Source organism: Chrysemys picta, chromosome 6, assembly GCF_011386835.1.
Source record: "Chrysemys picta bellii isolate R12L10 chromosome 6, ASM1138683v2, whole genome shotgun sequence".
Taxonomy (NCBI): domain Eukaryota; kingdom Metazoa; phylum Chordata; order Testudines; family Emydidae; genus Chrysemys; species Chrysemys picta.
Genome location: NC_088796.1, coordinates 113,695,421 through 113,756,368, shown reverse-complemented (window position 1 = coordinate 113,756,368; position 60,948 = coordinate 113,695,421). Strand labels below are relative to the sequence as shown.

Below are 60,948 nucleotides of genomic sequence, written 5' to 3'. Positions count from 1 at the left end.
TTGAAAATGTGTACCAGTGCAATGTTATCTGGACCTAGGGTGACCAGATGTCCCGATTTTATAGGCACAGTCCCGATTTTTGGGTTTTTCTTATATAGGCTCCTATTACCCCCCACCCCCGTCCCGATTTTTCACACTTGCTGTCTGGTCACCCTATCTGGACCCAGACATTGAAATAATAGCACAGTGTGTGAACTGCTGTATTCATTTTGAGTGTTAACTCTAAAGCCTAATTGTTGGACTTACTAATATTAGAAATTAATATAGACCACCAGACACTATTTTAACCATAGATTCCTTTATTAAACCCAAGGCCAAATGGTATTTTATACAATCGCTCAATTATACAATTGCCTAACAGCCTAAAAATAACAGTCACTACACCTAACAAAATATTTGTAAGCATGTGATCAAGATACTTACAAATAGGCCAGACCTAGGGAAAACAGTCTCATTCTGGGTGCTCATGGTAAGGTAGGGTCTGACAAAGACCCCTCTGCTTCTGAATTTTGTATACCCTTTAACAAACAAATGATATCACTGCCAATTCCTGACTTCAGCTAAAAACCAATTTGAGACAGGTCATCTTTAGTTCCACTTTCAAAGTAGATATGATTTAAAACCTCCTTTCTTCCCAGGCCTTTCCTCCCCTCCTTCTTGCTGATCAACAATTTTTCCATTGTACCTTGGTTCACATAGACTTTACTTTTAAGACAACACTGGCATTTCGGGTGGGAAGGTTTATACTGGCTCCTTTTAAGACATACTCCTTTTGTCTTATTTAAAACCATATGCAGCCACCCCTATCGGTCAGAGGGCTTCTTTTTAGAAACTTCCCCTTATCTCATTAGTTATTCTTTGAACCAGACATCCTGTCTACTTCATTCCTTCTGGCTTTACTCATTTTCAAGGTCGTCCTTCTTCTTGCTAGTCAGGGCCTTTCTTCACAACACACACATTTCCTTTACCAAACTTAAGCTAGATTTAATCTGTTAATTTCATATTTATCCTACATTAATCACAACCATTTACTTGCCAATATTAACTATTTTCTTATAAAAACATCCAGGCAATGTGCTTATTCCACCTGAGATTTCTTTTTTTTTTTGAAGGCTGCTCCACAGAAAGAAATTTTAAATATGCAAATACTACATTCAATTATCAGATATCCGATTGTTGTTGTTCATCTGTGAAGTTTCCCTCCCTCTCCTAACATTACCCATGCAGGCTCCCTCAACATGCTGCTTTGTCAGGCAAGTCAGAACCTTATCAGGCACCCTAGATGATTATTCTGAAATTGTTCCCGTTTCCATATAATTGATTAAGGAACATTCTCCCATCCATTCATCCATCTCTGCCCTTTGCAGTGGTTCCCTCGACCTTATGGCAACTCAGATCTCTGGAGCACAATAAAGAAGCACCAAACAGTTCCGTTGCAGAATTTGACTTAATCTGCTATTTGTCAGACTACACAATCAACTGCATCTTCCCTAAAAGAAGGTGGAAAGATGCTCACTGAGGCAGCCGGTCCTAACTTCCTGCTGGGAAACAAGCCGGTCTAGCAGTTGGACAGCCAGGCGGAGATGTGAGCATACACCCTACTGCTCTGCCGGATACCCGACTCCCAGAATGCTTCCCACGCCATCCCTCCTGCTGCTAACCACTCCCCTAGCTTCCCTCCACGCTCCCCCAGCCGCCTGCAGCCTCCGATCACACACTGCCCGTCTGCCCTGGGCCAGGCAGTGGGCGGCTCGCGGGAAGCCTGCAGCAGGCCTGGGGGAAATGCTGGGCAGCCTTGACCAGGGCTCCTCGCTGCAGGCGGGTCACAGGAGGAACACACAGCAGGCGGATCCGCCACGCCTCCCAGCACCGGAAGTACTTGCAGCGGAAATCCCCAACACCACTAAGCGCCGGAAGTCCACCTGCCCCGGCTCTGACGTCACCACGGCGCCGCCGGGAGCCCGTTGTCGTGGTGATGGAACCAACCCGCGACGGTTGCGGGTGGATGTTCTGTCGGTGACTCGGGGATGTGACCGTTGGTGGGGGACGGAACGCGGCTCCAACCGCCGCGAGGCCGGGCCGATGCCGGGCCGCAAATCCTCCAAGGAAAAGAAGCGGCGCCGCTCTCGTTCCAGCGGCCTAGACGGGGGCTCGGGCGCGGGGGGCACCGAGGGGAAGCGGCGAAGTACCGAGTCCAGCTACAGCCTCTTGGAGGTAACGTCCCCCAGCGTGGCCGGGGGCTGGGGCCTGGCCGGGCGCGCGGAAGCGGCGGTGCTCCCGCGGGGGAGGCAGGGCCTGTGGCGCTGAGCGCTAGGGTGGCTTTGAGCCGGGAGGGCCGCGGTACCGGCTAGGCGGCTGCTCGTTCTGGTTCCTGGAGCCCGAGGCCAGAAGGACCCGGTGAGATCGACTAGTCTGACCCCCTGCGTGGCCCGGGTGGTGGGGCTGCCCCGCCTAACTCCTGCGTGGGCTAGAGCAGAGCGCCCACCCGGCTGGACATGGCCAAGGGAGGCGCCCCCGTCCTCCAACCCACCAGCGTGAAAGCGTCTCCCCGACGGGCCTCTGCTAAAGCCCGACCCACTGGCATTGCTCCCACTCCCCGTGGGGTGGCCCTACCTTGCCAGCTCCTCTGAAGCAGCTACATCAGTCCGTTCCCTTTAGTGCACCGACAGTCAGTGTCCTGTTAAAGCCACTGTGAAGTGCTGGATTCAGAAAGAACATGACTCCTTCGAGTCAGGAAAAGTAACTCCTGCCTCAAGCTCAGAAGCGTTTTACACACAACACCAAAATAGAAAGCAACAGAGACAAATGTAGAGTAGAGAAAAGGCAAACAGATAGAAACCTGTTGAAGGAATAAAGTGCAGAAACTGTGTGGGGCTAGTCTGAGTATTGGTGAGCTGCATAACTTTTCCCATGGGAAATTAGATGGGGGACAAGTTTTAGAGGTGACCAAAATTTGTATATTAGTATCTACAGAATTGCATTATAGGAAAACAGTTTCACACTTACTAGCTAATTTTTAATGTTTGATGGTAAGGAGGGCTACATGAAAAGACATTTCTGGGGAATCTCTATAGTCTTTCCTGTACCGCATCGCCCTGCCCAATACATGTTCTTGTCATAACATTTACCCCATTTGGTTCTCAAGATCCTGGGCACAAACTGTTGTTTCAGCAAGACATTTGTCATTAGCAGTAGCTTTACAAAGGCTAATTGTGATTAACTGCGTCAGACATACCAGAGGAACATGTTTTTTGTGCTGCCAAACATCTCTCCCCTTGTTTTCCATTAATTTCAGGGAATACAGCAGCCCAGTTATAGCCAAGTGGGCAAAGTTTTATTTTGTTTTTCCAAATATATTATTCAGATTATGTGGCGAAGTAGCTCTTTGCTTTATGGTCTTTCAGACTGCTAGGATGAGCCAAAATAGCCAGCTTTTTGAGAGGGATATTAATGTTTGGCCTACACATTTGAAGAGCATTCATGTAACTTTCTCCATCTTACAATGTAAAGCACTTAAAGATTCATAACATTCCAGAAATACAAGATGTTCATTTGTAATATCCTTTTAAACATTTTATAGTAAGAACCATATTGTTGAGACAGACACCCCGTTGTAAAAGCTTTCCTCCTTTCTTGACTTATTAAAGAGACAATTTCCATTAATTGTATTTTTCCAAGCGTTTTAATATCTTTTAATTTTAGGAAATAAAATGTACTGTGCCATCTGCAGAAAAAGAGGAATTAGCTGAAGAGCACAGCGACATAGAAGATGGTGGACTAGACCTCAGTGTGTCTCTAAAACCAGTTAGTTTCTACATTGCAGACAAAAAAGAAATGCTTCATCAGTGCTTCTGTGTCATAGGGGAGAAGAAACTGCAGAAAATGCTGCCTGATGTTTTGAAGGTATTGAAATATACGTAACTCTTCAGTATATGCAGGGCTGAACAGCTCTGTTTGCCTCAGGTCAGTCCAGTGGATTTCCAACATGTGTATTACAGCAGCCTACATACCTTTTGTGCAACAGTTATATGAAATTTTAAATTTAATAATTTTCCACTAGGGTACAGTCCTCTGTTTTTATTTTTTTCACTCTTATTCAGAGTCTTCACAAAGATGAGACATGAAACCGTGGTGAAACTTGTCATTTAAAGATCCTTTGGCAATATTTTTAAGAAGGCATTGTTAACCCCAATTAGTCAAATGCACTAATTTTATTCTGTTCTGCTAAATTCCTCCTAGAATTCCAATTCGATGTGTTATTCACTTCATGTCTTAAACTGTTGCATAGTATTTCTATGCATTGTTAAGACATTGCTGTACTTTTAATTTTTTAAGTATTGATACCATGCTCATCACTGTGGTATATAGAAATGACAGCATTTCATAGTTGGGTTGAAGAGCTGCTTTGAGTATAGACTTCTTAATATTGAGCTGACTCAATGAGATTTGATTTTTATATTTCTAAAACTATTTAAATGTTTTCCTCTTTCTCTGTAATATGATAAACTCTTCTATGGTATGGAAGGAAAACAAACAGTAATAGAGCATAATTTTGTCATACCACAGCTGCTACAGTAAGACCTGACTCTAATTTATTATTGGAACATTCTGTAGAATGAGTGCCCGGTTTATGTCATCTGCTTGAGCTCCAGTCCTCCAGGTCACAAGTGAAAATGAATTTGGAATGTTCACCCTGGAGGAATGTTATTCCTGTTTAAAGAAAATAAAAACATACAATTTGATAAGACTAGCAGCCTCTGCTAAAGAAAACCCTAGAATTGAAATGTCTGTTGTTATCTAGGGTTAGATTAGCCAAGTGATTGATAGTAGGTTTCCTTTAAAAAACAACAATATTATTCTGGGAGTGTGCATCTTGTAATGTGACCTAAAAAGGTTAAAGGAACAGCTTTCCAGTCTGAGGCATTGAGCAAGTTTAAGGTAATGAGTTTAAAACAAAAGGATAGATAAACACAAAAAAACATACCTCATGTCATCCTTGCAGGGCTGTTTGTTGCCACAGGGATTGAAGTACAGTAACAAAACTGTGTCTAAGCCTGTTCTGCGCCTGAAGTTCTAATAATCTGTGACTGAAAATAACAAAGATTATTCTAAAGGGACTTTTATCCTTACCAGGAAATATGGTAGCTAGCATTCAGAAACACAAAAGAGCTAGAAATTCCATGCACTTCAGTAATATGGGCTAAATGCTTCATTTAACTACCCATGAAGAGTGTTAAGTACATTTTACCTATATCCTCTTCTTTTAAAATCACTTTTCAGATCCTTGTCATCCTATCTTGCTTACATAACTTGATGCCCCTGGGTAGGTCACTGGCAACAGGAATTGAACCCAGGACCGCTGAACATAAGACTTTACTGCCTGAGCTAGAAGGTGCAGCTCTGTTGGCTCTAATTTAAACTTCTTTGTGGTTCAGCTACTAGTTAGGGACAGAGCTTGTGGAGTAAGCATGGTTTATGCTCATGGCTCATATTACCAGCTTCTCCTACATAATGACTCACTAGCTTGCACTTTGTTCAGATGTCACAACCACCATAGAATCTAAACAGACACTTAATATTGTGTAGTTTTTCAGAAATTGTATCTTTGTATTTGTCAGTTTTAATTTTTTTATTGTTGTTAAATACTTAACTTTACACACACACACACACACACGTCTTATTGCTCCTTTGTAGTTATCTGATGGCTGTGATATCTCAGGAAGGTGCATCACAGCAAAAAAGGAGCTGCTGTCTGAGCTGGATGTTGTATGAACTGTACGAGAGGAACTGAAACTTTGAGTGATGTACATAATATCCCTGCTAGTTTGGTTAATGAGAACATGCAGCAGGTAGAGCTGAAATGGCTGGAACGTTCATGTTGTATTTGCAGTTCATCTTCCAAAGGTGGTTGTCCGGATCAAAGAGGATAGAGAAGATCATCAGGTCTCAGCAAGAATTCAAAAGCCCTTTGAGGTGTGATGAAGAGAGGTTTTTTTTTTTTTTCAGATTTGATTCATCTGCATCTCTTAATGATTTCAGATTCTTTCACTCTAAAGACAACAGTTGTTTAATTTTTGATAGAAGTGGAGGGTTGATTGTGATTTGCATATATGCTTCTCCTCAGATATGTGGATTATGAATGTGGATTTTTTTGTTTTAATTTATTGCCTCAATCTTCTTAGAATTGTTCCATGGAGGAAATCAAAAGACTTTGCCTGGATCAGTTAGAACTTCTATCTGAGAAAAAACTCCTGAAGATTCTTGAAGGTAAGAACTAGCTCTTTATTTTCTCTTATGATAAATTCTGCAGATTTTGATCTTTAATTGTACAACAGTGCCCAGTTAAAGGAATCTACCTTAAAGATGGGCCTTTTCTGCATCAAACCACTGCATCCTCAGAAATTTCTTAAAATAAATAACTTGAAAGGAATAAACTTCTAGTACTGTAAAAAGTTAAAATTATCTGGCTAACTATATTTTTCTACATAAACCAAAATATATGTAATAAGACAATAGCTCTTAACCACATTTTTCTATCAACAGGTATTAACTTATCTAATGTCATCTGCTGTGATATACCTAGGGTTGCTCAAAAACTTTGTCTAAACTATTTTTGATGGAAAATAAGGTTTTCGACAAAACAAACTTTTTCATGCAAAGTGTCTTTCTATGGAAAACTGCTTTTTGTCAAAAAACTCCCAAACTTTTTTTTTGTGTTGATTTGACATTAAACTGCCATCTCCTGAGCCCCTGCGATTTTCCTGTATGGACAGTTTAAAGTTGAAATGATCCAACACAAAATATTTAATTTTGATTTTTCTCAATAGAAATTTTTCACCCTAAAGTTTTCAGTTATCAGACTTTCAACAAAAAGTATAATTTTTCCATGGAAATTTTTTTAAAGAAAAACAGATTTTTATTTTCATCTAAATTTTCTGCAGGAAAACATCCCTTTTTCTGACCAGCTCTAGATTGTTGTTCTATTAAAGCAAAATTCATGGTTGTTGTATAGAGTCATAGGGTTAGAATGAGAATCTTCTCTCAGCCCATAGAAAAGGGCAGTATGGTGCTGCCCCAGGAACAGACCAGGAAGGGAGTTGGCTATTAATAGCCACACTTCTTTCCTTGGATCCCCACGTGCTACGGAGGGAAATAATTTGCTGCTGTTATGTATGAGTAGCAGATTACATCCCCTGCTGTACCAGCTCAGCTGTGCTGGCTGATGCATTGGGGTAGAGTCATAGTTCTACCTAATCTCCCACCCAATGCATCAAGGTGTGTAGCAATCCCATGTAGGCTGTTCTGTCCCCTGCTGTGACACGCTTATGTAGCCTGTGCTGGGAAGTAATGCGGTGTCATATTTTCTTGTACAAGCACTGGGGGCAAGCCACAGTTTAGTGTGTTGTAATTGAGTTTCATATGGGTGTGCTGCATGACAGGCCCCGGGGTTGACGTGTAGCTGCTCTGTGGCTGCATTCGAACCCATGAGCTGGAATAGTGTCTGCAGCCTCTTTTGCAGTCCCTACTTGGGGACTTTCAGCTACTAGATCCATGTATTCACATGGTATCCAGTGGTACCTTCTCTGGTCTGTCTGCCAAATTCCCTTCAATATTGGCTTGTTTATTGCTAACTTTTCTGTGCCAATGTTGAGCTCCCCTTTGGTTGCAGGAGATGCAGAGGTCCTCTGAGTGGGTGGTCCACCTATAACCCCTCTTGTGTAGCTCACTGTGGGGCTTACGTGATGCAGATTCTCTGCCTTTCATTGCCCTTTTCCCTTAATACAGTAACAAAGCTGGAATTGCCCCTAACCAACTGGATTTTCTTATACGTTAATGGATAATCAAAGGATAGTTCAAACTAGTCTCAGCTTGTGGGCAGCAGCAATTTCAGAAATTGCTTTTTCTTTTGGGTAAATGTAATTTTAGAACATCTTCAACTGGAAAAACTACACTGTTGACTTTGGGTAAAATTAAGTTTTGAAAATAACTCCAAGCAGGTAGGAAGCAACACTTGGCTATATTCTCATATGCCGAAATTTTATACATCAAGGTGAGACTGGAGCTGACTCTGATACTGATGAAGATGCAGACCGTGGTGGAAATAAGACCGGAGTTGAATCAATCAGTCAGTGAGTATATTAAAAAACAAAAAACAAAAAACTTGAAAGAGGTTTTGCTTTCCTCTACCTCGGTTCACAGTAGCACCAAAGGCCCCAATACCCCCTCAGACCCTTACTCAAATGGTTAATCCAGTTGAAGCCAATATGAGTGGTATTGTTAGGGTCCAACTCTACAAACCTGTACTAACACTTTATCTGCATTGAAGACAAAGTTGTATCGTAAATCTCTCTTAGACAGACCCTCACAATTGTTAGCCCCATCACTTTCCATTAAATAATTTCCATAAATGAGTCCTACCAAAACCAAACCATTGCATTGCTCATTTAATAAAAAGAAAGTTTAGCCTTAGTGTGACACTAAAACAGTATATACCTTACTGGATGATGATGATCATGTGCAAAAATTCTACGTAATTGCAAATTAACTAAGACATTAACTACAGAGATCTTGCAAGGGAATTGCACAAGCACTTAGGCCCTGATTCTGCAATCTTATCCACACAGATGGACCCTTGAACCCATGCACAGCCCTACTTTGGCACTGTCCAGTCATCAAAGTCCACCTGCACTGATCTAATTGTAGAATCAGAGCTAAAGAGAATAGATTAGAATAGAAATACCTTTCATCCTTTTTGCAGAAGTTGTATGAAGCTCCTTATCAGACTACTAGATATTCGTTGTAAGAGCTTAGTGGGTTTTTTTGTGTGCATTGTGCTGCTTTGCATATTTAAGATGCCATTATAAAGAATTCTGATTTAGGGGAATATTTTCATCTATGCATGTGTTGTAGTTAACATTAATACCCATTAATACTTATGTGTGCAAAAGTAAAACCAGGAAAATATATCACTTTCATCCTATATGAATCTTGAAGCCCTTTACAAACTGTGAGCCTGATCCTGAGGTGCTGATCACCCTTTGTGATGTGCTGAATGCCTCCTACTTTTATGGGAGTCAGTGAGCTAAGTACTTTGTAGCATCAGGTCCTAGATATGTCAAGCTGTCTCTTCGTCCCTTCATCCACCACTGGAAATCTAGCTAACAGCCAGTGAAATGTTCATTGGGGTGAGGAGGGGATCCTGTTGGCCAAGGATACTGAGGGGTTATCCTATGCTTCTAAAAAGTGCATAAGATTTTAATGGCTGTGGGGAGATGAGGGGGTACCCCTGTTTTTAAGGTTTGAGCTAATAGTGAAGTGTATACAACTCAGTCTATCTCAGAAAGATAAGGGCTGAATCAGTTCTGTCAAGATTGAGGATCGTAATTCTATAGCTTATAGTTGTTTCAAAACTAGTGTTTGAAGCAGGTAGTCATGACTTCCAGGCAAAATAAATTGAATAAAAATGGTATTTATGTGCAAATAAAATAGTTAGTGACTTTAGGGGGGAAAAAACTAAGAGGAAAATTGTGGTGTCACTTAGTGAATAAAACAGTAAAAATAAAAATATGAAGGGGAAAAAAGGGTTTATCATTTTTAACTAGTATATATCTGAACAGATTGCAAAATCCATTTGCTCGTAGAGCAGAGGCTTTCTCAGGGGAATACTATTAATCTCCGCAGAATCTAAACTTCAAATTTAAAAGAAAGGAATTCTTCAGCCCTTATGGTTGTGAAGATAACCTTCCAGACTGGAGCCAAATATAAATCAGATCATCACAGTGCAGTCTTCCAAAGGCTGAAGACATTGGCCAATTTTTATTCTGTTGTAGTTTGACAAAACAATGAGAGAGAACACAAGAATATTCGAGCAGAGTCTTGACAGTTTTCACTGTGGCTATGCAGAACCCTGTGGGAAGCAGTGAAACTGACAAGAATCTTGCTAGTTTCAACTCTGCAGCTGATAGACAACGCTATGAGTAGCAGCATCAACACTGTAATAAGTTCCTGAGGAAGAAGGTCAAAAACAGAAGCTGGGCATGCAGTGTCGAGTAGCAGATACCTCTGGCTTTTAGGGATGTAAATACCATTTAAAATGTTTAAATGGTTAACCGATTAAGCTGCGGGGGCCGATCCTGCTGGCCAGCGGGGCCCAGGGCTGGGTGGTGGGGCCTGCTGCAATGGGGCAACTGGGCTGGCAGGCCCGGGCGGGGTTAACGGTTCAGGCAGGTTAACTGGTCAGACTAATGCTTACCGGTTAACCTTTTACATCCCTACTGGCTTATGTGAAGGTAGAAGGCCAAGGGGGTGTAGAATACTGGAGACACTCACACCTCTTGCAGCAGCCAGTATACCTGAGAATGGGTGGGGGAGAAAGAGGAACAGACAAAGTTTCCTTTTCTCCCTCCTAGTAGTCAAAGAGAATTCTGGGGGAGTTGGAAAACATCAGAACTGCATACGAGCCACAGGTTCCTGCAAAGGATGAAGTCCCTGAACAAGGTGCAGGCAGGAGATGTGGTCACAATATCTTGCACCTAGGTAGGCTTAATCTTTGGGCCATTTTGTGTTAAGTAATTTTTTCAAGCCATTTATAAATGAATATAAATTGAAGTTAAAAGACAGTAAGAGCTTTTAGAAAACCGTCTTTCAGTCAGAACTGCACCATATCAGGGAGTAGACCGCTTGAATATGGCACTCTTCAGGAAATAACAGAAAAGCTGATGTTAAAGTAAATTTAAAATTTTTCCAAGGATTATAAACAATGTTAAGTTGTGTAAGATCAAAACCAGTTCAAATAGGGGAATATATCTTTGTTTTTCGAAGACAGTCTTTTCAGAAAAAGAGTCACCAAATGATTTGATGGGTAGTTCAGTACAGCTTTTGGGTTGAAGTGACTTGCTTCATGTAAACTGTTACCTTTTCTATATTCCTCAAGTATATTAATGAGACTACATTAAAGTTTTTTTTTTTTAAATCCCATTTGTCTTCTCTGTTTTCATAGACATGTAGATGTGAAGAACATGTCCCAGTGTGTAATCAAAGATTTATCATACTTTGAATTACCATTGATCAATTAGATTGCATCTTCAGTCCTGCTGACTTTTTTTTAAATAATCACATCTGTTCAAAGTCAACATTTTTGTAAACTTTTAAAATTTCTGTGGATAGATGGGTTTTACTGAAGGTATAATTTTTGTCAGTTGTCAAAGGATATCAGAATACACACAGTGATTAGATCTGATAAAATAAAAAGAAAGCTGTGTGCTCTGGCCTGGCAGTTAAGAGCAGAGGAACTGGAGCCAAGAGAATCTAGGTTCTAATTTCTATGTAACCATTAATTGAACTCACTGTGTTCTTTCAGCAAGCCTCATGGAGCTTCAAGCCCAGCACCTGACAAATTAGATGTAAATCAGAAATGGGCTAAAAACATGGTTTCTTGGCCCTTGGAGGAATAGCTTGAGACACCTACTCTGGGTACACTCAGAGAAGGCAATTCAGGAAGAACATTGTTTGGAAGGCCTCCAGGCTTCTACAAGATGTTGTGAGAACACCACCTGGCTCCTCTGCAGCCCACAGATGCCAAGGAAAAAAGTATTCTTGCAATCCCCCAGAACCTATTACAAGACTAAACTGGGGAATCGGTACCTGCTGAAGGAAAATAGGAAAGCAAAGTGGGGGACTGACAAGTAGCTGAAGAACTCACTTCCCAACCTCAGTACAGGGAAGAAACAGCTAGCCAGCTTCGTAGACAAATACTAGTTGACTGGCTCCCTCAACTAACTAGACCTCATTTAGCAAAAACCTTGGAATGTCCCAAATCCTTTGGCTTAATTGTGTTGTATTGTGAAACAGCAACAAAGAAGCAAACAGTGTTGTAAATAGTATATTAAAGATCTGACATTTGCATGTTAAGAAACTGCACACAGCTCTGAAGCTACGGAACAGATCTATTAGGGCAGTGTTTCTCAAAAGTGGCCACCAGCAGATTTTTTTGCTGCCACGACAGCCTCCAAAGCATGGGCAGAGATTGGGGGCACAAAGCAGCAAGACCCTCCCTGCAGCACCCAGTTGTTGCTGCTGAATACTTTTTTCCTTGGCATCTGTGGGCTGCAGAGGAGCCAGGTGGTTTTCTCACAACATCTTGTAGAAGCCTGGAGGCCTTCCAAACAATGTTCTTCCTGAATTGCCTTCTCTGAGTGTACCCAGAGTAGGTGTCTCAAACTATTCCTTGATGGATCACTATGTGTGTTGGTAGATGGGGGGCCAATATACTGGATACCGCTAACTAATAATCATGTATATTCTCTATGTGTAATGCAGTCAAGTTATCTTTGCTGTGAGAACTGTAATTGTGTGATTTTTTTCATTCAGTGTAACATGTTTGCTTTTAATCAGTAACTGCTTATAGGCTTTTGGTCACCTTACTCTCATGGATGCAGTTTTCCTTTGGTTTTGTTTAGGAAGCTTAACAGTTTGAAGATTTATTTTTGTTCTAACATATTTTGCTTCCAGATACAGGACTGCACCCAGACATATTATCCTCAGTTGGTCTTTATCCCCATAGGATAGGATGTTGAACTATACCATTTGGGACACAGGTTCTGCTAGTCACATCAGATATGAGCAGCACTATTAGCACCTGTTATCTGTTCACTGATATTCTATTCAGGTTCTTATACTGCACCCATCATCATGACATCAGAGCTCCTTGCTGTAGTGTGTTAAGCATTGTGTCCAAGATTTTCACATGTGGTTCTTCCTTTCATGTGGATTTATATTCTTTTTTTTTGTTTTTTATGGATGTGCTGTCTTATGTTGATGTTTTAGGGATCACCCAGACCAGTAAGAGGTTGTCACCTGCTCTGTAATCTTCAGATGCCTTAACACTGTGCTGCTATGGCTCAGATCTCTGACACGAGGAACCTACCCACAAGCACAAGGTCTCAACTTCCCCTAGCCTACTTACTCCTTGCAGGGTGACATCAACAGGCCTTCCTGTCCTGAGTCTCCCCAAATCCATCCTCCCTGAGTTCTTAACTACCGGACACTTGGACTGTTCCCCCTGGTTTGTCACCCCCAAAGGTGTGAAACCAGCCCCCAGATACCAGCTTACTTTGGCCCTCCACACAGTTTGCAAACAGAGACTTACTTGGAATGTGACAGCATAGAGTTGTGGAGAAGTCCAAGAGCACTTGTAAACTCAGGACTTACTTGACCAATTATGGGTATGTGTCTTCAACCAGAGGAGACTGCACTGTGACATAATCTTGAATTGTTTTCTTCTGTCAGTCAGCATAACCTCCATCTTGCTTTGGTTTAGGATCAACCAGCTGTTCATCCTTGAGCTGATCTCTGCCAATACTGACCTAACTTGATAGCAATGGTGGTGATGTGTTGCTAAATTGTATAGTTAGATGACTGCCCACACTTTGGTTCCTTATGAACTTTATTCAAGAGGCCAGACTGACATTGGTTTGTCTGGTTTATTGCTGTAAGCCAATAATATAGTACAGGAAAAGGGTTCTATATGATACCAGTGTTTGGGAAGCCGTCTCGTGCAGCGATGTGATCCCAAAATTACACCTTTATTTACATGTCACTGAAATCCAATCCATCACTTTTTCCCAGTTCCTTAACTTGTTATTCTGTTTTTAAACTTATCTTGGTTTTGGATACTAGCATTCCAGGTACTGGTCTGTGAAGTTACTTCTCCGTTTTGTACTAAGACATAGAGTGAATGTATCTTGATTTTGACAAGTTTCCTATCTGCTTATGTCAAATGCTTACTTCAGCAAATGCAAGGAGTTTTGGGAACTTAGAATATTGAACAGAGTTATGGTATCAGTCAGTTTAGGCTATATCATTGTTACAGTATTTGGTTTAATGTTGTTGGTGCTTAATGCATACTTATCTGTATGTGTATGATACGGATAATACATAAATTGATATGCTGGCTAGCCTGCATATGTATACATATTAGTCAACAGTTTTCTTATATTGTGAAAGATGGATAGATCTGTATGTCATCTGCATGTTGTTGGCATTTGAGCCCATGATGTCTTGCCAACAGGATGGATTTGATTTAAATCCAATTGATTTAAATCATGATTTAAATCACTAGTCAGTAAGACTCGATTTAATCAGGGATTTCTACATAAAAGTGTATTCTTGTTGTGTTATAACCTTAATACATATTCTTCACAACTCAGATGTAAGTTTCATTTTTATAAGGTACACACTATACATTTTTAAGTGATTTATTTGGTTTTACAGCTGTATCAGAAAATGAATGACTACTTGGTTATTTCATTTACCAAAGGTAATTGAAGCAGATATTAAGTCATTGGGAGGGAAACTATCTCCAATTCAACAGGTTAATCATTAATATTTGGAGGATTTTCTTGCCATGCTGTATTAGGCGGAGAACATCACCAGACAGACATATAAATTGTTTTATTTAACTAAAACAACAATGTTATGTATTCTGGATTTTTTTTTCTTTAACAGCAAACATATAATATTTTAACAAAATAAGCATATGAATTTTTTAATTTGGTTAAACATTCAAGTTTTTTAAAATCAGGTTTGTTTTTGTTAAAAACAATGTTAAGTGAAATATTTAAAAAAACAAAAAACAAAAATTAAATAGACTATGTCAGCCATGAGAAATATGGGAAACATGAGCAACTTAAAATATTGGCTTCTGCAGCTAACTCAGTCGTCTTCACCTTCATTTTCCTGTTTGTTCATAATCTGGAAAAGAAAAACAAGCTTTCCTGCTTTTTCAGGTCCCAAACAATTTCTCAGTTTGGAACTAATTAGTCCAAAGGAAGAAAATATTCTTTCTACACTGGCAGAAGAAGCTACTGCTGTTAAAAGTGAGATTATCACTTCAACAGTCTCTGAATCCAAGTGCTTAAGTGACTTCCACCAGTTCACTAGTGTGACTTTCTTTAAAACATCATCAGCAAACATATTTCTTGAATGGTTCACCCGTAGCTCTGAAGTTTATTATAGTTGGCATTATGGAAGGATAATTGCTGGATGTCCATGTCATAGCCAACTCCTCTTTTTTAGCAGTTAAGGTTTAATCCCCGGTTCTGAATATTGAGAATATTTGCAAGAAAATGAGCTAGGGATAGTGCTTGTCCTATTTTTTTTTTTTAATGCTTGTAATTTAACTCATTGCATATTTCTCCTTTTAAGATCTCACTCAGTTCCTTCCAGATTTCAACAGCATGAGCAATAAAACAGCTATTTCCCTGCATTTTGTTCAAGGCTACTGAAATAGGCTTCAGGGTACTCAGCATGTTTTCAACATTTCTCTTAAGCCCAATGTTGAGAACTTTGGCTGTGACAGTGCCATCTATTTTTTCACGATTTTGTCCACAAACTATCATCAGATTAGGCCTGTTCTGTAGTGCTCAAAACCGTCCACTACTGAGTTCCATCGCACCTCTTGTGGGAGAGTTAACTTGGTTCCTCCCACTTTTTTCAGAGCAGCTGCTGCAAAGTGGTGGTTACAGAAGTATTTTGCAATTTCAACAACATTAGCCTTTATTTCTGGAACACTGAAGTCTTTGGCTAGAAGGTGCATCAAATGAGCTCTGCAATCATATGTTATTAGCTTGGGACTCTCTTCTAAATTTCTTCTCATCTTGGATACATTTGCAGCATTGTCTGTGACCAAGCTGCGTACTAGACGTTTAAACTTTTTTTCACAGTTTGTTATAGCCTTTACTGCTGCTACTTGTACGTACTCTGCTGTGTGCGCATTTCCTGATGTATCAGTTGTTTCTGTAAGGAAGACATTCCCTTCTTCTGTAGTCACACAGGATTATTGTGGATATTGCTCCGCCCATCAACACTCAGGTTAACAGTTTCGCCCTCTAGACCTTTTTGCACACTGCTCAATTTCTCTTTCATACACCTTATCTAGCAATTTGCTTGCGACATCTGTTCTGCTGGGTGGACTGTATCCTGGTCTTAATGACTGAATCATGTTAATGAAGTGTGGGTTCTCAATCATACGGAAAGAGTTTGTTGAATAAACAAACCGGGAAATTTTTTCATCAATTACCTCTTTTTGTAATCTGCTGGTTCTTATCACAAACTTATCTATTTTTTTTTCTGGATTCTGGAGATTTTTTTTTTCTTTTTGCTGCAGGTGATAGACTGTGGCTATGTGACATACCTGATGTAACTGAAACACTATCATTGGCAGATAACTCTGAAACTATAGAAAATGATGGTGATCTTGAAGGTTGTCCTTAGACTGTCCCCCACCCATTTTCCAATCACACACAAGGTGGATAGTCTTCAGAATCCTGATGGATTCTCCTAAACAAAATAAGTCAATGCAGTTATTTAATTATTATTACCATACTGCTCATTTAGTATTGCTCATTGCATTCACTGACACTCAGTACTACTTTAAAGGTGAAATTGTAATTTATTTAAAAACATTTTTGCTGTTAACAAGCATGTTATCTCTGGAGACACAAATGTAAAGTTTGAGAACTGCAAAACTAAGCATCTCTGATGGTATCTTCTAGACTGAGCACTGAATCCCATTGGATAGATGGAAAGATTAACCTAAATAATCTATTCAGAAGCCCCTGGGACCCCATAATATTGGGTCCCTAAGCCATGAACTATTGGAACTCTTTTACAAAACTTTTCTTAAACATTACATGAATATATTGTCTCATACTATAGAGTTAGAATTTATAATCCCTATTCCATGATGAGATATCTTTGAGCTCTAATATATCTTTATCTTTAGATATTTTTCCTCAAAAAGCATTTTTATCAAAAAAATCCAATTTAAATAAAAATCCGATTTTATTTATTTATTTATTTTATTTTTTTAAATCATTGATTTTTATCCACCCTGCTTGCCAGTGCTTCTAGTGGTTATATGTAAATATTGAATAAAACAGGAGGAAAAAAAGATCCTTGTGATACTTGGCAAGTGAGGGTGTCTGGTGGTACAGGTGCAGTTTTCCATCACTATCCTTTGGGTGTGTCCTTGAAGGAAGGACTCAAACTATTTTTGTACATTTCCCCAGGGTTTCTGCCACCTCTGTCATGTGGGACAACTACATTTCATGATCTGCTGTGTCAAATGGTACACAAAGCTCCAGAAGAAAGGATGCATGTCTGCCCTCCGTCAGTTGACAGGAGGATATCTCCATCTACATCACTAATGACGTTCCTGTTCTCTGTCTTGGTCTGAGTCCAGTTGTACGCAGTCTAGTGTATTGGCTTCACATCTGTATCATGCCTGGCTTTAGATGCTAGAAACAATTATTGCATTTGACACAAATAATTACTAACATCTAATATTTTGAAGTGATTGGGGAAGAGGGAAAAGCATATGCAGGTGGCAAGAGGACAAATGGGAGTGGGGAAAAATGTGCAGGTGAGGAGGAAGTTGTATACAACAGAGGAAGGGAAAAGGAGATACAAAATAAAAGGATTTAGACCAAGAAAATACTCACCAGATACAGCAGCTCTTGTCAATCAGGTAAGTACTACCTCCAGATAAAAACCATATCAGATGTTGAGGAGGCTTGAGCTTCTGATCTAAGGAAGGAAAACTGGGGAATAATCCTTTTGTTTTGTTTTTTTGTTTAAATTGACTCCTATTTCTAGTTACTGGTAGGACATTGCTGTAACTTCTTAATGAAAACGTCACACAATCTCCGATCTTTAGATGGACCCTTTTATTAGTTCATTTCCTTTCTGTTCTCCCAGCGTGGGTGGTGGAAGTGCCTTATCTGGTCGTCCAGCACAATTCTTTAGTGAATTGTGGATAGTAGGCACTATCTCTGATATGCTATACTTTTATAATTTTCTTTGAGACTCAGCATAGTGGTGTCAGACACTCATCCCTGGTCCTATGTAGGATATTTAACCAGCTTTCATGCCAATCAGATTCTGTAGAATCTAAAGTGGTCACTTAAAAAAAATTATAGTACTTATGGTTGCAAAGAAAGAAAACTTGCCAAATGGAAATCAAGTGTAAGTGATGCAGTGTTGTCTTCCACAGTTCACAGACTTTCTGAAATAACATGGGTTGTTGAGTTTAATGATGGCATTTTAGAGCCAATTATTCAAATAAGGTTGTTGTGCAATAGTTCACCTAGCTTGCATAGTTTCTGCATTTGTGTGCACAAATCAGGGAGAGTATCGTGCTTACTTTTTCCCCCACTGTGATGCAGCGTACAACGGTAACTTTACTAACACAAATTTAGTTGCTACCTAAGGGCCTTGTTCAACCCTGGAAGTTGATGTATATCTCCCATTGTTATCTGAGGAGGATCTATTGTAGGCTAGTATAGGACCCCCTATCTTTGTGATCATACTAAGAAAAAAATTGCTCCTCTACACAGAATTTGACCCCTCAAACTTTATGAAATACGTTATTTTTTTTAAAAAAAGTTTCTTTCTAGTATAGTGCATTAAATTAGCTTATAATTCCAAGACAAGTTGTAAACTAGAAAATACTGTAAGCAGTTCAAGAATTTTCAGAAACACAGTACTTGAAGCAGATTTGTTTGTGAACATAGGCAACATATAAAAGCTGTAAGCAATGTAATATCCTTTGTTTCTTTTTACTTTGTAGTATATAGAACACAAGAAAACAAGGCTTTTGCTATGTTAGTCTGACACTCATAGCTTGTTTTGCATTTGTCCAAATTTACTGAGGCACATCCTGTCATTCCGTTTAATGTTATGCCCTTTCTAATGCAAAATGTAATAAAAAGTACCTTGGACTTTCCGTTCAAAGAAAACGTCAACCACAGGGATTTTGGTACATTTATAAAAATTTGCTCCTTAATCTGCTTCAGAAACAGTTGCGTGTTGCTATTTTTCAAAATGAGCATTGCGGCTTTTATACAGATAGCTCTCTTGCTTAAACAAATTTGTAAATTTTGGTTGCAGTGTTTAATACGGTATATAATTTTTGAAACCTAAAGACATATCGGTTTTGATTACAACTTTGTAATACTAGTTGGCCCCCATGAATATTTGATTATCTAAATATAGGACCGGATCATGCAAATAATCTTGAGCATAGTGCATAATGCTGGTAGGGACTATACCTAGTTTTGCCAGCACTGATGTTTAACATGTTGATTTTTATTAGTAATTCACAGACCACTGTGATAATACAGAAGACTTGTTCACTGCAATTAAGTTTTGCATGCAAGAAAATATAGTTCCTCAAAACTTAGGCCCTGTCTTTTTTTTTTTTTTAAGGGCCTCACCCTGTTCTTTGATTTTATATTCACAAACCACATGCACAACTGCACCAAAAATCCATAGATGTCTAATAGCCTGTTTCCATCTGTTAATCACAGAGACTAGTGATTGAAGGGCATTGAATTACAGGCATAGTTAATTGCAAGTACAAAATCATGCCTGCAAAATGAGTCTGCTTCTCAAAATCAGGCTCTGACTGTTCTCAATGTGTAGCAAGGAGAATCTATTACAGTGTTTCTCATTCTTTTTGGACACTGAGAGCCCATGAATCAGGTTGCAGTGCATACAGCTGAGCTCAGCCAGAGCTGTTGGAGCTGCTTCTGTAGGGGTGAGTGCAGGGTAATCTCTGCGCGCGTGCACACGGTCACACACACCCTGGGCTTCCCTGAACCCTTCCCCTGTCACACACACCTTGGGCCTCCCATGTGACCCTTTGACATATTTTGGAGGCTGAATTTTGGGTCTTGAAACCTTGGCCTAGTAAGTCTGATCAGTCTGGAGTCCAATTCTGTAACATAACTAGTGCTTATTATTTATTTCATCTGTCGTCATCCTCTTGGGGGGGGGGGGGGAAACAAACCCACCTTCCCTGATACTTCTTCCAAGAGGAATATCTAAGATGATGTGTATGTATTAATTCTTGTCCTGTAAAACTTGATTCTCTTATGTGAAACAGAGAAGAAAATCTGAAATAACTGTTTGAGCCTTGCCAAGGAAAGATCGGTGTGGGAAGTCCTTTGCTAGCTTAGAAGGAAGCCTGTAAAGTGAAACTCAGGGCTTGTCTACACTGGCAATTTATAGCGCTGTTACTTTCTCACTCAGGGATGTGAAAAAAATCCCTCTGAGCGCTGCAAGTTTCAGCTCTGTAAAGCACCAGCGTAGACAGTGCACCAGCACTGGGTGCTACGCCCCTCTTGGAGGTGGATTTTTTTTTTTTTTTTTTAGAGCGCTGGGAGAGCTCTCCCCCAGTGCTCTGCCACATCCATACAAGCCACGTTAAAGCGCTGCCGTGTAGACTAGCCCTAACTCTTGTAAATTTACCTTCCTTGTCCTTGCAAAGGAAGGAGATGAGCAGCCTAAAAGAATTAGGCGAGGGTTTTCAACCTCTTTTCATTGCAGCCCCCTAAAAAAAATTCAAATAAAGGTGTGGATGAATTTGGAAATTTTAGACAGTCTGCAGACCCCCAGGGATCCATGGACCACAAGTTGAAAACCACTGAATTAGGTAGGCTTCACTTTGCAGCTGCTGTCAACAGCAAGCAGCAAAAGAGGGAAGGTGTTATTGTTTTGGTAGAGAGGGTCCTTCCAACCTCTATTTTTTAAAAAAATGTATAAAATGCAATAGAACACCACCAAAACAAGGGAGAATGGCAAGGAGACCCAAGGGAAAAATGGAAGTGGAGGAGCTAATTTACCAAAATTGGAAGGATGAGAGGAGGGAATCAGCTGAAAAAGGAGGGCAGGAGAGAGCTGTGGCTGACTTCAAAGATTAGCACTGACTCCCTCATAGAGCATGACTCCCTGATTCTGACTGTTTTCGTTCCCAACAGCCAGGAGGCACAGGGAACTGCAAACTTTAGCAGCCACTTGTTAGCCAAGGTTGATATGGAAAATGAGGATATGAGGCCTGCAGCCTCCAAGGCATTGCCTTAGTGTTAAATCCAGCATATCTCCTGCTCCCCACACCTGGGGGATATACTGAAGTTTGCCCCGCTTTTGTATCTGCTTTTGGCTGCTGGGTGTCTGCTGTTTTACACCGGTGTAAATTAAGAGTGACTGACTTTGGCCCACTGTTTTTATGCATTTGAATTCTTTTTATTAAGAAAATAAAGCAAATATAGACTGCTCTGCCACTGCTTGGCCACAAGATGGTGCATGACACCTACTTATTAAAATCCAGCTAGTGAAGTTTCATCAGCAATCCAGTCAAACCCAACCTATTATGATAAAATAAAATGTGCTGTAAAAGATTGCCTTTGGGACCCTTTTTTTTTGACAGCAGGTGGTCTTTACAGCAGGGATGCTTTTTTTTTACTTTTTTTTTTTTTTTTTTTTTTTTTTTTCTTACTAAAACAGTTGATATGGTCTAAATATCAGGGACACATTCTGCAGCAGGTTTTGCTACATAATTTCCAATTGACAGAAAAGTCTTTATTTTTTGTTAGGTAAAAAGAAATGTAGCTATTTCTATTACTTGTACTTAAAGCAAACTGCATAGTTAGAAATAAGGGGTTGCTGTGAGGTTGCAGCCAAAGGGGTAATTTTGATTCTTGAATGATATTTTGGCTTTAAGACTCAGGGCAGCAGAAGCTTTATTACTGCAGAGGTGACACTGCTTGGCATCTTTCCCCCTGGAAACTATTTGATTGTGTCAGAGCTGACCCTGCTGCTTGCCAAGGAGCAACGTCGCCATCAGCAATGGAAACAGCCAGTCAGTTACTCTCCTTGGCAATAGGGAAGAGTGCAAGTTTTTGGGTTGTGTTAATCCTCGCCCCCCGAGGCTGGGGCAGGAAGGAAGGAAAGTCTAAGAACCTGCTTAACATGTTTAAAAGATCACATTAAAGCAAAATTAATTTTCTCTTAGAATTTCTGGTTTTGGATATAGCATCTAAGAGCTAATACAGCCTGAAATGTCTGACCTTCCAGAGACAAAGCAAAAATCATTTCTGTGGGGAAACATTTGGGTGGTTCCTAGGACGAGGGAAGCTCACATAAACAAGCTCTCTGTTCAGCATAGCTCTTTCCCCACTTGGGTTCTCTTCCTTCTTATCTCTACCCCCTCTGCCATCCTTCTGCTGGAAATGGAGAGCTAAACAGAATTGAAACCTTGGGATTTGGAATAACATCTCACCCAGCTTCAGCAGGAAGGAAACATACTAGAGAGAGGAAGGAAGCGCATGATCCTCACCCAGTGTCTTGCAAAAGATACAGGTTAAGTCAAAGTGACTGTGTGCTATCAAGACAAACATTCAGTTTTTTGCACAACTATTGCATCTGTGTTTGCAAATGCCCAGTCACCTTCCTAAGCATTTGTTTGCATTGTTGTGATCACTATATGCATGTCTTTGTGTGCAAACTTGTGGGAGAAATGGAGGGCCAATCAGAATTGATTACAATGTCTACTACTAGTGGGGGAAGTAGCCATCAAAATAGATGTACCCTTTTTTGCATCTGTGTAGCAAATTGGGGCTGGTTAGAAATGCTGTACAAAATGAAGAGATTCCCTCCCAGTTTTATTAGCCTGACATTCTAAACAGAAACACATCTGTGATTATTTAATAGAAAAACAGATCTGCAGCCACCTTGTTAAGAAAAAACTTGTATAAGGCCATAGTTGAAAAGTAACTAAGTCTTGAGTATTGAAACTGTGAAATTAGAATATGGTAAGATCTATGGTAATACTATCTCTTTTTTTATGGTCCGATTTAATACCTACAAGCAGGTTGGTTGCTTTGATTACATGTTAATATAATACATACTATACAAACTTTAGACAAGAAAACAGCTGAGGTATGAAATTGGGTAGATGAATATAAAATAATTTTACTGCCAAAATGCTCATTAAACTCAACAATTGGATTCTCTTATGATTTCAGGATCTTGCTGTAAGCAGTGTCTGCCCTTTTCAGGCGCATCTAACAATCTCTCATTTACACTTCCCCGCTTTGTATAAATAATGTCATTTGAAAATTGTAGGTAGATAGCAGGCCACAAATGTGTTTCCACGGCTCTTGGGCTATTTTTTGTTTGCTGCTGTGCAACATGAAGTAATTCCAGGCTTGACACCTTAGAGTGGGAGGGTGTAGGAATCTTAGAATTAAAAAAAGGTGAATCTTTTAAGGTAGGGAAAATGGATATTGAACCCAGGTCAATAGTCTGGCTGAATTTGCTTTTTAAAAGCAATTCTTCAGTGGTAACATTAGTTTCTGGTGAGGGTGAAAATAGCTACTTAATTCTAAAAGTAAACAGCAAATATCCCTTGAATGCAACTGAAACTAGATTTTCGAAATTCCTGCCTGTGACAATTTATGCTGCATTTTGCAAATAAGCACCTCCATATTGGGAAGATGCTGCCAATTATGATTATTCATTTGTAGGACCAGTGCAATGAGGATAATTAACTTTGATCTTGTATGTCACTGAGGAAAGCAGAAAAATACCATGATGTTGTAAAGTGCTTAAAATAGTTATAATGTATATGTAAACTCTTGTTGGCCCCTTTCATACAGAACCTGCCTTATTCAGGCTATCAACAAATACTACACGCTAATGTAAAGGAAATGTTTCTTTGAAACAGTCTTCTTCACTTTATATAATAAAATGTGCAAATTAAAATGTGTTCTTGTTTGTTTCCAGACAAGACAACAATGTAGATTCTACTTCTTCTCTGAGGGAAGACAGCAAACTGGAAGGTCTGGAGTCAAAACAAGGTATGTATTAGAGAAAGCTAAAGTCTTGTGTTCTTGGTAGTGATCATTTCAATAGCCAGTGACTGTCAGCCTGGATACTTGAACTGGAGTAATAATAACAGTGACGCATCCTCCGTGGAATCAAATGCTCCCAGACATCTGTGCCACCTAGACAGTATAGAAATGGAAAAAATGATTAATCACTTTAAGACCAAATCAAAAAAACAAAACCCAAAACATAGGCCTAATTTTCAGAAGTGCTGAGCAATCAGAATTCCCATTGATGCTCCAATAGGAGCAGAGTGTTCTTTTGAATGACATGGGGGCATTTGTTGCCTTCATGCTGAAATATTGACATTCAAAAGTCCTCCCCACTCTTCATTTTTGCACTGTACCCATAGTGATCTGTAGTGGCAGAAGAGAGTTTGGTGGGTTTTATGTATATTTAGACCCTACTAGTGCTGGATCACTAGACCAGGATCTTATTAAGATCCTCCTGTTTCTTCCCTGGACTCTGTAGGAAAAATTAAATTGAAAGGTTTTGGGGAAGTGTATTTTTATCATGAAGCTGATGCTATCTTTTCACTTTGTTCAGTATGATAACCATTTGCAGCAGCAAGAGATTAGGTAAATCTGTTGTATAAGCAACTAGCCATTCATTGCTCTTCCTAATTCCTCCAGAACTTCAAGTCCTAATAACATAATAGTAACTGTCCTGAAGTAGACTGTAAATCCATTTTTAACTAGTGGGGTGAACTGACAAAGCAGTTTTCAGCAGAAGCATATCTTCAGATCCATAAATTAAAACAAGTAGCTATAAGCAAAAAACAAACCCTTTAAAAACCGACCCAAATCCTGCCTCAGCTTGGGGTCCATGCAGTTCTCAGTATCACAGTCTGTGTGGAGTCCTGCCTTCCTATAGGCATTCTTCTTGCTCCCAGCAGATATTGTTAAAGCCTCTTCCCTGAGCCCAGGTCCAACGGAAGGAGAAAGGATGGCAGTAGAGTTTTACTTTCAAAATAAGCAGCCACCTGATTTCTCCAAGACTGTGTGGCTGGTTCAGAGGATCTGCAATCCTGGTTCCCATCCCTCTCCTGCCCCTCTGAGTTCTGCAGGACTGGAGCTCTTTGTTGCTAGGGGAGCATTACTGAAGCTCTGCAGGAGCACAGTTAATAACTCAGCTGTGGGAGAAGGGAGTATAGATGAGGGGAAGCAAGACTGCAGGCCCTCCCACTCTCCTGCTTCTCATTTCTGGCCACCCAGCTGAAGATGAACTTTGATCATCTCTCTCTCTTTGGATGTAAATCATTCTAAATACTGATCACCTTCCTTTGGATTCTTTCAAATTCCTTTTTCTTGATGCTGGTGTGACCATAGTTGGCATTCCATCACTCGACATAATCCCTTTACAACTTGCTGCCAAAGATCGATCTCTGCTGAATTCGGTTCATTTCACTTAGTCAGTGTTTCTGAAAGTGTTACTCACTTTGCAGGTTCAAACTGTACGTAGGGAAGGTCTGTATTGTACATATCTCTTTAAAGGCAGTGATTATTTGGGGCCTTATCTAAAAGAGAGCTGCTTCTGTACTCCAAGTGCAAACTGAGCAATACTCTTGAGTTCCAAATTTTGAGAGTAGAAATACAAACAAGCCAGCATTTGGTGTGATCGCACCGATATGGCAGCTTTTGGTGATCAGGTGGGGACAGATGAGCCTTCTTTTTTTGTAGCCTCCAGGAAAGAGGTACAAAATCAGCTTTTCATTATCACCATGGAATCATTATAGAATCATTCTGGTGATTCTAGTGTCTTTGTTTTTTTAGGACAGACAGAAATGCACTGGGTTAAGCATTCATGTACTGCTGTGATGGGCACTGGATAAAATACTAAGACAGATAGTGATGTACTTTTGATTCCCTACTGTACGTTGGAAGCTGCTTTTAACCTGCATCAGCTCCTCTTTTAGCTCGGCTATTTCATGAACACTGTGTAACAACTGCCAGTATTATTTTATATATGACACTAGAATTATAGCTGCTTCTATCTCAGCCTGTTTATTTTCATTTGGACTTACTATACATAGTAATGTCAGAAATGACTTTCAAATCAGTAAATGCTGCAGATTCTCATGAACTGTATTCCTCTTATGAGGAGCCAATATTATTTGCTTCCTGCAACTTTTATTTCACAATTCTGAGTCCTATCTCAACAGCTTTGCAAATGGTTTATTTTTTTGAAGTAGCTAGTGAGGGGATTCAAATGGAGGGAGGAAGTAAGAATGTCATAAAAGCTGCAAAATTGTTAGGAGCAGCATGCCATGACTTTGTGAGAAACACTTTAAATATTGCTTGTTGCACTATATGGAGTGACCTCGGAATTGACAGATTTCCTGCAGACCTCTTCCACTCTTTCTGTGCTATCTCAGGGAATTGATGACTGCTGCAGGTGATTGCTTCATTGTCCTTTTTTATGACTTTATCAACCACGGTATCATGATGGCTTTGGGCAATGACAGCAGCGCTTCTCAAGATGTTAGCTTTAAAGAGCTTTTGAGAATATGGGCATAAATTGTAAAATATAACTTAGTAATCATTCTTCTTCCATGCTGGAGCCTGTGATGCTACAGGAAAAAAAAGGTAGAAAACAAAGTGGGCTAAGCAGAAGTGAGTAAAATATGGTTAAAAAAGGAATTAAGTGTGCTGAAATGAATTTCACAACTGTAGCTGAAGGAATAAGTACAAGCTATCTAAATGAAAAAGATAATGAGAAAAATGCCATCTGAGACTTTTATTACTGTGTAAAATTACAACCGCAAAAGAGGGAAATGAAGCTCATCGGCTAATTAAACAACATTTGTAGGCCAGTGGTTGTGTGATTACTGTGCACTGTGCTGCCATGGAGACTCCTAATTCTCGAAAAAACCCAGGACAGCCTGTACCTTTGCAGGCTGGGCAGCTCCCTATTCTATACAGATAGTGGGACAGGAATTAATGACCCAGTTTGTTAGTAGCGTTCAGGTTTTTCCACCCCCTCCATCTGATCAGTTCGAAAGCAAAGATTGGCAGTAAGGCTAAGCATGCTCAGAGTTTAACTTCTGAACTTTGAACTAGGCTCCTCAAATACCGTTTGTTTTCTTGCCCCGTGGAAATGTAGTTGTGCTAAGTAAATATGGACTGGTGCTTCGTAGCAAGACAGAAAAATTTCCATTCCTTAATCTTAATGATTCCCATTCCTCTTTCTGTGAAGTTAAAGTTAGTAAGATTTTGTTCAGAGTCCACTCATCCCTTTCTGTAGACAGGGAGAGGATGAGTGAAACTTGTATCTGAGGTGAAAATGCAGTTTTTGAGGTTGCCGTGAAGGCATTTTAGAGACGGCAAACTACCTCAAACACATCACTTCTGTGGTGTTGAAGACTTTAGTAGGGGACTGATGGGCCTTATATATCAGTGCTTACTGCAAACTCCTCCATGTGATGTTGAGGATTAGAAGAGGACACATTTTTCATCGAGTTAAATTGTTTTAACCAATATAACCAGTTTTTGCTCCCAAAAAAGTCATAATTCACCTAATAAGTGCCACAAACCAAAAATCCTATACATCAATGTGATCAACAATGCTAATCTCCGGAAGCAAGAGTTTATAGGAATTTGACCATTTTCCCATACCTGACTAAATTTATGATGATCTTGCTCTTGGAAACATGTGGCTGTGTATGCTTTACACATCGTATGCCGTTTGCATCCATGTTCAGTAGCTGAAGTTACAAATCTGGGACTGCACATGTTGAGTAGCTAAGGCCTCGATTCAGAAAAGCATCCCTATTTTGGACAGCACTTAAGTCCTGAATAGGGACTTGTGTGCTTTCTTAAATCTGTACCAAAACTCCAGAATTGAGGATGTGTATGTTTCTTTTGAACTCTTTATACCAGCACGCAGGTTTAAGTTTTTATTTAGGGTAAATAAAACCCAGCTGGCTATCTTAAATATGCCTCTAGTGTTTATAAAACAACTTAAGGAAACTTATTGTTGACTAGGTAGTTGGATGAAATGCCATTCCTCCTCTTTTTTTAAGCAAGGAAAGTGCATTTATTATATATTTTTCTTGGTGTTCAATATTGATTTTTCACCCCCTCAGGACAACAGTTATGTCATAAAAGCCAAGAAAAATATGTTTTTCTAAAGATTTTCCTTCCCTGCTCATATGCAAACATGCGCACACTCCAAAAAGCATTTCTTCTAAGAGTTTCATAGAAGGGGTAGAGTTTTCTAATGCGTTCTTTTTCACTTAAAAGGAAAAATTGATCTCTGGCAAAATTTGTTGCTTAAACTTATTTTGGAACCAGACATTTTAATTTCAGTTGTCCATATCCTACCTGCTAATCTTCACACCGAATTTTCATCGAATGAAAGGAATTCTGTGCAAAGTTCAAGGGGAATATGGCCCATTATGGGTATGGAGAGTTTTTCAGTTCTCCTTCCTGTTTTCCAGAAATGCCTCTCACCCATGTAGCTGCATTCTGGTTATATGCTATACAACCAAAGGCACCAAAATATGAACAAGCATCTCTAAAGGCAGACTTCTAAAATTTCTTTTCAAAGATGCATACTGTGCTGTTATTTGAAGAGGGAGGGAGAATGGTTCATGTTGGGACTAAAACATATGCTCTCAGGGGAATTGTCATTAGTATTTAGAATGATTAGCAAAATCCTTTCTGTAAGTTTTGCAACAATAAAATATTAAATGTGAGCATCTTGAGGAAAATCCCAGAGATACAAAGACAATTAGTTAAAGGCATCAAACCCCGGCTCCCTGCTGTATTAGACTACATTATCAATGTATTCTTTATAACCTGAGCTTTAGTAAAACTCAAATTGCCTGGTGTCCAAGAACAGCAATTCACAGAGGAAGTACTGCATTGGTTTCTAGTATATCAGTGGCTTTGTTGTTGATGAGCAATACTGGCAGATCAATAATGCTTCCCAGCCTTGGAGATTTGAGATTTAGGAGCTAAAAGAACAGATGGAGAAAACTAGTAATTCTTAAAAGTCATCCACGGAAAGGAAACATTTTTAAAGCAGTTGGCAAAAGGCTAATTTTAAAAAGGGAAGTTTAAAAAAGGAAAATTACTAAGCATTGTTATGCTATCTAGATGTTTATATCCTAATGCTGATATGCTCTGAAACTATCATTTTGTTTTGTCGTTATGCAGTACAGGACCTTACTGTGTATGAATGTACCTTTTGCCTTATATCTTCAGCACACAGTGAAAAGTTATTTGTATTTTTAAAATGCATTTATTTAAATCTATAATTTCATTTTTAAGACTATTTATGAATTAACAGCCTTAACTATTGTATAATGACCCTACCAGGAGCCACTATTAAACCCTCTGAATCAGTAACTTTGCCATTTTGTTGTAATAAATAACAATATTTATTTTAAGCAATAAGCAATATTATCAGAGCGTATCCAAAGATAAAAATGATGCCCAAGCACCAAGTAGTTGCAGAGCCAAGGTGTCAAGAATGATAGTATCTCTCTCTTTACGGTGAAGTTGTGAGTATTGGTGATGGAGGTTTTGCTAGTTTTACTTAATATACTGCTTTTTCTAATTAAACTCGTCCTAATAAACCTCCGCTTTTAATGAAAAATAAAAACCATCACCAGCATTTCTCTTATAATTTTACTGAGCTGACCCAAATCCATCTGAAATACTTCACTAAAAGGCTTAGATAATTGTAATGTCTGACTTTTGCATTGTCATTGGCTATGGTGTTTTTCCTTTATGGTAATTTATAAAGTAATCAAAGTATTTTTAAACTGCATTTTGAGAATTAAATTTACTTCTAAAATAATAAACTGTTCCCCACATCAACTTTGATTTTGTAATGCAGAAGCTTCATTGTAATATAAAACCTTATGACATTTTTAATTAGGAAAATAGATCATGTAACTCCATATGATGGAATAAATTTTTCAGGCACTGCTGCTTTGGTATATTGCATGTTTTTCTAAATTGGAATAAAAAATGCATTAAAACTTGTCTAAATTAAATCAGTCTTAAAAGTTGGGGGAGGGAAAAGAAGAGGAAATACTTGTCTGTAATTTATAGATGGCTTTTGTCATATTCTGAATCTGAAGAGAAACATTTCTATGCAGAGGCAGTTTCTAAGATGAAAGGGAATTTTTTTGTTAGGCTCCCTGCACTGCATGGTTATTTGTTACATTTGTGTTACAGGCAAGGGAGAAGATAGTGATGTCCTCAGCATAAATGCAGATGCATATGATAGTGACATAGAAGGCCCATGCAATGAAGAGGAGAGTCCAGATGTGCCAGAAAGTGCTGTCAGAAGTGGAGCTGGTCAGATAGATGACCTTCAGAAGGACATTGATAAAAGCGTGAATGAGATACTGGGGTTGGCAGAATCCAGCCCAAAGGAGTCTAAAGCAGCAAACTTGGCTGTTGCTTCATCAGAAGATGTTCAGCCATCAGCACAGCAGCTGGAGCTCCTGGAGCTTGAGATGAGGGCCAGAGCTATTAAGGCTCTGATGAAGGCTGGCGATGTAAAAAAATAGCCCTAAGCTTGCTTCATTTTAATATTTTTTATATTTGTTTTGAAGGGTGTGATGTCTGTTCTCTTCAGTGCGAAAGTGCATTTGGATTGGGCATGACATTCCTCATTCAAACTCTTTTGTGTATCCTGACCTGTGGCTTAAATTGTTGATCGTTGGTTTTCATTGCCTTTGGCATGCTGCTTCTGTGACTTATACAAATGGATTGGTTTGACACTGCACTAGATCAGTGTCTCTTTTTGCTGGGTTATCACTTGACATGAATCGTGCAGAAGTCATAGATCTATGCCAGGATTCTGGGTGCCTTTAATAAAGGTTAAACGAACACTGTAGGTTCTTCATAATTCCTGTAGTTAGCAATTAAACTGCTAATTTATTTGGGTTTTTTTTCCTCCTGAACTTGTTAGCAATTTAAGTAACTTGATTTCCATGTGCTTCTTAAAAAGGTACTATTCTGAAGAGGTCTTCTGTGGCGTGACAGTGCTCATATCTGCTTGCAACACTCTGATATGATTTGAGATGTTTATTTCTCATTGGGCCCCAGCTTTTAGGAATATAAATGAACTAGTTAAAATTGAATGACAATTTACTTTGGGAGATTAACAGCATGCTTAATTTTTAGAGAGCTAAAATTGCTAAGAAGAATGTTTTTCGGTAAGCCATCTAAGTTAATTATTGTTAGAGAAAGTAATTCCAGTGACAAACTATGCTAGTAGGTGTTTTTATACTGCTGGTCATTTTATTTGGCTCGTCTCCTCCCACAATTATTTTATCATGTACATCTCAGCTGAAAACAGGAAAATGAATGCTTTGTTTCTCTCATTGTGAGATTTTGTTAATTCAGCACATCATCTTGTGAGATTGGATAATGCAGCGGATCAGAAACTGTTTAAAGATTTCTGATTTTGAGCTCCAGTTTTTGATATTTAACTGATTTAATCTTTTCAGATCCCCTGTAAATAGCTTTCTAGAAAGACGGTGTAATTTATTTTTATGCATTTTTGTAAGGATTCAAAAATCATAAACTCATTCTTCATTTTAAGGATGTTTCTTTATAAATAATTGCTTTTATACAACTTGTTTTCCTATAATTTGGTAACTGCAACAAATTAATTTTGATTGTTTAGAAGTGGTGCTATTTTTATAATTGAAAGTATATTTAAAAGAAACTTTTGATTTTGTTACATCCTAGGTGTGAGTCTAATTCTTGTTAAATATTGTTAAATAAAATAAATGGTTCATTACATGTTGCTATATTGGCTTTTCTGTTTGCTTCTTATGCAAATAAGCAAATAAGATGTTTATTAAATAGTAAGAAAACAAACTAGTAACTCCTATATGCTGTATTTGAAATGTTTTCCATTATTTACATCTGCAGGCCTTGTTTTAGTGATGCACAATGCCCAAAATGTTCTTACAAGACTTGAACGAGCTTCCTTTAGTTGGTAAATATGTGGGCATTGACTTTGGTAGCAGGTTCTTTTTGTGTGGTCTTAAAGATGAAGCATTTTTGTTGTTGTTGTTTAAAATAGTACCAACCTATTGCAGCATAAATTTGCTTGTAAAATAAGGACACTATTAAATGCAGCTGAGAGGATTCTTATGGTGAGTACTCTTCAAAGGGCAGAAGAGGCCTGAGTGAATTGCATCCGGTTTAGTCACCATATTGATGACCCTAACTTTTATCTACTATATGTAGCAGTTGGAGGATGTTCATCAGAATGTATGTGTGAGGGAGAATGGACCTAACCAATTAGTTACTGCACAGAATCCTGCTTACCAAGTCAGCCTCTAGTGCTGTAATTTTATCTTATTTTCGGGGCAATTTTGGATTTCTTTGCAGATGAAGAAAAGGAATATGGCAGAAGGACAGCAGATGTGCCTGGGTAAAGTCACAGGAGAGTGAGGTCGTTTTGCTATAAAATCTGTTTTCCTATTGCTGTAAATGTATAATTCCCATAATTAAGGCATTGAATACCTCATGTATGCCCCTTTGCATGGCAGTTGAGCATCTCACCTGTAGGGACATTCTCCTCTTAAGTTACACTAGTGCAGCTGCATATACCTTGCAAGATTACACCAGTATAGCTGACAGGAGAACTTGATCCTTAGTGTTTGCTCCTGTTGCTCTTCCGTTTCTAGTTTGCATTTGCCAACTCTTCCAGCTATTCTCCATAGTATTGACAATGCTTGTCAAAGCCCAGAAAATATAAACAATAAAACATCTTATTCTTAAAACTGGAGAAAAATGAATGGTAATATCAGTGGTTAATCTCTTGTGGTCTGTGTTGATCACATGACCGTTCATTCTGTTGATGAGATTGATAGGTGCACCCCATCAGCTTGTGTGCTGACAAATGTTTATGGATTCATAGCCTCCCTGACCTGCTGGCACTCCTCAACCACATCCTCACCACAGGAAGGGTGGCTCCTTCCAGGCCGCAACTCCCATGGCTCCCAGGATACATCTGCCAGGTCGTCGAGCCATGAGAGCTTATTTCACAGAGCAAACTTCGCTGAGTAGGGCATACCTCAGAGGAGCTCTGCAAAGCCAAAATGTAAATTGACTTAAGTTCGGAAATGCATGCTGAAGATAGTCCGTTATGATCTGACTGGTTAGAGCATTCAATCCATGAGGTTCAACCTCCCACACACAATCCATAGTATCAGTGATGCATCCTGGGTTATTGGCAAACCAGGAAGTACTGCCAGGAGTAGTTCCAGGGATGATTCCTTTTTTAATGGTAAATTAAAATATTGCTTTACTCAGTTTTCCCACTGTCTGGTTAGTGAAGGCATTAAAGCACTAATTTCTGAGTTCAACTGCATTTTCATATTGGCTTTTCAGGTCACCTTTAAGGGTTCAGTTTATGGTGTATTGATATTTTAATTTCAAAGGTGGTTATTTCAAGGTCTATAGCAAGAAATCCCATATTCTGAGCTTTTGTTAATGTGGTACAGCAGAGAAAAAGGTTTACTATGCATGTGATAAAGAAGGTAAATAATTGAACTTGAAATGAAAAAGAGGAGGAAGGGTTCCAGGAAAATTAAATAAAGATGTTTACAAAGAAATAATTGTCTGATTGTTTTTGTGTATTATAAAAGAGACCACATGTGATTGATTACTCAAGGGCTAATTCATTTTTTGGATACTGAGCTGTTGCTGCTATGGTTTAGGGATATATATCAGCCGCATTACACAGGCTTCTGCATTGATTCATCCTCTCTTTATTCACTGTGCAATTAAACTATTCAGTGTATTTTAAATGCTTACTAGACCATATTTTATTTCACTTCTAAATGTCTCCTTGTGTTTTTCTCTTTAAAAATAATTTTAGTATTTCACATTAGAAGGTATGGCAATTGGTTTGGAAAATACAGTCCTGAATTATTTATGGAATACTCTTAAAATAATTTTACATTGTTTTTCAATTAGCAAGTTGGAAGCCTTAGCTGATTCAGGATTAAAAAAAAAAAATCATAGCCTAGTAGGATGGAAGCTTGGACATTGGTCAGTATTAAGGGAAAGACCCTGCCTCAACTTTCTGAGGACCAAAGAAATAGTTTATTAAAATGAATCTTTGCCGCCCTAGGAGTTCCTCTTTTCTCTCTGCTGGCAAGACTGTATTTGTATTATATAAATAAAAAGGTGCAACTCCCCAGAGAGTCAAAAGTACCAATTATTCCTGGTGAGAGGCTTTAATGTATTTTTTATGGTGACTTGATAGAGGGAACAATAATTAGACTTCAGAATGTCATTTTTAAGAGAAAAATTATAGGCCTTTCCACTGAACAATTCAGGTTTGTTTGTAGCTTTCTTTTTATTATAGTATTTGCTCTTGCAGGGAAATGTTTTGCCTAAAATGCTGGGAAACCATAGTCTTGGATAATTTGTTTTAATACATCTGTGCTAAGGTATTTTCTCTTTCACTGTTCAAAATAATAATTATTATTAATGACAATGTGTTAAAGGTTTGATGACTAATATCAGTTTACTTCATAGGATTTAGAAAAGCAGCACACACACACAAAGCAGGTCACCCACATAGATAACTTGGTTAAAATGCTTCCATTATAATGTGGTTGTTAAAGGCCATATTAAGCACTGTGCTCCAAATCATACCAAACTGGCGAACCAGGAAAATATTTCTATAGGGGGAGGCCCCTTTGACTGTGGGTGCCCTGCCTGCAGTTCAAGAGACTACAACTCCCATGAACAGCAGAAGCAAGGGAAACCTGCAGTTCTTCGCTGCTGTGATTGGGCAGCTCGTCACTCGGCTAATTGGGTCTGAAATCATTCAGGGCTATAAAGATCATGTATGCCCATTATTGCTAAGCACAGCTCAAACTACAAAGGCTGAACTATATATCATTCTTACCCCTGTGGTGTAAGTATCTTAAGGTTTTAAAAAACAAAGCCATTTCTTTTTTAAAAAATAGTGGGTTTTGCACTCAGAACCTAATAGCAAACATAGTATTTTATAAGCACTACTAAGCTTTACAAGCATTGCTTTTGCTTTATAAGATCACTGACATAGGTAAGCATTGTGCCCATTTTATGAATGTAAAATAATTGTAGGTGAGAGTTTTGCAACAGATTATTTGGTGGGGAGGAGAGATGAACTGGTTAAGTCATTGATGCAGAAACGTGAAGAAAATGAACATGAGTTTAGGAGCACAGATACCAAATTAACAACTGATTATGAAGCCCTGCAGTTTAGTCACGGTAATATAAACCTTCATGTTTATTGCTAAGTCAATCTGCAATATGTGGAGGAAAAAAAGTTTATTATGGTTGCCTTATTTACAGCCAAATTTAAATGTTAAAATACTGCAATTTTTTTGTCAAGTCTCATGTTTTATGGTCCTTTCTTGCCATTAATATTAAAATATGTAAACAGGATACATAAAAGGTGAAGAAAAATCTGAAGCCTGTAAAAAGGTTTTTGTTGCATACTAGTTAATCAAACTGACTCTAGTCAGAGGGGGAAAGAACCAAAGAGCATAACTGTAAATATTGCATGGTTATTAAACTGTAGAGGACAAGTAATCATCTCTGTTTAAAAATGCATGTTCATATGGTAGACCATCCCTTTTTTAAATGCATGGTAAGAGTCTGTCCCTTTCCATAGGATCTGCCTTGACTATTGTCAAAATTTAAAGTTAAATTTTTGCATCTGGTGACCCTGCAGAGTTGCTCTTGGTAACTATTTTAGATTGTAAAAGTTTCTATTTCTATAAAATTGCAGTTCCCTCTGTTTTGTGGCTCCATGCAGCCTAATTTTATTCATGATGTGTGGGTGAATTTGAGCTATCAGAAGAAAGGACTAGTAAACAAGGCTAAATTCTGCTCTGTTAAAGTAATGTAAATCACCCACCTTTATATAGTTACTCTGAATTTAAATTGGTTTTAGCTGAGAGCAAAATTTGCCCCTGTGGGTTTAACACTTTAACTACTGGAGTCCGGAGTTCCTTATTTATTTGTATTACAGTTAGATTACTGGCAGGCCCCAATTGAGATCAAGGCCCATTGTGCTATGCCCTATACAGGTATGGTAAAACCTGGCCTACAGTTTTTGTACCAAATTTAACTATTTAGGTTACAGGTATGTTTTTAAACCAAAATAGTTAAATCAGCACAACTCCCAGTGTGGAGGTAGCTACATTACTATAAAGATGCCTTGCACCGACATAACTTATTCCCTTACATTTATAGGAATAAGGTACACTGGCACGAGCATTTTTATAGCAGTATAATTGCATCCACACTAGGGGTCTGTATTGCTTTAACTATACCAGTTTCAAACAACTATAGTTAAAGCAATACAAAAACTGTAAAGAAGCCCTAAGACTATCTCTGCCCTGAAAAAACTTCTAATCTAGATAGACAAAAAGTGAGACAGGAAATAGCATTATAACCACCTAACAGATAGAGAACTGAGACACAGAGAGCTTAAGTGACTTGCCCAAGATCACACATGAAATGTGTGGCAGATCTGGGAAGAGAGCCCAGGTCTCTTGAGACCCCATGGCTCTTAGCCCCAAGATGATCCTTGTAGTGTCAGTATAGTTAGATTGTGTTGTTACTAAAATGGGAGCTCCTAAATCTCCCTCTTTGTTAAGGAGATCCAGCAGCCAGCTTCACTAAAGTGCAGGCAAGTTCATTTGATAAAATATCTGTTAATATATTTGCCATGCACTGAGGCAATATCTATGCAGAAATGCATGGAACCTGGACTGGACATAGCAATGGAAAAATTAATTGGAGGGGACATCCTGCCACAGCTAAGGCATAAGTCTTTTCCAGCTTCAATTTCTGTAAAACCTTTTTAAATGTTCCAAGGACCCAACCAGCTCTATCCAAGGATCAACTTTCAGCCTACCACCTTGTATAACAGCATAGCCATTGTTCCTTCTAAAGGAGCTGATTTGTTAAAGGAATTCATCTTCATACCAAACTGAAATATGGTAGAACTGTTTAATACTGGAAATGACTAGTTAGAATGTTCAGCATTAATACTTGGGAACTTAAATATGTGTGGGTTTTTTGCTTCCCTTCAAAGTACAGCAGAACTTCAATAGTTCCTTCTTCGGCTTATCTGCAAATTCGATAATTCTTTCAAAAAAACAGCATCATCCCACTATTGCTTAGGAGAGGTTGAATAAGTATTACAGAGAGGTCTCATTTCTAAGACTGTTGTTTTAAGAATATTTTACTGACGTGCTGTCATATTATCCATAATGAAATTGTCAAAATAAATTAACAAAACACATGTGATGCCGTGGCCACGGTTTTTCATCTCTTACTTTCTAATTTGTAAACCTGGGGCTGTTCATGCCATATGATCCACATGGAAAGACACTGAATTCATTGTAGCTGCGCAGTGGTAACAGGGACTACTTGCAAGGATCAGACTGCAGGGCTGGTGCCCTAAATTGGTGAATCCTGTCCTTGGTGCTGATCAGCCAGAGTGTACACCACCAGAATATTAAAATCACTGTGCATTTGAGAAAACCACCTTGCTAGTTCATTATAGATTTCATTAAATAAGAGTCCTCAATATTAAATAAATTAGCAGAATACTTTTTCAGTACACCAGTCTGAAAATCCACGTCCGCTTTGCTATAGCCATAGGTTAGCATTATTTTCTGATGGCAATCCAACCCAGAAACAATAAAGGAGGAGAGCGGTGAGCTGCTTGACCACCAGCTCCACCTCCCTTCCCATTTGCCGCAGAGGAAGATAATATCACTACTGTTCATTAAATAGCAATAGGCCAAAGAGAATGAACTTGGTGAAGTGAGATCTATGGTGGATGAAAAACTGCAGGCCTCATAAAGCTGTTTGGGGTATAATATATGCATACCATTGAAAGCTGTAATCAGTCCCAAGAATCAGTGGGCAGTGTTTGACACAGTAGAGGTGTAAACCTGATCAGAAATGTAATTTAGAATAGCAAGCCCTTTATGTTAGGGATGGCACTGGGAGGGGGAGAACCGCTATTCTCCAAATACCAACTTTTCTATAGGCCTCCAAGGTTTGCATTTAGTGTGAAGAAGGATTTTTCAGGTTAATTGCGCAAGTAAGGCAAACCGTGAATCCCTTCATCGGGAACATAAATTCCAAGGTCTGCTGCTGTTGTGTTTAAACAAATGTGGCATATGCAAGAATAAATGAAGTAATGAAACACATACTCATTTGGGTCTAGAGAGAGAAGCTTACCTCTCTCCCTCATTTTATATGTAACACACACCCTCATATAAAAGTGAGGGTTTTTCATTCCCCAGGCCATTATACACAAAAGAGAGGAGATGTTTTACTAGACCAGTTTGGTCTTTGCAGCTTTCTGTATTTGTATTGATAAAGTGTTGCAATCAACACTTTGTCTCGCTTCCTCATTTTAATTTTTTTTCTGTCAGTGAATCTCAGTGGGGTACTCTAAACTGTATTTTTATAAATGTCCTCTTTCCCTGCAAACTTTTATCTTCAGCTAGTGAAAAAGATTAATAATCCCCTTACCTTTGCTGCAAAAGGTTTAATAAACAATGCTTAATTAAAACAAGAGAAGCACAATAAACCCAGAGGGTTTTGCGTTAGCGGTGCAGATTCATGTCATTTTTCTTGTTTGTTGTGTGTTTTTAAAAATGGGGTTGGGGGAAGGACTTGGAGAGAACTTCAGGTTTTTATATTTAATTGAACTAACAGCATGTGCTGACAAGTAATAAATAACAGTGGCATGGACTGACTAAATAAATTGGTTTCCTCAAGCAATGATTCATTCTCTGTCTTTCATTGCCATCAGGTTAAGAGACAGCTTCTTTTTGTCACCGTGCAGGAGAAATATTTGATAGTGTAACCATCCTCTTTCCATTCCAGTCTGGGCAGCCCCTTAAATGCATTGAATTAATATAAATAAATAAAAATAGAGCAGTTAAACAAAACTTGTGTTGCTCGTTGACTTATGAGAAGTCCCTAAAGAGAGAGTTGCCAAGAAAGCATCTTGCAGTGATTCAGCTTAGTTTGTAGGAGTGAAATGCAGGATGCTGACTTTTGCAGAAGAAGCCAAAATAGTACTGAATAATGGAAAATGTCCTTTATCTTTGTAGGTTCCTGCTAAGCACACATTTAAGAACAATACAGATAGGTCCTGATCCTGCAAATGCTTTTTGGTAGTAGATCCATATCCACTTCTGGCTCTGCAGAAAAATCTTGCAGTGTCAGTATCAGAGCTGAGCAACATTTTGAGTGCAATGAACATGGTCAGATGTAGATTTTTTTGATACTGTGATCCTAGATGGGGCATTATTGCTACTGAGCTTGGCAAATGTTGGAAGGTTTTAATTAAAACAAAATATCAATAATTACCTCTTCCATATAATCAAATAGCAGGATGACTACGTCACTTGGGAGGAAGAGAGCTAAGGTGAACTTTTCTATGCTAGTGCGACTTCCAGCTGAACATAAAACTGATCACATCACTGAACGTATATTAGATAGATCTGCTCATCGTCACATTACTATTCTACTGGTTTCAAACTTGATTCTGGATCCAGTTCAAGGGTTTGGATCTAATTTTTAAGCAGTTTAAATGGGTCAGAGCCTGGCTAGTTGAGAGACCACCCCATCATCAAGGATGAACTGGGACAGCTGCTTGCCTTCTGTTGTGGAACTCATTATCAGAAGGGACCATAAGGAGCCCGAGCCTGACCAGCTGCAGAGCTTGATACAAGACATCTCTTTGCACAAGCCTTCCCTCCATACTGAGATGACCTGATATCACTTCTCACTCACATCACTTTGATTTATGTAAGTAACTGCAACTGAACTCAAGGAATCTGAACTTAAAGTCCCTGCTGAACATATTACAACTTGTTATGTATTTAGTGCCCAATTAACCATCATGAAGGACATTTAAAAAGGGCTAGAAGGCTGTCTCCAACTTTTTCATACCAGGGACTACATTGTATTAAAGATTGACTTGGTGGATCCCTTCCTCTCCCATTTGTCATTGTCAGAACTCCTCCTCAACCATTCACCATCCTAACATCTCTGTGGCAGTGTCTTACATGGGAATGTAATATTAGCCAACCAGTTCTCTTTGGGCTACCATTGGTCCACAGATCACCATTGCGGAACCACTGGATGCACACCAAAACCTTGCTGCTTATAAAGGTGAAGGGAAGGTGACTTGTCACTGGTGCCAAGCCTCAGCAGGTTCTGTCTATCCAGATACTTATATGGCTCCTGTCAGTCACTGTAGTATCTGAGTGCTGGAATGTTTTGGGAATGTATCTGAGGTTCACTGATGTTTTGGGAACACCCAGTCAAACAGCAGCTTTGTTACAAGGTAAGTCATGTTAACAGGGTTATAAGATTGCATATCCTTTTCAGTACAGCCTGTCTCCTTTGTAAACTTAAATAAAAGAGGGTTCGTTCACCTGAGAATTACCCTGGCTTTTGTAACAGGACTACTCAATGCAGCAAAAATAAGTCTATTCACAGGATTGGAGGCTAGGAACTTAAGCTCAGATCTACAAAGGTATTTATGTTCTTATCTTCCCTGGAAGTTAGACGTCTAAACATCGTTGTGGATCTGGGCCTTATTGATTTATATAACTGCGTCCCTGAGGGGAGAGGGAACAGAGGGACTCCCACTGATTAAACAGGAAGTAAGGGAGGGGTAGAGCATGTCTCCATCCCCTGATACCCTGCCTAACCTAGTTAACCTCATAAAGTAATGGACTTAAATTGCAGCAAGGGCGGCTTACGTTGGATATTAGGAAAAATGTCCTAACTGTCAGGGTGGTTAAGCACTGGAATAAATTGCCTAGGAAGGGTGTGGAATCTCTATCATTGGAAATTTTTAAGAGCAGGTTAGACAAACACCAGTCAGAGATGGTCTAGATAATACTTAGTCCTGCCATGAGTGCGGGGGACTGGACTAGATGACCTCTCAAGGTCCTTTTCTGTCATATGATTTTATGATCACTCGACTGCACTGGTCACATGTAAATTTACTCTGCAGTAGAAACAGAGTGTACCCTTCTTCAAGTCTGATTGGGCAAAGGATAGTCCTAGAAAAAGACAATTATTCTACTAAAGATAATAAAACCCAATTCAGATGAGTGTGGGAGTACTTGAATGATGTTATGCAATGCAGCTACTATAAATTAGACAAGTTAGTGGTTGATTCTAGCTTATACCTCTGTCTACCAAAACCATATACAATATTCAAATTCTGTATTGTGCTATTTATAGGGGGGTTAAATTCCAGTGAAAACGTTTGCAATTAAACTAATAGATGTTCCCTTGCTGTGGTCGAAACCTACATAGGGCAACACCCAGAACCTAAAAGTGAAGTGAACGATGAACAAAAAAACCTGCTTTTCATTGTCCAAGCTGAGTTAAAAGCTGACAGTAAAGAGCATTGTAACAAGGTGGCTTGCCCTGAGGGATGGAGAGCCTGGGGCTAAACCAACCTGACTACAGAATGAGCCTCACCTGGGGTGGGAGGGGGAAGAGACTCAGACCATTCCCCATAAAGAGCAGAAGGTGCATCTGCCCCTTTAGAGAAATGTAGCAGCCGCTAACAGAGCAGGACAGTTGGGTCATTGGACTGCAACAAAACCTCGCTGCTGAGGCGGGGTGTGCGTGTGGGGAGGGGGTTAAGTGAAGTTTTGGGGTTTTCATAACATCTGCCCCCCCCCTCAGAAATGCAGCAAAGATGCTGGCTTGCTAGAAAGGTTGTACTTGTCCCTGGAGGCAGCTCTACTATCACAGGATAAGCAGGGCCAGTGCACCTGCCCCCTCATTAGCTGCCTCCCAACTGGGTTTAAATAGAGAGAGAAACCTGATGAATGCGGATTGCCTTAGCTCAGACTGAGTCAGGAAAAGGGCAGGGGAGAGCTGCCGGAGACCATGGGGACTGTGGAAGGACCCGAAGGAAGCAGAAGGTATTTCTTGGGGGAAGGCTGAAGGTAGGAGAGCAGCAATAAAGGTTTGCTGGCTGTCCTCCCCAAGCCAGAGGGCCAGGGCTAGAGACACTTGAAGGCCAGAGAGATGTCCGCAGGAGACCACCTCTGCTGCTAAGCCAGGGCCAAAGACCAGCCTGGGCTGAAAATAGGTAAGCTCCTCCCTTGCTTCTCTACCGACAGCTCAATGCTGAAGGGTTGGACCCAGAGGAACAGTGAGAGGGCTAGGGGGAATGAGGGATGCTCCCTGGTGAGAGTGATCTCCCAGAAGAGTGGCTGTGGGGGTTCCTGGTGAAAAGAACAGCTTTGAACTCCCTCTGGAAAGGCTGGGGTGGCTGTCCTGGCCAGGAGCGGCCCATGCTGGCTAAAGTGGAAAATGCTTTCCATGCCCAACCGCCTATAAAAAAGCTGAGCAGCACAGCAATTTGGCACCCCCTGGAAGATGGTGCCCAGGGCGACCACCTCGCTCACCCACCCCTGAAACTGGCCCATCCTGGTAGAGGGACAGAAGAGGACTGACAGTCTGGGTGTGACAGAAGATGCCAGAATGTGGTATGTGTTACGGCAATAGATAAGATGCCTTGGATTTTAAGACTACTTGCATTGGGGTGACTGATAAATGGACTATTTGCCCAAATAATAAACGAGCCCCAAGGAGGAGTATTTTTGAGGCAAGAGAGCCTGATATGGAGTTATTGGAGACTCTGAAAGGGGAAACTGAGGTGGGGTCTGTTATGCTGTGGCCTGCAGCAGGAGGGTACTCCAGGCAGGGCCCCCATCATCATACTCCCAACCTAGTACCTGAAGGTGAATAAAGATATCAACCTGATTCTACTTATGCCCCCAAAGAGGAATGAAAATATCCCACTGCTATGTCCTGTGCTGAGAAGAGGCCACGGCCTATTTCTTCAGCTGGTGGTTATGAAGAAGAGCCTTCTTAGGATTAGGAAACCGCATGTGAGACTGGATAGGTGTGGGGAGGAAACCCTTTGAAAGACAAAACACCAGATGAGTCATAGCAAGTTCTGATAAAATCAGTAACTGTCAAAATTTTCCTTGGCTAAATGATTTCATTCTGCGCTAACCCGTTGCCCCTGAATGTGCAGACTGAAGTGACTCAGACGACAATAGCTTTAAGCAGTTTATGCTGCCTAAGTGAGAGGATCTTCAGGAATTAATCTTGCAGTTCTCTCTATTATTGTACATCACTGTTTTCTGCCCATACAATGCCCATGGTTTAGAGAGTAAGGAAGGGGCTGGTGCCAAGTTGTCCGAACTCCCAATGTGACTTTGTTTATCTGTGCACACAGTTCGTTTTAGGCTTCAAACTGAACACCTCTATATCGGTTCTGTTGCTAACGGGGGAAGAAAAATATAACAAGGGACATACTGATACTTATTCTGTTGGCATTTTGTAGTAATTTGCTTAAAAGGAAAGGAGGACTCTAAAATTGGGCAGAAAATGGCCTAATGCTGGAACTGAAACAGTGTGGAACAGCAGGAATACAACTGAATATGTTGCTTTTGGTACTGCCTCCCCTTCCCCACCCCCGGAGCTATCAATAGTGTGACCATCCCTTCCCCCCCTACAGAATAAGGGATAGGGAGGATGGTACCTTACCACTTATGAAGTCCTTTATGGGATTCTTATAATGTGCATTAGGGATGGATTTCACCCCACTGCAGAGAGCTAATGGGAGGCCCTAAGCCCTGCTGACTCCTTCCACATAGAGGTGAATTTCACTCTCTGAGCAGGGAACGTGATTGGTATTTGCTTAGTAATATCTAGAGAGAACTGCAAGTGTATGCATGGTCTTTAAAGAGCATGTAAAAATGCATGAGCCCAGGACCAAATAACTTAGCCAAAAGCCTGAGGCCGCTTTCTCTGCAAAATTCCCATGGACTTCAATAGGATTGTTGCACAGGTTGAAAGTGTAAAGGGGGACTGAATCAGGACAAATGTAGTGCACCCAAGTGCAAGGGGTTGGGGAGGTCCGGGTAGAGAAAGGCTTTGCAAAATAAGTGGGTTTGAAGGGGATGCTGGCTTCTGTCCTTGGTATTCAGAGATGATTTCAGCTTTATTAACCAGCTTTTTTTCCTAATTGGCTGATTATTATTTTTTTTACGAGTTAAGCCAGCAATAAAAATTAATAATGCAATTTACACAATCTTAATTTGGGGATGGCTTTAATGAAGATTTTTCTTGCCGTTCTTGAGATTATCTCTGTTCCTAGTACATACTGTAACAGGCAGAGAAGGAATCAAGCTGCTAAGTTACGGGGTAAAATTTCCAAAAGTGACTAAGTCTCGTTGAAAGTCACGGGGAGCCTGGTTCACTTAAGTCACTTAAGCCTTTTGAAAACTACACGTTCTAGCCTGGCCAAGGTTTGGGAGTATTTGGATACTGGGTTTTGGTTCAAGCCTGTCCCTCACAGGAACCAGAACTAGATTCATTAGAAGTATAATTTAGCTAAATTTAGGAGAGAGAAATGTGGAGAAAATCCGGTAAATCACTGGCGGCGGCAGAGTCAGCACCTCCAAACAGACTTAGGGGTGTCATATGAGTTAGTGCCTAAATGCCCTGGGGTTGGCACATTCTAGCTCAGGCTATGTTGTTTTAGAGTATTAAGCACTATTACAGATCCTCTGCCTAACAAATATAAGAGCTTTGCCATTGTCACTATGCTGCATGCGACAGTCAGAACTTCATGGGGGTACCCAGGGCTAGCACTGAGATCCAAAAGATCCCCTACCAATTGCTGTTTACATGTATTGCGGTAGCACCTAGGAGCTCCAGTCATGGACAAGACCACCTTGTGCTAGGTGCTGTACAAAGACTGTGTCTGCCCCAAAGAGCTTCCCATCTAAACATAAGCCAACAGATGGTTACAAATTCTGGAGAGTACAAGTAAACAATGAGACCATATTGTCTATGTAGACAAGGCAGACATGGGGGGGAGGGAAGAGGTAGAACATGAGTGGAATAAACAATGTGATGGCAGTAACCATCATGTTAGTGCCACCATTTTGGGGGGGAGGAGGAAAGAGGGGAAGGAGGTGAGAGAGACATGGAAGGAGTGGAGAAGGGGTAGGTATGGAGTGAAGCTGAAGTGAAGAAAAGCTTTGACTGGACTTAGAGTGACCAGACAGCAAATGTGAAAAATCGGGACGGGGGTGGGGGGTAATAGGAGCTTGTATAAGAAAAAGACCCAAAAATCGGGACTGTCCCTATAAAATCGGGACATCTGGTCACCCTAACTGGACTGTCTAGAGATCTAACTGTCCCAGCTTTGGCTGCTTCTGGTCCTACTAGGTGGAGTCTGTCTGGCTCCTGTCTGCAGCCCACATGGTGGGAGGGAGGAGAGACACAGCCTGGGTCCTAGTGCCCCAGAGTAGGGGAGAGTGTCTCTGTGTGTCTCCCCTGCACAATTCTAGATCCAGAGGGATGTCCCTGACCGGGGCCATTTTACACCCTTCACCAAATGCATTTGAGCGAAAGCAATTGGCAGTATATAGCCTATGACACAGTCAAGCAGTTCTGTTTCCCTCCTGTAGAGGACAGTAGTGCACACATTAATCAATTGCAGTACAACTCATTCACAATAGAAAACTTTTAGTAATATTAACAGGGATTGTGTAAAAAGATTCAAGGCCATGCCAGTGTAGGCTTTCTTATATCGCTTAAATATATTCTTGCATTGCTGCACCGTGTGACTTTGATTTCTATTCACGGAGATACCACTTAAACATTAACAATGAAAACAAAATAGGCCGTATTTATAGTATACATATTACAAAAATTAGCATATAAATAAACAGACACTAGGGAAAATAATGTGAAGATATTTTGTTGCTAATGTAATTTCCTCAAATGAAAAAGGTAGATTCTCCCAAATTACTGACCAAAAGGGTTACTGTGGTGAGTACAGGGGAATGTTTTATTTTCCTATTTCTGTGAATTCCAGCCAGTTTATAAAACATGTGGTTCTGGGAGATCCCTCATTGTCTGTGCTCAGTAGTAGAACTTCAGTGACTCAAGGGGCGGGGGGAGGGGAACTCTTGTGTACTTACACAATGGGGGAAATAATAAATTGTTCAGAGCACATCACAATGTTTGGAGAAGCCAATATAGTGACAGGACTAAGGGTCTGATACTCCCACTGACTTCAGTGGGCTTCGTATCTGGTTTCCCAGCATCAGTTTCACTTCTCCTTGGAGACTGTTCTCTAGAGCTGGGCAGAATTTTTTTGGACAAAAAAATTTCGTGTAGTCTACGAAAGCTTATGCTCTAATAAATTTGTTAGTCTCTAAGGTGCCACGAGTACTCCTGTTCTTTTTGCGAATATAGACTAACACGGTTGCTACTCTGAAACCTTTGGACAAATAGTTTATTCACCGAAAAATGGATTTTTGGGGCTGTCTGAAACTATAGTCACGAATTTGATATACATTAATTGAATAGCTTCAGCCCAAAAAACTACTTGGGCTAGATGCACAAGAGGGCTTAGGTGCCCATCACAAAATGGTGACGGTATCCCAGCGCCCCTTTTCCTATAGCCCCATGATTAAAGCACTCATCTGAGATTTGGGAGACTCAGATTCCAGCCCCCCCCCCATTCAGTGCAGGGATTTGAACTGCAGTGTGGGAGGCCAAGTGCCCTAACCACCAGGCTATAGGGTACTCCAGGGTGGGTCTTTCTCAATCTCTGCTGTTGAAGCCGTTCCACTTTGTATCAGAACTCAAATCATGGGCCACGGGGAGTGGAGAGAGAGGATGACTCAAGACACTCACACAGGAGAGGGGACACCTGAGTGCTAGTCCCTGCTACAATGACTGACTAATTATACAAAAGGGAACAGCTTCCACATTGTGCTAGGTGCTGTACAAACACAACAAAAAGATGGCCTGCCCCAAAGAGCTTATGATCTAAGTTTAAAAAAAAAAATCAATCCCATAATTTTCACTGTCACCAGCAAGCTGCCCTGTGATTTGAACAAGGGACCTTTGGCACCATAAACACAGACTGAGCATTAACTCCTCCTGGCTTGTTTTGCTGCCCTTCTGCTGTCCCTGCAAGCTTTAAACTAACCTTGAATAGGTTTGGCTGCTTCCCCCATTTCCAGTACTTTATTTTCTTTAACCTCAAGCTCTCAGAGCATCCCCCTTGTGGTTTTGGAATTGCCTTTTATTTTTTTGCATTATTTTTTTCCAGAGAAGCTCTAGTCTGCTATGCTTTAATTATAGAGTCTCTTAGGATTTCCCCCAGCTGCCTTCTGCACACACAGCCTTTCTCTCCCTCTGTACTTTCTGTTCTTTACATAATCAGCCTCTTGGCATAATAGTCCATGGCTGCCTATGCGCAGTCACCACAGTCATATGCTTACAGCACACAGTAGCTGAAGCACTTAGCTAAGAACTTGTGACCTTTGACTACAACTCATGATGAACTAGAAGGGAGAGCTGCTCGCTCGGTTAGTTGAGGGAGCAGATATCCAGGTGGAGAGGTCACATGTTCTATTCACGAGCAGGCAGTAATACAGATAACCAGGCTGCTGAGAAGCGGAACTTTTCCAATGCCAGGCTGGATTCACCCCCGCTGGTGCTAGGAAGTGTAGTTTGCCCAACCTGGGGCTAGTCTGGCCCCTTGTGCTCCAGGAGGGAATCATCCATGGAGGAGGAAGTCAGATGGCGGTTCCACTGTGGTCCACCTTTGGGGTCTAATCTAGGGAAAGCAGCTTTAGTTCCTAACTGGGCCGCCACAGGAACCACAGATACATTGTATCTCCTGGTTGACAGGGTCTTGCCCTCTGCTTTTGGGGTTCTGTTAACCCTCTTGGAGCTCCTCCCTCACAAACATAAGAGTGAGTGTTGCAATCGCTCTGCAATCACCACTATGACCTGGTGTAACCTGGCAGAAGCCAAACTAAAAGGGGAGGGAGGGTGTGCATCATTGCAAACTGGATTGGCATTTATCTGAATCTGCCAGATCAGAGTAGGGGAGATGACCCCAAGAGGGTCAGCAAAGCAGAGGAATTAGACTTTAGTGCATCCTCCCAGAGGGACAGATCTTTTCAGTGGTTGGAATCAAAACTTCCCATTGAAATTGGTAGGGAGTTCTGCTCACAAACCAATGGCATGCTCTGGCCGAAGTCATGGCTTCCCCTTTTGGTGAATCTCCCCGACTTCTTAACAGCACACTCTGCCTTTCAGCTTCACCCCAGCACTAAGGCATATCTTACCAGGAAACCTTGAATCCTCTTATCTAAAGCAGAGCCTTATTTGTGGGGAGGCAGGAGGGTATCTAGAGCTGCTGTGTTAAATGTGTGTCTCTGCATTGCATCCTTTTGAAACCTTCTGCTAACTCACACTTGCATATGGTGGGCTGGAGATCCTAGTTTTTACGCAATCCCATTATTGATAACATTCCATAGGGTGGTACCTCCAAGAGATACTTAATGAACTTAAAAAAAAAAGTTTTGAATATAAAGGTTATATTATCAACAACCGGTCGTTTGAAAGACCTAAATAGGATTATGAAGATTATCCTTCTTTAACAATGCCTTAAATTTTTATCTCCTTATCCTTTCCTCATTGCTTTCTCTCTCAAGACATTATGGTTTATTGTGTCTCCACTAGGTACCTTGCATGTGATTTACACACTGAATGGCTCTGCTTTCAGAGCAAGTTAATGATATAATATCCCCATTTATATTCAGAGCAGTCAACACTTTCTAGCTCTCAGAATAATAAAACCACCTGCATTTAATATACATGGAAAAATGAGAAGGCAAATAGCAGATATGGCACAATCAGATAAGTGTAATCAGATAAAATATCACAATATTATAGCAGATCAGCATCTGGTAATGACTTGAATTTTAAAAGACTGACAAACAGCATGGCCTAAAGCAATCAGGCATACCTCATTCGGAGCTACTTATCCCAGATTTGATTGCTCTTCTCATATGTTTCTGGCAGATTAAACATTCAGGGTTTCTTAGTTTAACTCTTCTAGCACTGGCTCTCTTTAGTGGAAAAAACACCAGCTTTCTACCTTTTTTCCTCCCGCAGCAGAAGGCAATAACAAACTGGGTAAGGGAGAAATGAACCCAGCTCCCCTCAACTGTTACCGTGAACTGAGCCAAGTTGTTAGCAATCTCTCTTGATGTGTAGACAGTCGTAGAAGACTTTGCATGCTCTCTCTTTGCATTCACTGCCATGGGGGGCTAGTCATGGACACCGTGTTTGAAACTTACACATTTATTTCAGATGCATTGAGCTTTGGATCACTGGGGCAGCGACATTTTTATACCAAGTACTACTAAGCGCTATGGGGCCCTGATCTTAATTGGGGTCTCCTAGGCACTACTATGACACTAATCGAACAGCAACACTTCAGAGCATGCACTCTAGGCGAATTTGGCACATTGCCTCTAGCTTAGTTATTTCTGTGTTTTTTAGCAGCAACAACAAACCTCAGGTTTTTAATCCACCCACTGAACGAACACTGTAGAATTCATTTAGAAAAATGTCTTTCCACCTCTTATTTGAACGAGATGCTACTTCTACTAGGAATTAAAGCAGCCTTGACTGCTGATTATGTACAATGGACTATTGCTGCAAGCTCCCTCATGTACACGTTGGGTAATGCAAGCATCGGCGGTGTGTAGTTGCTCTAATCTCCTTTCCTTTTGGTTTGGCTTCCCAAGTGACACCACTCCCAGAAAGCATATCCCTTGCCTAACATCTCAGGATGGGGGAGTTCATTCACTCCTAATTACTGTGCCAGCAATCCGACTTTGCATGCTGAAAATTGAAACAGTGTGTCTCCTGAGTACATCAGGGTCTACATCCTCGTTCTTGAACTGAATCTGTTATGCAAGTGTTCTTTTTTCCTTTAATATCACAGTACCTCGGTGTGCATTTGCCCTGTGTGTAGTGGAGCATCAGGCAAGTGCTTCATATAACTAAAGACACGCAACAATGCAGCATCCAGGGAGGGGAGAGAATGCACATTAGCCATGCTGGGTGGCTTTTTTTTTTTTTTTTAAACTCATTTGATCTCATCTGGAATTCTAAATGTGGATTAAAGGCAACATCTGTTTCAGACCTTATTTCTTTTCAAAAGATCTTGCTACAGAAAATTGAAACTTGCTAGTTATTTTTTTTGGGGGGGGAGTTTCTTTCCCCCCCCCAAAGTAACAAAGTTGAGAGAGAATCACCTGTCCAGCAGGGCAGGGCTAACAGCCCGAAAAGGAAATGGAAAGAGAGCATTAAAAACAGACGCAGCATTGGTGGTTATCTGAGAATGAAGTCAAGGCTTATCTTATCTAATCAAAGGGGAGAGTAGGCCCCTAAGGCTCATTTCAGTTCAAATTGGTATGTGTCTGATCATTAATTATTAATATTTTGGATACTTTGCATATATAGAGAGCCTACATCTGAGGATCTTGGCATGCTTTATAAATGTAAACTCTCCAGAGTAGATGAAGCCTTTAAACACCGCGGTGAGTGGAGGGTGGGAAGAGGGCAGGTAACTCCACCACCTCAGGAAGGAATTGTCACTCAGAAACATGTGCCCACACTGGGGATGGGGGGAGGAAGGTGGGGATGGATGAAGGGATGGAGTGGCTCCTTGCACCCACTCCCTGTGCTTGTGTGCCTTATACAGTCTGGCCCTTAGTATTTTTTTTTTAAGTCTGCCTAGGTTCATGAACCTCACAGTGTTGGAGACTGATGCTCTTTATTGGTCCACAGAGCTGGTACACCATAGGGAGCAGCAACACAAGCTTCTGCCCCATACCTGTGTCTCCATCCTGACTTGGAAGCGTGAGGGGATCGTTCACATTCACTGCCCGCTCAGTCTGTGGTGTGCGTCTTCTGATACGGTCAAGGAAGGTGCCAACAAGCTGTGGTGTGGTGGGTGTAGTGGGTTTTTTTTTCTTTTAAATGTAGACATCTGTTTTGTTGTGATGGGACTCAAACCACCATTGGAAAGGTGGCAGAGATTTTCTGGTCAGTGGCAGTCAGGCTGTTTGAATAAGTGACCTAGAGGTAAAAGGCTTGCTATCCCATTACCAATTCCTAGAGCCATACAGCTCTCCGGTGACGTCTGACTCACTGGCCATACAGGACTCTGGGCCTGCCCTTTCCCATCTCTGGGATGCCTCTGCATCCCTTCCTCCTCCAACGCACTGCTTATACCCAAGAACAGAGGCAGCTGGGTTTTACACCAGCCAAGTCTTTCCCCATGCTGGGGGGACTGCTCAGGTGCTAGTTTGAAGCAGTTGTGTCTCCCTTATGCACTGGTAGAGCAGCACAAAAGGTTTTTTAATACACCATGAAAAACCTGTGCGATAATATTTTGCAAGCCGGCAGGGAAGAAGATCTTCCGTCCTGTTTAAAAATCCCCTATGTGTCTGTGCATTTTCTGGTTTTCTTACCAGAAGTGGACACACAGAAATGGCTCTTGTGAGGGTCCCACACCAACTGAAACCAGGAAGCGCTGGAAGTCTTGCAAGATCACCAGTCTGGGGCCCAGATGAAAGGAACTTCAAGTAGCAACAATAACCTACGGATAAAACAGCTAAATTTCCAGATGCTCGAACAGTATGAGAGTCACCTGTTAATTTTAATCTTTGCATTTGAAATAAAAAAATCTATTTTAATATTTGTATCAGCATTAGGAAAATTAGCAACACCACATAACATTTTCAAGATGCCTAACTCTAGATTAGTTGTAATATTTAGTCTATTTGGATTTTCCATCTATGTTCTTTAGCCAAAAGAAACAAAAAACCAGCCAGTTGTTAGTGGCCTGATTTTTTTCAGACTGGCTAAGCATCCACAGCTCCCACTACATTTAATAGGAGCAGTAGGTGCTCGGCACCTCTGAAAATCACACCATATGTCTGGGACTTTCTTAGGTGACTAAGGGAGTAAGGTGAAACTGATGGGATTTGAGTGCCTATTTCCCTTAGGCTTCTTTGAAAATCCCAGCCTCAGTGCTTACATTTAACACACGCTCTGCGTTAGTGATGCTTGCTCCCTATTGGGAATGATTCTCAATAGCAAAACTGTCCTCTCTTGAGATTCTGCACCCATGTCCTTTCCACTGTTTTGTTTTTCACTTTTGGTTTCAGATCTGGAACATTATGCACACCCATGTGTGCGAAATTGAAGTGTTTCTGACTGAAGCTAGTAAATTAGATGTATCTATAGCTCTTTGATAAATTGTTGCTCCCAGAGTGAGGGAGGAGGGTGAGGAAGGGACACTTCGAGGGGAGAAGACAAAGGAGTAATGGCAATATGATGATTGTCACTCATCTTAAAGAGGGAGCAAGTGGTGGAAATGATCAAGAGTCCGTCCCCCCCGTTATCCCCCCTTGCTCACAATTCACCATAAGGGAGACATTTCCTGATTTATTGCTTGAAAGGCTGCCATATCTCTTCATCATTTGGAGGGGAACTTTTTTTAATTTGGGTAGATAAGATCTCAGGCAGCCTGAAAGATATTTCAGCCTAAGAATGAAATATCAGAATGGGAAACCTGACATCTGAATGTCACAAAAGCAATCTTTCCACACGCTCAAAAAAAAAAATTGCTAAAATGGAGCCAGGCCTTTCAGTATTCTGCTATGCTTTCAAAGACAGAACTAGGAAAGCAATGCATAAAATAACAGTAGATATTATGCTTCCTTCTATACACCCATATGCTGTATGACACAATAGGATTGCAAAATGAGTATAGAGTCCTATTGCTGCAAAAGCATGCCTTCCATTACCATTAATGGGAGTTACACATGCTTGTTGAGGGTGGGGGAAAATATACTCCTCTGCTATTTAGTTCTGCGTTACTGTAGATATTTTGTACCAGTGATGTGTTACAAGAAATCTGATACCATGGTGACGGGGGCCAGTATAGTGAGCTAGCTAGATAATGGGTAGTTTGTACCTCTGCTGAACTCAGAAGACTAGTTTTCATTAGGAGTACCTCCCTGAGATACAGCCCGGAGAGCGCTATAGAATATATATTAATCTCTATCTCGGATTGCTGAATAACTCTGCAAAAAATCCACATGAAATCTATTTTTCAGGTAGTGAAAAAACCCAGGCATTTCAGAGAAGTTCAGAGTTTGTTGGAAAAAACCTTAGAATATCTCTTATGACTTGTGTATAGAAAATATCTTTGGAAAGTAGCTAACTAGGATGAATAATGAGGACTTCCATTAACATATTTTACAAATACATCAATATTATGGCTCAGCATGTCCTTGTTCCTGTTCAAAATTAGTAATGACAGATACTAAGACCCTATTAATATTTTAATAGGCTGATAGGCACAGCCAAGCATGCAGCAAAGAATAATATAAATCAGTAGCCAGGTTTATAAACCTTAGTGAGGGTGATCCTGGGGAGAATGAGATGTGTATATTAAAAAAAAAATGTTCGGGTCCAAGCCAAAGACCTAGTCCTTAATTCTCTCCCTCAAACTTCAGAGGTATAAGAATCCGTTTCCAAATCTCACGTCTGGCTTCTGGCTATAAAATGCGCAGAACCAAAGCCCTGGATCCAAACATTCCTGAACTCAGTTGCATAGGAAGAGTTTGAAATCCCGGTCCCAATTTTGTGGCGTAGGTCCATCTCTCCCATACATCTGTATTCCCCTTCTCCTACATTTGTGACCTTGGGAGATACCAGCAGGGGTGCTGGAACAATTTGTATAGTGGGGGTGCTGAGAGCTATTGAACTAAACTGTAAACCCTGGATATGATGGAAACAACTTCAAGCCAGCAACCCTAGTTCCAGCATCTGTGGGGCCTTGTGTATTTCAAAGTTTCTCCTCAGTATCTTTGTGCCCAAATTCTAGAGCTGTGTTGAAATGGAAAATACTACAAAATTTTACAAAAACGTCATTCTAATTTTGAACATATTTACTTTAACTGTTGCATTCACCTTATGCAAAAGACTCTAGAGAACCAGAAATGTTCATAGAAATGGAGATGTTCAAGTGAATTTTGGAGAATATTTGCAGAGGGCAAATTTTGAGATCATCAGTCAAGTATTGGTGCCAAAAACCTGATTCAGAGTGTTATGCTTAGTCAATAAGGGAAGAGAAACATGCCATGTGATCTACACGTCTAATGCACAGCTTGAATTTCCAAGATAAAATGTCCATGATTAGTTGCTTGTGAAGGATGTAAAGGTTGAAAACTTACTTGCCAAAACATTTTTGCAGAAACTTCGAATAATAAAGGATTTGAAAAAATCAGAAGGATAATTCAGCAACAAAAGAGGCACAATTCATTATTCACTGTGAATGACTCAGTTCTGTTGAGAAGCTATCACTCATACTTGAATGGGCTGGGTCATGATTGACCTTACGAATGAACAATAGCTGTACCTATACTGTGTATCTTCTAACCCCTCTATGTTAGTGGTTTCCCGGGATTGACATTTACATGTCGGATGAAAAAAATATATATTATATAATGAATCTCAGAAAACTGAGATGTTAGATATAGTGTATTTCATTGGGCTGTTGTATTTTGGGGGTCATGCTTTTAAAGCAATCTTAACATCTCTAATATTGGGTGCCTCAAAACTCAGAAGTGCAGATGCAAATGGAGCAGTTAGCCTAGTTGCAAGGAGATATTTTGCTTGTGGGGTATCATTAGAGTTTTGGAGCATTCTAAAATGTTATGGGCATCCTAAAATGTGGTCTCTCAAACTGGGTGCCCAAAACTCCTGCCAAAAGGTTTAGAACACCCTCCACTCCCATTGACTTTAACAGATGATGGTGCCCAAAACCAGACAGATTCAGGCCCTTAGTGTGCAGAGGCCCAGTCCTGTTCTCAATGCAGTTTGATTTCAGTGGAGTTACTGCTAATTTGCACTTAGAGGAAAATGAAGCCCAGAGTTTTTTTGCCAGTGAATTCAGTGGAGGCAAGAAAGGGGTGTCGATTGTGTCAAACTGGCACCTTAAACCACTCCTAAGAGCTCTCTGTTATGCACCAAAATAAATGATCAGATTCTCTAAAGGACTAAGGATGGTGGCTACTGGGCACTTTCAAAACTTTAGCCATAAGTGTTCTAATGGGAGTTGCAGGGAGCTGAGAACTCCTGAAAATCTGCCCCTGATTTCTGGATGCTGAGCGATCTAGAAAAATCTGGCTCCAGCTTTACAAGCCCTTTTTACATTTTTTTTTTTTAAAGCTCTTCCTTTTAAAACTCCAGCCATTTTAACTCTCCGATGCAGTGTTTGAAACATAGATGGGAGGAGAGAAGTTTTTCTTGCAAAATGGGGAAAAAATGGATAATATGAACAATGAATCAAATATATTCAACAGACGAATCTATTACTTGCATATAACAAGAACAACATGACTAAATCTTAATGATTTTTATTAAGAGATTCCACACAGCTAAAAAAAATTAAATATCTTAATATTAAAATTGATTTTGGACCTAATATGTAATCTCTTAACTGAAGAAAAAAACAAGAGAGGTGCATTTTTGTCCTTAAAATTTCAAGATAAATGGAGATAGAGCAAGCATACAGATAAATCACAGTCCTGAATGGGTTGCCAAATAAGGTCTATTATTAATCAAATGCAAGGGAGATGTTTTTTGTTTCTGATGGAGTTTGAAGGGGGAGACTGAGGCTAAAGAGGAGACTTCTACTTGGTCTATGTTGTTTGAATAACATAAAATAGCCTGGCTTGTCACTAGTGGTTTGTTGTTCCATAAGGAAAAGTGTGTTCATTATTTAGCATTAGCAGCCCATTCTTATTGTGTAGCTGGCTGATGTGGTGAGTTCTGTCATTTAAAAAAATGAATACAAGCTATGAAGTTCAACCCAGGGCCTGGTCCAGAGTCCACTGAAGTCTATATTTTGAATCAAGTCCTAAGAATTGGGTTCCCTCACTTGGAATCAGCTTCACTGGAATCATTCTATCCATCGTCCTCCTAATCCATAACAACATACATTTCCTGACCAGGTCCTCCACAACAACTACTTCCCTTACTCTACATATGAGTACTCCCATTGACTCCGTCAGTGCCGTCTAAGTACTTAGCCAAGTTGTGTGCATTTGTGGGTTGGAATGAACAACTGGATTGTCTTTCATCTTTGAAGGGCTGATTTCTTTCTTTCTCACAAAGCACAACCCTGACTGTAGCCAGCTTAAACAGGAGACAGGCCCTGGCATGGGATGAAGCATGAATTTGGTGACATGACATGCCCTGCCTACACTTCCTTTTGTAGACCAATCACTGCTTTAAAAAAAAAAAAAGATTAAAAGGTTAGTTCTTATTTGGTGCAAAGGTTATCTTCTGAATGTAACTGCAGAGCCTTATGGAGCCCCGGTTGACCAGTTGGTATATACTGCCATCCTTGCAAGTCACAGCTGTGCCCTTGGTTACTTTTTGCCAAATCCCTTCCAACATGTAAGTAGCAATTGCCTTCACTGAGTCTATGGCAAATTTGATCTTTGACCCCTTTTAAAAATGAACTGGGTGCAATGAAAGCCTCTGAAAATGTTCTTAAGGTGTGAGAACACCTCTTTGTTTTGGGGCTAGGACAGCTAATGGAAGGACAGTCCAGGGTTAGGGTACTAGCATGAGACTTGAGAGAGCTAAATTCTAATTCGCTGCTCTCTCTCAGGCCTTCATGTATGACCTTATTTATACCCAGATGTTAGTATTTTTGTGGTGTTCTGCCCCACGCTGACATGTCTCTTTATGGCTGGAAGTTGAAGCTAGACAAATTCAGACTGGAAATAGCCATGCATTTTTTCCAGTGAGGGTGACTTACCACTGGAACAATTTACCAAGGGTTGTGGTAGATTCTCCATTCCTGGTAACAATTAGATCACCATTATTTTTTTTTAATTATCTTGTGGAAGTTCTATGGCTTGTGTTATACAGGTCAGATTAGATGATCACAGTGGTCTCTTCTGGCCTTGGAACCTATGAAGTCAACTATCGTCTGATGGCATTTTTTGCAGTTTTTTTAGAATAGTTCACATATGAGCTAAGAACTAGCCTGAGAAACTCCCATCTGGTGTGTGATTAGAACCTGAAAACCATGTCTGAGGATGAAATTGTCTCCAACTGTAACTATAGTGGTGCAGTACCAATGCAATCCATCCTTTATAACTTTACCTCCAACTATTGGCATAAAATGCTACCAGCAAGCTTAACATAGTCTCTTCTTTACCTGGCTTCTGGTGATGAGATGCCTGTGTGAAAACCTGAATCTTGTAAAGAATGAAGAAAATAAAAAGGTGACATTCTCCTCTTTTAGTAGTTTACTCTGGTTTTATTAATGGTATTGCTTTGTGGGGGAAAAACTCAATGGGTTCCACCTACTATTGTTGGCACATGGTGGAGGTCAAAGTCTATTGTTACCAGTGTAAACTGGGAGTAATCCCATTGGCGCAGTGGAGTTACTCTCATTTTATGCTGGTATAACTGAGAGCAGAATCTGGCCGTAGGTCAAGATGAGGAAAATCAACTTCATTACTTAAAAGAAGCATGTGGAGAAGGTCACTAAACTCTGTGGCACTGGAATCTTAATGAGTGATCCAAACAACAAGAGGGTCAAGGAAACTTTTACCTACACGCACTACTTTGCACAGTGCTAAAAGTGCTTAGTTTTTGTGAGCTTGTAATTAAAAGTGCTGTGTTTTTGTTACAGTGCGGGAGGCAGCTTTATTTGCAGTTCTCTTCTGGGGATTGAGAATAGAAACATTTCTATTGGGACTTAGAATCATAGAGATTTAAAAATGGAAAGACCTTTTGGGTCCAGTTGCCAGAGGCGGCCTGTGTTTTTTGCAGTTCAAAGCAGAAGCGAATATTGGTATGTCTAAATATTAGTTATCTATCCATTTGCAATCAAAAGGTAGTTAGGTCTCTAGGCTAATAATTACACCTGCAAATTGTGAGTGCAAAAACAAAATGGTTCGGTTTTCAGGTGCAAAATTGTACCCACAAAAAAGAAGGCTATGCTAAGACCAGGCTGGAAATTCAACTTATTAGGCCATCTAGTTCAACCATTTGCCAGTGCAGGAGTGTTCTGTGCTACACATTTCCTAGTGCGGTGTTCAGTGCAGTTTTAAGTGCTACAAATTGTGTGGTTTCCACCCCTGCCTTTGGGTGATTGTTCTACTGTCTAACACAGCACTTCCCAAACTTATGAAAGTATGAGCCTCCTTTCAGAAAAATGAAACCATTGGAGCCCTCTCCCTCAACTCCACCATGTGTTAAAAAGGCAGTTTGGCCTTTATATATACATATGTATATGTTTACCATGCCCCCCATTTTCAAAAATGCTGGTCTAACAGATCTCTCTGAGGCACGGGTTGTCTTTTTGTTCTGTTTGTACAGTGCCTAGTACAATGGAGTTCTGGTCCATGACAGGGGCTTCTAGGCACTACCATAATACAATTAATAAACCATCTCACTGTCAGCACACTTCCTACAAGAACTGCCCGCCTCCAGAAGAAAACACGTATGCCCGCAGTTCCTGCTGACTTGCTATGACATCTGGTATGGCAGCTGTTCATGCATTCATTTCAAGTGTCAGTCTTGAATGAACAATGGCATATCAGGGTCAACATCTATGTCCCCCCACAGAGTGGCAGCAACTCTGGGATAGAGACACGTTGTTGAGGGCTTCTGAAGTTCATAACTTACACACACCTGTTTGCAACCTGGGACGCAGATCCTGGACTAGGCTTAACAGGCTGCTGACTGGAACAGCCAAAGTGGCTTCTACAACAGAGAAATTTGGCTTAGCCCAATCTTCAGAGCGACTGTGGAGCTGCAATACAGACCTAAACTGTGGGGGAGGAGTGCACAATTAGACTGGAGGATGGACTGCAACACCTTACTCCCCTTGATGTTCAGCCATCTAATTGCTGCATCCATCTAGATGGCAACCTGTGACACATAGGAGAGGAGAAGAACTCCACGAGTGGTCCCACTGAAGTTGGAAGTAGTCATGTGACTAGCTGCTAGGGTTGCCAGCCCTCCAGGATTGTCCTGGAGTCTCCAGGAATTAAAGATTAATCTTTAATTAAAAATTGTCATGTGATGAAATCTCCAGGAATATGTCCAACCAAAACTGGCAACCCTACTAGCTGCTGACCATTGTAAGTAGGAGTTAACAATCTCGCCCAGGGAGGTGTCCATCATCTCCCTGTTTCTTGATCCCTGTGTCTCAAGCCCAGCATTTTTTGTAACAAATCACCCTACTAATTGGTTTCTACTTTGATGTTTGTTCCAGATCTATCCCTTCCATTCATTATTAGCTAGATTCTGCAGGTGAACAATACCACACTTCATGAGTAGCCCTATTGCTTTAAATGGGGTTGTTCATACAGTGAAGTACTAATAAGGGGGAGGGATAGCTCAGTGGTTTGAGCATTGGCCTGCTAAACCCAGGGTTGTGAGTTCAATCCTTGAGGGGGCCACTTGGGGATCTAGGGCAAAATCAGTACTTGGTCCTGCTAGTGAAGGCAGGGGGCTGGACTCGATGACCTTTCAAGGTCCCTTCCAGTTCTAGGAGATGGAATATCTCCATTAATTATTATAATTATAAGTAGGGGTGTGTGTGGAAAATCTGGCCCTGAAAGAATATCTGTGTTGGATTATTTTTCCATAGTTGTGTCGTGCATTTTCCAAGTTGATATAATTGTTATTCCTTGCCCAAGGGGCTAAATACTGAAGTCTTAGTTTTACCCAATATTTACGAAGTCTGAATATAAACCATAGGCCAGTTTCTTTAGCCTTCACTCACACAGAATAGTACTTTACTCCCATTACAATCAGTGGGACCACTTGTGAGGTGAAATATTAGTGTGGGGGTGGGGAATGAAGGCTATTAATAATAAAGATGTGCTATAGCATTAGATGGTTGTCTGGGATGACTTGATTTTGCCTTGCTTTTACATAGATGGACCATCTCAGTTGGTGTAAATTGGCATAGCTGTATTGACTTAAATGGAGTTATGCCTTTTACACTAGCTGAGGTGCTGGTCCGTTGTTTCTAGAAGCTCTTTGGATCAAATAAAGTTGATCAGCAGTCCCTTGAGTCCGTCTTTTATATAAACCATGGTGAAACATGATGGTACTCATACTGCCTGCTATAAAACTTTCCTTGGGAGTTTAGTTGTTAAATGCAGTCGCTCTGATTCTGTTTTGGCCATTATTTGTATCTTTTCATTCCAGGTGACAGAATCATTTTTTAAATGACATGCCATGTGAGCTGGTTGTGTGAAGAACAGTGAACCACCTTAATAAATTATAGGTGGATTTATAGGTTCTGCTCAGGGCCATGGTAGCAGGGCTGAATTCAAAGGACAAGCGCAATTCCCCTTCAGATAGGAGAGCTCCATTGGCGCGCTCTCTCTCTCTCTCTCTCTCTCTCTCTCTCTCTCTCTATATATATATATATATATATATATATATAAACTGCAGTTGAAATGGACATAACTTTTTTTCCCTTCACTCTTCCCTCCCCCCTTTATTTATATATATATATATATATATTATATATATATAAAATTTCAAGGTGATTGCCCTGAACCTGCATTACAGTTTGTTTCCCTCTGTTACTTCGATTTATTAAAAGTCTGCACGTAACAGAAGTGTGTAGGTAGGTGTGTATGTGTGAAGGACCTGATTCAAAACTTATTGAAATCCATGGAAACACTCCAGTGAATTCAATGGACTTTGAGTAGTTTTGGGTCTGATCCAATGTCAGAGAAGAGTAAGTGCTATAGGTTTCAGAAAATGTGCCTGAACTACTGGCGCCTGGTTAGTTGGCATCCTGGCCCCAGTGCTCATCTTGCCCCTGCAATGGATCAAATATGGAGGGACAGAAACATTCTTCATTGTTAGTGCAATGGCTGATAAAGGGAATGTTCAGGGGAGGGGTTATGGTTAGTCTAAGCACCAGAACACCAGTGTTTTGTTGTGGGGGTGGGGAGGAGAAGGAGATGCACCACATGAGCACAGTGACATCAGCAATCAACAGTAGCTTTAAGGCTTGAGGTGCCTCTGTTGGATGCCTCTGTGATGGCAGCACCACTGTTCAGCACCAGTCTTACAGCTGATGTGTTGGGTGAACATAGGGTTGCAAACTTTCTAATTGCACAAAACCAAACACCTTTACCCCACCTCCTTCCCTGACCCTTCCCAAGGCTCTGCCCCTTCTCTG

At 40.4% G+C, this 60,948-nt stretch overlaps 1 protein-coding gene across 3 annotated transcripts; it reads left to right on the top strand.

Annotated features, from left to right (window-relative positions):
- The first annotated feature begins 1,098 nt into the window (after positions 1–1,098).
- Positions 1,099–33,322, top strand: CAAP1 (caspase activity and apoptosis inhibitor 1). 3 transcript variants are annotated; one of them, XM_065549663.1, is made up of 6 exons: positions 1,099–2,214; positions 3,703–3,903; positions 6,183–6,267; positions 8,051–8,129; positions 23,626–23,699; positions 25,024–29,909. In XM_065549663.1, exons 1-6 carry the CDS (start codon positions 1,630–1,632, stop codon positions 25,047–25,049), a joined length of 1,050 nt encoding a protein of 349 aa, XP_065405735.1. In that variant the 5' UTR covers positions 1,099–1,629; the 3' UTR covers positions 25,050–29,909. The 3 variants fall into 3 exon arrangements, with proteins under 3 accessions (XP_065405735.1, XP_065405736.1, XP_065405737.1); XM_065549665.1 differs by lacking the exon at positions 25,024–29,909 and adding an exon at positions 29,916–33,322 and having other exon boundaries at positions 1,875–2,214; XM_065549664.1 differs by lacking the exons at positions 23,626–23,699; positions 25,024–29,909 and adding an exon at positions 17,070–19,835.
- Positions 33,323–60,948: the final 27,626 nt, after the last annotated feature.

What these genes read in the sequence shown, in the direction of transcription:
- CAAP1 (XM_065549663.1), top strand. Translation starts at nt 1,630, where the DNA reads ATGCTTCCCACGCCATCCCTCCTGCTGCTAACCACTCCCCTAGCTTCC. An exon ending in CCAGCTACAGCCTCTTGGAG is followed by an intron (nt 2,215 to 3,702) that starts GTAACGTCCCCC and finishes TTTTAATTTTAG; the next exon opens with GAAATAAAATGTACTGTGCC. An exon ending in TGCTGCCTGATGTTTTGAAG is followed by an intron (nt 3,904 to 6,182) that starts GTATTGAAATAT and finishes CAATCTTCTTAG; the next exon opens with AATTGTTCCATGGAGGAAAT.